This window comes from Xiphophorus maculatus, chromosome 4 (genome assembly GCF_002775205.1).
Source record: "Xiphophorus maculatus strain JP 163 A chromosome 4, X_maculatus-5.0-male, whole genome shotgun sequence".
Taxonomy (NCBI): Eukaryota; Metazoa; Chordata; class Actinopteri; order Cyprinodontiformes; family Poeciliidae; genus Xiphophorus; species Xiphophorus maculatus.
In genome coordinates, this window is record NC_036446.1 from 24,847,796 (window position 1) to 24,908,743 (window position 60,948).

Below are 60,948 nucleotides of genomic sequence, written 5' to 3' on the forward strand. Positions count from 1 at the left end.
CCCAGTCGGGGTTTAAGTGGACTTTAATTTTTGAGAAGACTTATTCTGATCATGGTTTTCTTCTTGTCTTCTGATTACTTTCACTAAGTGCTACAGCAAATACTAGGGGGAAAAGATTAGATTGCTGTAAATAGAAGGTGGTTCAGCTTGTATACAGGTCTACACCAAATACACATAACACTATACAGTAACTCTATGCAGTTTTGTGTCTTTGTCTATCCTTTCTGCATAATGACATAAGTCAGTGGTTCCCAAAGATTTTCTGGGCCCCCCTTTGGATTACAATAAAATCTCCCCCAAAAAAGAAAAAAAAAAATCAACTGGGCAAACACATCGTTCCACCAGACATAAACCTAAACACATATATTGTTTTCAAACACCACTGAAGTTTATTTGACACTTCAGGTTCCAACAAAACACACTGCAAACCATCTTTACAGTGAAACACTTTTGTGTAACTGTTTTTTTTTTTCATTCATCCATACTGCTTCCCGTGCAATGGCACTGCGCCCCCCCTGTAGGGCGCGCCCCCCACTTTGGGAACCCCTGATATAAGTGAATGAAAAGGGGTGGAAAAAATATCAGAAAGTTGAAGTGAATCAGTTGTTCTTGATGGTTGCCCCATCAGCTGTCTGTCTTCAGGTTGTGCTAAACTCGTCATTTTGACTGATGGAGTCAAAAAGTCCCATTTTTATTTGACAATCTTTTGAATGGTAATAATGGCATATAAAATACAACATTTTATTCATCTGAACTAATATTCAAGTCAAACAAACTGAACAGAGAATCAGGAGCAGAATATATGTAACTTTCTTCTCCGCTGTGGATGCTGTAACTTCATATTATAATAAAATTTAAAAAATGTAACTTAAATTCTGAACGATTCACCTACTGTGACCTGAACATGCACTCTCACAACTTCCTCCTCGTCCGAAGGGACCTGACTTGTACACTCGCTTGTGTGTAATCTGAGGTCTCAAGTGGGATTGCTGCAGGTGAAAATGTCATGAGGTTTTTTGACTTTTTTCTCAGAAAGATGACTTTCATGGGGGGGGTTGGTGATAATCTGGGCACAAATCTATGCTCTACTGCCAGACTGGAACTACAAACATCACTTCAGCCAAATTTTTTTAATCACAGAACAGTTCTCCTCTTGAAGTGATCAGAAGTTGACAAGACTCCAAACGAGGGGTTTCCTGATCCTGCAAGCACTGGCTTCATCGGGAAGGGATTTATGATTGAGTAACCTATACTCTGCATAAAATGAAAGTTTTTCATGCTCTTTTGCTAATACTATTAATACATGTTTCAAGGTCTGATGGTCGACTGCCGGATTCTTCAGCTGACCTTTTATTTTTTTTTTTTTTGCAGAATGCATGACGCAGACAGAACCACAAGGAAAGGGACTGATGCTTAATGTGACTGGGCCTGGTCAGTGTCAGTGAACAGCTCAACTCGACTACTAGTTTTGTGAACCTGTAAATAAAGAAGGACTGCCAGCTCTGATAACACGTTGACCCACCAGGACCATGGCCAGTCTGCCCATGCTATGTCCTGAAAACATGAGACAGATAATCTATGAAAAAACTGAGCTCCTCTGCCTTCTCTCTGTGGTCCTACTGCCATCTGCAGAAATATACTGCGCAGCCTGAGACAACCAATTAGCACCTGGTTCTGTTTGACCAGAAGCGATATATTTCTGCAGATGGCAGTGGGACCACCGGAAGGAACCAGAGGAACTTGACCTCATATTAGGACCTGACCTGTTAGGACATGGTGCCAGCTTGAGCAAATATGTAAACAACACATCTTTTTGTTACTTACTGCTGCTTTGAGATGAATACAAATAAAGATGGATTAAAGATTTAACACAAATGAGTAATATTTGAACAACCGGGAAGGCTTCAGTGATACAAAACGCATTGATGAATGTCATTAACCAACTGTTTGGAGGACTAGACAAATTATTTTACAGCAAGACAATTAAAAATATTGCCCCACTTTGCCCTGAACATATTTAAAATATTAAGCTCTACTGCCCACAAAGCTTATCTCAGCTTTTAAAAGAATCCTGCCTCCCTCACATGTTTGTAGATTACTGAGAAGTGAGAACTACATATACAAGTCCCTCAGACAAATCCCACTAGGCAAACTGCAAAAACAACATATAGTTCACTTCTGTCCCAACAAAACCTCCAACCTTTGAACGCTGTCTTGTGCAGCTTCGTGCCAGCTTCATTAAGTCCTCTATTTAACAGCATGAAGCTCCATATTTGCATGCTTTCATGAGGTTAACACACTTGCCGTGTTTGAACCTTCTCCCTGTTATTATCACTGCACCCTGCTGTTTGAAACCCCATCATACTGTTTTCATGTTGAGACCAGAACATAAATCGCTGTACCTACATGAGCCATGATATTTTATTAGCTCGCTATTCATTGGCCTGTTTTTAAAATGGATGGTGTGTGTTTGAGTTTTTAAACTGAAATGCAAAAAAAAGAAAGAGAGAAAACAACCTGTTCCCCCAGGGAGTGTGAGTGGCCACACAGACAAACACACCCCGAATGTGAAAAGGGCGATCTGTAATGAAACGAGGAAAACAAAAGCTGTGACTGGGACACCCATCTGGAAGTATTTTGAGTTAAAGAGGAAGGTAACTTTAGCTCTGAAATTGGTCGTGACAAGAATCTCATAAAGTACAAGCTGTTATCTGGAATATTAATTTCAGATAATTATTTAAATGCAGCTCTTTTTGGATCACTCTCTGCTGGCTGTGGTCATTATCTCAATTTGTTTACAAGCCCAGAACTGAAACTTAGCTTATCATCTTATCGTTTCACCTTTAAAAAAAGAAACTAAAAAAAAAAGTCAACAAAGTGCACAGATAGGAATTTGTAGTTTGCAGATTTGAAAATGTAAGTTGTGTGAATAAGGGACGATAAAAATACACCCATCCATCCATCCATCCATCCATCCATCCATCTTCTTCCGCTTATCTGGGGTCAGGTCACGGGGGTAGCAGCTTCAGAAGGGAGGCCCAGACCTCCCTCTACCCGGCCACTTGTTCCAGCTCCTCTGAGGGAATCCCAAGGCGTTCCCAGGCCAGCCGAGAAACATAGTCCCTCCAGTGTGTCCTGGGTTTTCCCCGGGGCCTCCTCCCAGTGGGACGTACCAGGAACACCTCACCAGGGAGGCATCTAGGAGGCATCCTGACCAGATGCCCGAGCCACCTCAACTGGCTCCTCTCGATGTGAAGGAGCAGCGGCTCTACTCTGAGTCCCTCCCGGATGACTGAGCATCTCACCCTGTCTCTAAGGGAGAGCCCAGCCACCCTACGGAGAAAACCCAATTCGGCCGCTTGTATCTGCGATCTCGTTCTTTCGGTCATGACCCAAAGTTCATGACCATAGATGAGGGTGGAAACGTAGATCGACCGGTAAATCGAGAGATGTCCATGCGATATTGCAGAGTCACATCAGCCAACACAACCCTACAACATCCAGAGCCTTAAGGAACTCCGGGCGGATCTCATCCACCCCCGGAGCCTTGCCACCGAGGGGCTTCTTAACCACCTCGGTGACCTCGTCCCCAGAGATTGGAGAGCCCCACCCAGAGTCCCCAGGCTCAGCTTCTTCAATGGAAGGCATGTTGGTGGGATTGAGGAGGTCTTCGAAGTACTCTGCCCAACGGCCCACAACGTCCCGAGTAGAGGTCAGCAGCACACCATCCCCACTATAAACAGTGTTGGTGCCGTACTGCTTCCCCCGCCGAGACCCCGGATGGTGGACCAGAATCGCCTCGAAGCCATATGGAAGTTTTTCTCCATGGCCTCTCCAAACTCCTCCCACACCCGAGTTTTTGCCTCAGCAACCACCCGAGCCGCATGCCACTTCGCTCGCCGGTACCCTGTGAGGCGGAATCCACCTCACAGGGGATTCCGCCAGACGTTCCCAGCAGACCCTCACAACACGTTTGGGCCTGCCAGGTCTGACCGGCTTCCTCCCCCACCACCGGAGCCAACTCACCACCAGGTAGTGGTCAGTGGACAGCTCCGCACCTCTCTTCACCCGAGTGTCCAAGACATACGGCCGCAGATCCAATGAAACGATGACAAAGTCGATCATCGAACTGCGGCCTAGGGTGTCCTGGTGCCAAGTGCACATATGGAAACCCCTATGCTTGAACATGGTGTTCGTTATGGACAATCCATGACGAGCACAGAAGTCCAACAACAGAACACCGCTCGAGTTCAGGTCGGGCGGGCCGTTCCTCCCAACCACGCCCCTCCAGGTCTCACTGTCATTGCCCACGTGAGCGTTGAAGTCCCCCAGCAGAACAAGGGAGTCCCCAGGAGGAGCACTCTCCAGTACCCCCTCTAAGGACTCCAAAAAGGGTGGGTAATCTGAACTGTCGTTCGGCCCGTAAGCACAAACGACAGTCAGGACCCGTCCCCCGACCCGTAGGCGGAGGGATGCTACCCTCTCGTTCACCGGGGTAAACCCCAACGTACAGGTGCAGAGATGGGGAGCAACAAGTATGCCCACTCCTGCCCGATGCCTCTCACCTTGGACAACTCCAGAGTGGAAGTATGTCCAGCCCCTCTCAAAAATACACTTTATTCATAAATGCAGCAAATATTCTAAGCCTAAAAAAAATTGTAAGTGAAGCAAGAATAAGACAATTCAGTATTTGTCTTGTTAGGGAATTAATCTTGTTGTCCACATTTTTCTTATCAGATTCCCCTCAAGGCATGTTGCATCAGTGAAGCCTTACTGATGCAAGGCTGTTGTTAATGTCTTCCTTTGCTTTTCCAGTCTTTCCAATCTTTAGTATTGCAGTTGGCAGGAATTGGAAGAAATCATTTGTCAACTTAAACTTTAAAACTTTATTTATTTTTGTATTTGAAGTTGATTTTCCCAACACAAATGATTTGACAACCCTCATAAATAATTGGGTAACAGTAAAATCCTACAGTTCATATTAAGATCACATTCACAGTTCTGGATGTCCAAATGCAGCAAAAAGAGTAAGCAGATTACGTACACATATGTGTACACAAAACCACAACTTTTACAGATTCAGTATAAATTGTGCTCAGTCTCCAAGTAAATTGTAATCAGACAGGAAGTGGCAGGAACGAAGCCCAAAGTTGAAAAAGTATTTTTCTTTAAAAAATGAGTGAGGGCTACAGAAAAAAATTATAGAGAATAAAAAGAAATTAAAAAGTGCTTATTTCAGAGTCTCCTTTGCTAAAGTAGAACATGTGTTTAAAGACAAGCCAGTGTTTTTTTTTTCTGTTATTCAAATTGTGATTATGAGTGGTTAAGTCTTGCATCCCTAACAATTGTCCCTAGAATAAATGGGATCAGTGTATTCCCCAGACAGAACCACAACACCACTTCACAGGACTCACTGCACTTGTTCCAGGGCACAAAAACTGATGAACCTCTTCTGTCCCTCAAACGAAGAAAAAACAACACAAAAACTTCAACCACGATGGACTATTATACAACTTCAGATACATTTTACTATTTTTTATTTAATATTTATTTCTACTCTAATTTACATTCATTAGAGGCAATAAACTAGCATAAAATCATGGAAAAACGACAACGAGGAGCTTAAGTCACCATTGTTTTGGACGTGAATTTAGCCATACCTGAGTCCTTAGAAACAAGCAAACACACAGGTCCTGTCACGAATTACCTGATAGAATATTTTTTTGTCTGAAGTCTCTGAAGTTTAGTTCAGACAATAATATTTACTAGCAGACACCAAGCAACAAGTTTAAATCTCTCACTTCAAACAAGGCAGAGGAACAGGGTACATCCTGTTGCCATGTGTTGAATTTCACAGCACTAACTCAGAGAGTAAGCAGGACCCAGTTAGAGACGGGTACAACTCAGAGTGGGAGGGAAGCCTGTTACCGCAGACAAAACTTTGCAATTCTCTGCTGCACAGTGCATAACAAGGGAAGAATGCTTTTGGGCTTTGCACAGGAATTTGTGGACAATTGTTTCCTCCAAACTCAGAACGAAAAAATGAAAATCTTCAAAACTCATGCAGGGAGCCATTCAAGTTCTTTTTTTTTTTTTTTTTTACCTTGTCTGCGCACATGAGTAGAGTCTGTGTTTCTTAGGCTCTGCGGTTATTTATAGTTGGAGTTAATGTTGTGAGGCTCTATCCCGAGAGATCCCCAATTATTGTGGAATTTAGAAAGCAAAAGCTAAACCCAAGCAGTCTAAAGCTGCGCTAAGAATAGAGCGAGGTGATTGTTCGTTCTCCAAACATACATGCAGACATATCGCTGGAAGTCAGGGTAAAGAGCACAGACACAAAGGCTCTTCTCTCTCCAGGAATGCTTTTAAAGCGTGGACAGCGGACTGCGTCTCTGAATAATAGTGGAAACTATAACCAAACTCTGGCTGTGGCTCTAGGTGTCAACATCAAAAGAAAAGCTTTAGACATAAAAGGGGGGTTAAATAGTCTGCAATATTTCTGCCGTACTTGTAGGAAGACCAGTAAATAACTAGACAAACAACTGCTGCTTTTTTTTTTTTTTTTTTGGTTGCAGGTTAGAATTCCAACCAAGTTTATTTTACTAATGTTTTGCATCCAATGACCTAGCAATTCTTGTAATCCTTTAAAGTGGTCTTGAGCAGCAGGCAGTCTAAACATCGTTCAGAATTTTCGTCTGAACTCTGTTCACTTTTTCCATTCATTTTCTGCGCAGTCTTTGACCATATCCATACACACAACATAAGTCAAAGGGTTGGAAGCAACTTTGAGTTTCTGTTCACAACCTAAAAATCAAATGGGTTTCATGATTTTGGGAGGTATTCACTGCACTATAAGACTAAATAAATAAAAAGAGAGCTGCCAGGCTTCAACACTGTCAAAAGAACTGTTTGCAAAAGTCTTGTATTTATGAAGTCCAGCAGACAGGACCTGATAAATGTATCATCTTTCAGTGTTAATAACTCTTTGGGAAATCAATAATCGATGCAAAAATATACTTCTTATTTGTACAAATTATTTCTTTTTCTTTTTCTTCACACAGATCTAAAGAGAAAAACAAGACAAATTGTTTGTGTGGCATTCTACTTGCAGAAAAATGCCTGGAGGGAATTTTGATGTCTCAATGTTTTGTTGTTCAAAGTTGTTAAATTGGTTTAACAAACAAACACAGAACCAAAATTCCCCAAAAGAATCCTTTAAAAAATGTCAGGACAGAAAACAGGGGAAGAAAGGCATTTCCAAAAAAACCCCAAAATATGTTTCTCCATGGAAGCAGAGTAAAAAAAAAAAATAGAAAAAACACTTTGCCACTGTTAAAATAAAGACATAGTCATTATGCACGTACAACATGACATCATGTAAGTTACTGTTAATTTATGCAAAAAAGCAATTGGCTGACAAATGACAAAGCTAAAAAACTAGAGCTGGTGGTTAGTCTGGAGCTGAAGTCAGAATGTTATCCGAGTTCATGGTGAGCTGGCACGTTTGCGTGTTACACTGCAATCATCCAAACACTCGCAGACTCTCTGCTGGCTTTAACAGCATTCAACATACCATCCAACGATTGGAATCAATTAAAAAGAATGGCAAGAATTTAAAAGTTAACCTCTTTTTGTAACAAGAGCAAAAGACTGACAGATAAAGAGAGAGGGAGAGAAAGAAAGAGAGAAAAAGAGAGAGAGAGATGGAGGGTGCAGGGAGAGTAAATAAAGAAGGACAGATGGGAATGAAGACATGCAGTCATTGAAATTTAAAGAGTTTTACTCACGCAGGCCTTGTGTGTCTGCCTCATGGCCACTGCACTTCCTATGCTACTGTAAACTCAGACACAGCAGCGGCCTTTGATCCTCCAGCAGCAGGCAGCCATTTAGCCTATAAAGCCAAACTACCTGCAATCAAACATTCAAGTAAGTGCAGAAACATCAACACAAGATTCAAGTGCACGTTTTTTCCTGAGCAGGGCACAGACATAAAGCTTGCTTAGCAGTATGTAACTTTTATTAAAAACAATGTATATATTTTTTACATGTTTGTTGAAACTGTTATTACGTTGTGACAGCAAAGTATGAGGCAGATAATCTGTGAAAACATCAAGCTCTCAGTGCGATCTAGAAACAACCAATCAGAGCCAGGAGGCGGGTCTTAGTGCTGCCAATCAACCCTCCGCTGCAGCTAACACTCAGCCTGACATGAACATGCTACCTAGTCAGGCTACGTAGCATGTTCTCGGTTTTCCTGTAAAGGTAAGTTGTTTCTCCGTCATAAGCACATTTAGCAGTGAGTACGTAAGACGGATTGACAGTGCTAACACACTGGCTCCGATTGTTTTTTTTTTCAAATAAAAGTTGCATACTGCACCCTTAAAGAAATGCTTGACAATCTGGCTAGTGATATAATAAAACAACAGTAATAAAAATGTCAGCATTTCTTCCAAAATACAAATCACCCTATGACCAAACATCACGAGAAATGCAAACACTGACAAATATTTAGAAGCAGCTGTGGCAGAGATCCAGAGGTAACAACTCAGTAGTTGGGATATGATGCAATAGAAGAAAATGTTTTACAAAACAGCCTTTGACAGAGTCATCAAAACTAGATATGTTTCACTAAACCATCTTTCTAAACAGTCTATTTAAGAAAAAAAAGCTAAATAGACTTTTAGACTTTTGAATTAAATTTTATTAAACTTTTTAGAACTTGTTGGAGTTCTAACTCTAATAAGGCCTTCTGTCTCAAATTAAAGAGTTCATCGATCAGACGAATACCTTAAGAGGCACGAGTGAAGTAGTTCCAAATATTCTAAAGCGTGAGCTCTACAGCAACGCACTGCGTGTTACTTTATTTAATTACCCATAGCAACAAGCACGTTAGACGCGTGTGGAGCAGCTGATGACTGCCAGCCAGCCAGCCAGCCAGCCTTTAGGTGTTTTATGGAGATGGATCAGTAACAACTAAAATCTTGGAACATAAAAGCTCTGTAAATTCACACATTATTTGACTCCCCTTTATTCTTCTCATCTCATTTTGTGACTATTAAGTTGCATGATTAGGGCTTAGAGCACCAGGTGTGTGTGCATTTTCACTGTCACTGGGCCAAAATCTATACGTTCTTGGCACAAACAGTACAAGAGTTTAGGGGAGGAGACTGTTCAACTTCATGCAAGCGCACATCTTTCCACAGGCACGGATATGACTTAAAAATTGTTACTTTTTTAAGAAATACATTTTATTTCACAGAAATCACAGAAAGTAAATAGGCGGAAACTGTCCAATTGCATTTTTTGTTGTACATCTTACAATCATACCATTCATATTGTGTAGTTGTATCATTCTGTTCACTGCACCTGCCGTTTAGGAAGCAACTTAAAATGAGAGAAGTTCATTTCCAGCCTCTGTTTCTAACAGAAACACCCTGAAGCTGACATCACAGATTGTGCCTTATCTTCTCCATCTCTGGGAACAAATAAAAGATTGCAGCCATGGATACTTCCCAACACTAGTGCACAAAAACACACGAAAGGCAGATCATTCAACACGAAAACATAAAGTTCGTAAATGAGTTGCTGTTATTCTTTTGAAAAAAGAAATAGCCAATGGCAGCAGTGATCTGGGTGGTTTTGTGGAAGCCCCTCGCTGACACTTTTTAGGCTTTTTACGAAAGGACAGAGTGCTACTCCCCATGGTGAAGTCATAAGGCCAAGGCCACTCTCCCACCTGCTCTACCTTGTTTCCCAGCAACTCGGGGTCATTTCAGACTCAAGGGTTAGACCTTTCATCTCAAGTAGCCACCCAAATGGTATGCCAACATAACCAAACACAGATTCCCCAATAAAATACAGCCAACAGGGACAAATGCATTGTTTCATGCAATGCCCTAAGGTCTCACCTGCAACTCTTCCTGCAAGCCTGTCTGCAAGAAGGGGGTCCAGGTTTCAAATTCCAGGCAAGGTCACTCATTTCATGTGGTTCTGGGAATCCTGACTGAGTCTGGCCCCTCTCGTTGAAATAATCTGCCTCTGGGGACTTTACCAGGTGCTTCATGCCCCTGGTCTGTTTCAGAGACCCCTCCAACGTGGGAAACAACCTTTTAGAAAACACTCCCGCTTGATTTGAAGTAAACCTGATAATACCAAAAAAATCTCTAACAAAACCAGTCTGAAATATGGAGCATGTGCAACAAGTCATGTTGTGTTATTTCGGCTCAACTGGTGTTTACTTTGCTAATGCACAAGGCCAGAACATGAACTGTCCCTGTGGTGATATAAAGGACAGCTGAACAAGCCGGAGCGACGTGACAGATCAGGGGAGCTGCTGCGGCCGGAGTCCTGACCTTCCCGGTGGCAAGCGCATCTTTATAGGGCGCATTTGGACTTTTGAAGTAGGAAGTCTAAGGGAAGTATTCAGAGCAATAAAATGAGACTTTAAATACAAAACACAAAAAGGGTGCACGGGTGCATGACCTCTAACAAAGAGATGACTACTTCCTCTTAGCAGTCATGTCTTCTGTTTTCCTTTCTCTGGATGAAAACCTGTGAGGCATAACTTCCCACTATTATGCTGGATCCGAGCGAGAGCTAAAAGACCTCTTTGATGTTTTCACTCAAGCCGGTAAATCCTCTCACATGATTCAGTGAGCCAAGTCAAAACCACAAATGAATTATGACATCTGAAATGAAAGGAGATAGATTCTGTGAAGCTTTGTAGCTTGAGTAAATATCTAAGCCATCCTTTGAGTGAAAGTGAGTCAGATTTATGATATGCAACACAATTTAGAACATTGCTAAGAGAAGTTGTGGAAAATACCCCACGAATGGGTGTGTGTGTCCATGTTTTTACAGTACTTTGGAGCCCGTGCACAGAATGGAGTGGTGTTTTCAAGCGTTTATAGCTCCCTCTCATGTCTGGTGGGCGAGTGGCAGCGCGCGCCAGAGAGAGGGTGTTTCTCCACTGCATCTGAGCCATGGACAGCTGACTGGTTGGGATCTAATTGCTCTCAAGTGAGGTCAGCAGAAGGCATTTATCTAAGCAGGGTGCACGACGGAGGATGCACAGAGTCAGCTTTGCCAGAAGCAGGGGAGCCTAGATGAGGACCGACAGCGTTTCTCACCTCTTGCTTGGCTTTGTTGCATCACTGAGCTGGGTTTACCTGGGTTTAACTGCAGCTTCAGACCTGAGGAGTCTCATCACTGGTGCTGAAAAGCGGCACGCGTCTGACAACGTCCGTCATCGCTCAGAGCGCATGTAAGTTGACGATCAACAGATATTGTTTGTTCAATCTCTCCTCTTGCCGACAGAAGAGAGACTTTATAGTTACGAAGCAATCTGGAGTATTATTTTACTCTGTTGGAGGCATGACTAGCAAAAAGAAAGAAAATCAATGGCAAAATTCTGATTGACTATTTAAAAGACGTTTTTGTAAGAGGCTATTTGTACTACAATATAGAGTTATACAACTTTAAAACACAAGTGTTTGAATATTTATACATCTATTTGCATTATTCAACACCTATGTGATAAGACATCTTGCAAACTGACCTTTTTTACAGTGACAACCAGTACAGCCATCCCTAATCTGGATTATTACATTGCTCGTTGGACTATCGTTTCAAGGGGATCAAGCAATTGACGAACTCTGTATATATGGTCTAGCAAACCTATAAAGTCCCCATTCTGCCAGCTTTCTTTTTTTTTTTTTTTTTTCATGAGACTTCTCACCTTTGAACTCAACCCAGCCTCACAAAGTCTTCCTCCCATCCCTCTAGGAGTCCCTGAAACAAAGACCTGAAGGTTACAAGGCAGGGGTCAGGAGGTCGCCGGGTTGAGGAACAGCGCTCAGCTCTTGAGCTCGCTTCTCAGCATGTTTCTCATTGATCCCCTCAGCATTGCATTATAATGCGCAAATGGATGCTGACATGGAACCTTCAAAGTCTGCTCTCAGGACTCTACCTGCACGCGATCTTTCTGTTTGGCAGCATGTGTGTGGTCTACAGTGACTGCACCCCCGAGCAACGCGTTGCCATCATGAACTGCTCTAAACACGAGCGCCACACCAGGAACTATGATTACATGGAGGGAGGAGATGTGCGCATTCGACAGCTGTTCAGCGGCACGCAGTGGTTCCTCACGATTGATGACTCGGGCAACATTACGGGAACTCAAGATCCTACCAACTGCTACAGTAAGGATGTGGTCTCATTTTAATTGCTTGGGTTAATTACAGGTTGTTCTGCTTTTTTATTACATGCAGAAAATTTTTGTTTTAAATGTGAATGAAGATGATTTCAGTCATGTTTTTCTCTTAACATTTAGTATTTTGAAGATTTACTACTTTGCTTGGCCAGTTTGAAAGAAACCATAAGGAGATGTAATGTGTAGAGTTGACATTACAAAGGACAGAAATAAACTAAAGCAGGTTAAAGCCAAATTCTGGCTATAATGAAGAAAAGTAAAAACAAGCTACAACTAAAATCTCAAATTCAACCACCTTGAAACAAACACGTTTGCTGCTTCATTCAGCTCTTGCCAGCACAACTAAAGAGCGGCACATTTTACTTGGCACCTTTGACAGCAGCAGTTTAATACGGTTATCTGCTCAAATTACTGCGGTGGAAAATTCATTTTTTTGACGTTTATGTTTAGGGATGCGACTAAAACTCTCGATCACAGTGAGGATGCTTTGCGTGGTTATCGTTTCCTGCTATCTGACAGTGTGGCAGAGGGAAAAATGTTGGCTTTAAAAGAAGATGCCTCATGGAAAAGATGTATTGCTCAACAACTGGAAATGAAAGACTGAAGATCTGAGGCACCCACATGTGGCTGGGACTTGCACGCAAAGAGCCAAATAAATGTTTTTTTTTAATCAACAATCTTTTGATGATACTAGCTGGGAATTTTTTTAAAAAGTTTAGCGAATACTAGACTTCTTTTCTTGAAACAAGACAAAAACGGTATTATGGGATTGTGCAGTATATGGACCAAAACAGCCACTTCCTCTGAACTTATCTTTTATTTTGTATAATATATTTGATCTCATTTCCTCTTTGAAGTTTTTTTTTTTACTTATACTGTCATTTATATTGTTTAAAATAATATATTTTTACTTATCTTCAAAGCTTTCCATGGCAGTACTAAAACTGATACCGCCATCAAATTATAAAACTATTTCTTCATAGGGTAAATGTCTACTGCTATAAAAAATTTTTACTTAAAATGTGCAAATAAATTGTAATGAAATGTACATACAAATGTATTTTGACTTGAAATGAATGCATTTAGTGTTTTCAGATGTGCAAAAAGTCACTGCCCTAACAGGCCCATCATTTTTTGTTTTTCTTTATCCAATAGTATTAAAAACATGCAAAATTTGCCAGCTGAAAGTCATACAAAGACCTGAAAGACATAGGACTAACCAAGAAAATATTGCAGCCCATGTTAAAATGTTATAAATTTTGCTCCTGTTTGCTTTAGAACATGCAAGGGCTTTCAGTGTCAGCGTGACAGAACAACATAATTTTATAAAACCCCACTACAATATCCTGTCCTTGAAAGGCTGTCTGCTGGAATTTTAGCGGCAAAAGCAAATCCGAGCCTCAGCAGCCTTCAGAGAAATCAAGATTGGGGTTTTTACCCACAAGATTGTTTGCCTCGCCAGAGGCAGCAAGTGATGGCAATTCTGTTTAAGCTGGTGATTGCCTGAGAGGCTCTCTGCTTCAGAGCCAAAATGTTTTAAATGTGTGTATGCATGTCTGTGGAAATGTGCTTCATCTTTTCATGATGCACCAAATGACTGGAACTGATAAAGAACATTAGCTGGCCAGCGGATTGCATTACCGAACATTAAAAGCAGCAACATGTCCCGTTCCTCCCAAATGAAATGATTGTAAAGGAACAAATGAATGACTGACTTTTAAACATAACACGAATTCAACATCCGCTGTACCTTTAATCATCATGAGTTCAATCAGCAGATCAGAAAGGCCGGGTGAGAATAATTTGAGCAAAGTAGTCAATGCTCACAATTAGAAGGACAAATTAAAAGAGCAAGCAGAGCGCAAACAGCATCTCCAGATTGGGACGCTACCATCTGTTTGTGATCTGGCAAAGATGCATGCATGCTTAATGTCAATCTGAAGAACCTCAGAAGAGTTTTCCATTTTTTTACCCTCTATCTGCTTGTCAAATGAATTTAATTTTTTTACATAGAATAATGTAAGTGACACTGAGGCTTTAACTGAACCAAAACTCTGTCATCAGGGCCTTGTTGTTGTTCATGAAATTAATTTGTGTTTATGTAAAAGATAAGAATTGAATTTTATGGCTTATTCATTCGCTGGAGTCAGTGAGAAGAACAACATAGTAAACCCTACATATTGCTGCATTCAGACAAGTTTTAAGTCTAATTCAACAGATAAATAACCACCTGCTTATATGTATTATCTGCTTATATGTTGTTTTACATGATACTCAGACATGGTCAGAATAGTCATAAACTGTTAGAGTAGAACTACTTAAACATATTTTTACTCAAGCAAAAGAAAAAAGTAGCTGTCCAAGAAGGCTACTCAAATACCGAGTGACTGATCAAAACGTAAATTATTAAATTTTTAAGAATTATGTCAGATGGACAATAATATAGTTATGTGGAAATTTTGGCTGGATCTTTAGTTGGATTTTAACAAGGTTGGGTAAAAGAAACACTTTTCTAGCTACATTTATTTCAATATAAAACCTAGAGCACTGAAACTTACAGCAGGTAACAAATACAGAACAGGGTAAAAAAAACAAAAAAAACCTTCCAAGGACGATTCATGCAGTGTATTATATAATCTGTCAACCTCCAAACTGCACAGCAAACAAAGCTTGTGTATAAACACAATGTTCCACTTTAACCAAAACTGTAGGTGTGTTTCTAGTGGATATTTTGTTAAAATAAGCTTGTTCTCAAGTCACAGTGGACAGAGTATTTGGACATTTTACTCAATTAAGACTAGAGACATTTCATGATAATATTACTTAAGTAAAAGTAAAAATTACAGTCTTGTAAAACTACTTCTAAAAGCACTTTTTTCCCAAAAAGAAATTACTGAAGTATGTGTAACTAGTTACCTCTGATGATACTGTAGATAAGTAGTAGGACTTTCGTTCATTTAAAACAACTTACTTGTATCTGATTTTAGCATTTTTATGCACCTCACTTAAAACGGAGCACAAATGTTCTGCTTTGCTACAAATTTGAAAAGCAGAGCTAAGTTGTAGCGTGCAAAGCACATGCAAGGAGGCAGTTTTCTCAATCTCACGGGAGAGAAGCTTAATCTGTCTCCCATATGTGCAATGGCATAGGTTGTGGTTTGTCTAATGGCCACCCAGGCAAGTTAACAAGACTTGAACTAAGCCAGAAAGACCACAGACTGATTAATCGCAGGAACCTCCATCTTGTTTTGTTAATGAAGATGAATGTTGAGGTCAGCGTGGAGTTGGAGTGAAAGATGGATGTTGACAGTTCCTTATCTTTTCTGCAGTGTGTCTCATTTCTTTACTGCCTGGCTGTCTGGCAGGTATCCTGGAGATCAGAACGGTGTCCGAGGGGCCCACGCTGGCCATCAAAGCTGTAAAGAGCCAGTATTACATCTGCATGAACAAGGCTGGAAATCTGCAAGCCAAGGTAATGCATTTCATTCAGCGTTGAACTAACGTGTCACGGAGGAAGAGTTCTGAAACGTCGCAATAAACGTTTGATATATTTGTCATTGCAGAAGACCTACAGCAAAAACTGCGACTTTAAGGAGGGTTTCCTAGAGAACCACTACAATGCTTACTCCTCTGCAAAGTGGACTGATAAGGCAATGTTCATAGCGCTAAATCAGAGGGGGCGGCCAATGAGGGGGAAGAGGACCAGGAAGGCAAGCGTAGCCTCTCACTTCATCCCGATGAAATGCTGGGAGGAGGAGAGGAGAGTGGAGTGAAGAAACTAAAGACTTTGTCCCAGACTGTGTGACTCAGGTCACATTTATGTGCATATATCATACCAGACACATGTAGTCTCATTACCAGCATCACTCTCCGCTCTCCTAACGTTCAGTTGCATCAATAACTGAAAAACGAATGTATCATAAGCTACGACAGTCTCCATCATACAAGATACTGAAACTACAAACATGGACTGAAGTTATTTTGAAGTAAATACTATAAATTGTATTAAAACAGAAGTATTTTCTTACCAAACCATAAAAAAAAAATCTCCATGCAGTCTGGACTGTATTCTTTACAAATGATTTGCCACCAAGCTGCCGGATGAGGGGACGTATTTAATCCAATAATAAAATAAAATAAAATAAATAATTACTCAGAGAGGATAGCTGATCTGACCAAAAAGTGCTGAAGCAAGCTGGGCTTGTTTTTACCTTCCACTGCACCAGATACATTCATACAGAGCTGACATAGTGCATGTAGTTAATGAAAATATGAATAAACAGCAAGTCAAGCTTATTGTGATAGGTGTGTGTGGGTGGGCGTGTGTGTGTGTGTGATTTTCTGCATGGACTCTGGTCAAGTACACTGTAGCTGCTCACTGACTCCCTTTTCATGGTCAATATTTCATCTTAAAACGCTGAAAGGTTTTGCTGCTGCTGAACAAACATCCAGATATATATACAGAGCAAATATCTTAATAAATGAGAATAATCCCTACACTAAAAGACAAGATATTTGTTTTAAAGGGCTTTTCTTTATATTCCTTTTCAGACATTCCTGTTGTGCTGAGTGCCAGCTGGAAAAATACCCACAGATTCAATATTTGGTACTCTAATGTAGGAAATATTACCGGAGTTTTGGCTATAGCATTGCAGCACTTCATCGACTATGGCCCCCCAGTTCCCTTCTTTGTACAAAGCCAACATGCTGAAGCAAAGCTTCACTACGCATCTTTTTTTCCCCTCCACTAGAGGGTATAATAAACCTCAAAATAAATTCACATCCCCTCGCTTATGAAACTTCTTAAGTCGACTTGTCAACAAGACGTCAAACTAAAATGGAAACACACAGCTCTCTGTTAGATGTTGCTTTGAACATCTTCACAGCCACTTGTGCTTGGGTTAGACTGCATGTGAACTTTATGAACCGAGCCGTTATCCTGCCATAAACTAAACTGACGTTAAGACTAAAAAGCTCTGGGGGAACTTGAAGACAGAGGTGTGTGTTGTATACTGTGATGACATTCAGCATTATTTATTCTGTTTATTAACGACAACAAAGACAAACATGGTATTTATTCTCAGCTTTTGCATGTCTGTAATATTCACTATGATATAGTCATACTTAAACAAAGAGGTCTGATCTGTTATTTGCTGTGATTTCAGTGTTATGGTAAAATGACTCCGTTTCACAGCCTAATGTACTCTTTAACTCTGGATTTTGCTTTATCCTGTTGAGAAAACCTATTACCAGTAAAACAAACTCAATGTATCAAATTTAAATGCTTCCTTCGTTCTTCGGATGATTATTTGCATGTTGTAAATAAATTTTGGGGGGAAAATGCTTGTGTCCCTGGACAATCCTGAGAAAATAACACAGATTCATCCAATCTGGAAAGAGAGACCTACATGAAATACACCACAAGGGGTACGATTATGAATTTATGATGGAAGATGCATCAACGTTTACTTTATGTACAGTAAAAGTAGAGTCTTGTCGGTGTAAAAAAAATAATATTGCAGACTCACCGGCAGGCTGCCAACACATGCATTTAGTTATTTAAACACAAGAGTGGATTCCCCCCCAAAAAATGCTCACCGACACAGAGAGCACGTTTTGCCAGGGTTCACATCTGGCTTGGAAAACCCCTGACAGATGGAGACAGTGAAATTGAGAGAGCAAGCCTATGAAATACGATTGACCCAAACAACATCTGAGCAAGGTGAGGGCTTCTGCCAAGTCACGCAAAGTTAGTCTTAGCAGATAATTTGTAACATGCTCAAAACGTAAACACATTTCAGGCTCAAGGCCGTGTATTCCCAGTGGGAAGGACATGAGGCTGGAGCCGACCAACAACAGCGAGAACCCTCCGACAGAAAGGATGCAGCACAATCACACCAGATGCAAATAGTAACAACCTACAATGTGTGAAAGAAAGGCGCTGATTGCATTTCGACATTTTCTTCCTGAAATAGCAATTCTCTTTAATATTTGGATCTACAGTGGATAAATGGGCAGCATGGTGAAACATATTGCTTTGTAAATCCACCTCTGAATAAACGTGAATTGTTTAACGGTTTGTCTGCACGGTTTTCATTCTGCGTCATTAATGATTAGACGCTGCTTATTTTGCCACCAAAACCAAACAATTAGCTCTGTGAAAATGGCGTAATCTCTCTATAATCTATGTGGTTGATGTCACCTTGTTTCAAAACCCAGCATACAGAAATCTGCGTGATTCTTTATTTTTCTGCGTGGAAAAAAAAAAAAAAGAAGAAGCACATAGCTACTGTGCAATCTGATGAACCCGCTTAGGATGGAAAAACTATTCTAAAACAATGATTTAATTTTAATTATGATGCTTCATAACAGCAGGATTGCATTTTTTTGTGTAAGCATAAACACAGAAAACCACATGTGTCCCATATTAAAGGCTACATGCGCAGACAGGGGCAAAACAGTGAGGTCTGCGTCTGGCTGTTAACAACGGAGCCGGGAAGACCCGACAGGAGGGGAGCATAAAAAAACAAAACAAACAAACAAAAAAAAAACAATGAGTAAGGACGACCAGAGAGTAAGGTTGAGAACACACAGCTGAACTTGATACATCTCAGGACCATAAACCTTTCCTTCCCAAAGGAAATCTGTTGCTGGGGTATTCTGTGTTTGCACCCCTTTGCACGGAGACTCCAAAAAACACTTTAGACCAGAGGGAAATACTCTCAGGTCATATTCTCATAACAGAAGATGGGATGAGGACAGAGAACTGGAATAGATATTTGTACTTTCTATTAAGTTAAGTCTGTATTTATGCAGCAGATCTAACTTTTGAAGAGCCATCTGCGCATCAATCCATGTATTTTCTCCCTTTAATCTAAGATCAAGTTATGTTGACCTGAGACTTAATGGAGCTGAATTGCCCCACAGGAGTTTGCACTCAGCCGTAAACAGCTCCAGTGTGAGTTGAATTTTATGGCCTGAAGAATGCAACAGAACCCTGCCCTTCCCAGAGACACCTTCATATGCCATCCAATCCTGCTAATTAGTATCAAAAACAGTGAACATTGGAATTAAGACCAACTTTGTGTCAAGAATTCAGCTACAGCTTTTGTTTTGGCATTCAGGGACCAGATTGCCCCTGAAAACTACCCAAGTAACTAATACTCCTGCAAAGCCTCCCCAAAAAACCAAAACTCACCCTCCAGAAAACACATGTGGCACGAACAAACATACTTCCATTACATAGATAACAATTCTGCAAAGGTAAAGAACTAAAATTGCTACACTAAGCTTCTCTTTCCTTCTGTTTCTCATCGAGTTATAATCTCTCCTTACCTGGTAAGACCCTGCATCGTTATCCTGCAGCTGACCTATAGTCTAATGTCGCCTCCTTCACCCTTTGCTCTTTCTATTGTGACAATAAATACTTGCTTTAATATGTGGAAAGCAACAGTGAGAACAGCTTCTGTAGCGAAATTAAAGATGATTGAGTTAATTCCTGATATTATTGGCAAGGCATGTAAAATAGGTAACAACATTAATATTCTTGTCAACAAACTTAATAGGATTTGCTAGCATGGATTAACTAGTCACCATTTAGCTGCTATATGGTTGCTACATGGTTACCATAATATCCAGTGTTAAATTCCTTCTCACCTATTGATCTGTTTAGATACGGACACACGGAAATCACAAACTTTGTTTAGTGAAGTCCAGAAAATGGTGTTCAGTATGACTGTCATCTACACAACTATCCACAAATTAAATGGCATAAACTCTGATCTTTACATTTGAACTGTGTTGTAGATATCTTGACCAGGTTTCCCTTGCAAAACAGACCTAGGATCTCAACGGGAGAAAACTGGGTAAGCAGAGGCAGCGAGTTAAGCAATAAACAAAATATAGAAGAACCTTTGTGATTAATAAGGTGCTTAGAGACCCTTAGGTTACCCTGGTGGGTTGCATTTGTCATTATGTGTCACTGGTTGCACGAAGCTAATGTTCATTTTCAAGTACAGTACGTTTTTCTTTCATGACCTCATAAAATCCTAGAGAAATGGTTGACTACATTCAGTCGAGTGTCTCTCGTGGGTCACTTCTTTAAAAGCTGAGAAGGTTCGTGGCAAATGAGTAACACATGTCTTTGTACTTAGCAAAGTTACCATAGCCGTAACTAGTCAGCGATCCGTCTGGCTTTAAATGACTCGTCAACGTTTATGGCTTTTACAAGAATTACTAAGTGTTTTTGTTCCAGTGCAAAAGAACAGAGAAGATGGAGTGGGATATTGAGTCACGCCATCTTTACTCCGTCTTCCAGCAGCGCACACATCTTACCATTGCTGGTGAGGTGAAAAAAGTTAGTAAATCGGTTTTAGATCTCACATGTTGGAATTATTTTCAATATATCTGCAGGTAAACTGCTGTAATTATTGCAAAGAACTGGACGGCATTGTTAAAAATGTAACAACACACTGCAGGACATGAAGAATATAAAAAGGATGCTTTTATAAAGCAGCAGTAAAATGGGAATAAGGTCAAATTTTATGTCAAAAATAATGAGTCAGATCATGTTTTACAATTTTCAAAACAGAAGTTAAAAGCCTTCTTTTTTTTTTCCTATCCCAGTATGGAAAATCCTAGGCTCACTAAAATAATGCTCGGAAACAGCTGTGATAAATTACTTTATAATCATGCCTGAGAGCATGACATGTATGGTAAATTACAGAAACCCTTTTAGGAAACAGTTAACTCAAGCAACATCCTTCAAAGGATATTGCTTAAGAGGTGGAAATATATAAAATATTATTGCTGGAACTGTCCAAGAGTTTAACATTCAAACTGAGTGGACTTCAACATAATCAATTCTTGAATTATCTGAAAGCCCTCGAAGATGCCAAACTTATTTCCGATGCAATTTGTAGATGTCGGAATGACCTCACGGTGAAAGTGGAGCATCTGAAGCAGTCTTACTCTTGGCAAGTAAGAAACATGTTTCTGTCATTATTTGTGTCCCATTTAGATTCGGCTTGTGTTCGTTCCACTTACTTTTGGTCTGATGCTTTTGGTTTGAAAACCAGTGAATGTCTGGTGCTTGGCAAGTAGCTCTTCAAAAAGTTATAGACTGTTTTATAAAGCTGTTATGGCAAAAACACCCGACCACAGACTTTGAGCACAGGAAATCCATAAATGTCTGGCAAAGTGAAACAAGCATTTATATACTATAAAGACAAATGGTAAACACAATGGATAATTAATGTTGAGGTACAAGTAAAGAGGGGTTTTTTTTCTGTCTAACATCACAATGGGAATTCACAATTCACATCACAAAATCGCGAAAATGATGGACAGCCCTAACCATTCGTGTGAGAAATCCTTTAATCTCCCGTGGCAGCCATTCAACTGTGCAAAACGCTTGTGGGGACCGAGCGTCAAAGCTGGAGCTGCAGTTTCCAAGTTTAAAGAGGAGCAGCCGTCCTCCATGACGTCCTCACTCAGCTCCTTCAGGTGTTTGCTAATTGCCAGGAACACCTGGTGGAACTGCGCATCTGCAGAGCTCGTTATACAAGTTGCTTCTCAGTGAAACCCTGGTAAAAAAAAAAAAAAACATTGTTAAAGGGTTAATAGAGGAGTGACGTTGTCATGACATCCTCAAGGCGGATTTTCGGAAAGACCAGGACTTTTTTAAAGAGACAGAAGCTCAATTTCAAGGCGCTAAATTACTAAGTCATTTTTTAAAGTGGTATTTGATATACAGGACATTTTTTTAACAACTGAATGTAACATAGTTGCTTGATTGTGCTGTAAGAATATGCCTGAAAAATACACAATACTGTCCCTTTAAAAGAACAACATGTTTTTAAATGGGTCTAATGTAATATTCTAAATGTCATGTTTTCATTAGCAGTAACTGTAAGTAGAACATCAGCACAATTAAAGGCTTGAAAACATCAGTCTGAGTGTAATAAATAATTAATTCAATGATTAATCATGAGTTACTGAAATAATGAACTTTTAAAATTATTCTAATTAATTGAATGTGACTGTATCCCAGCTTAAATTGAAAAATAGCTTCTTCTGTTGGGAAAAATAGCTTACACACATTTTGCCTTCGCAGCCAAAATGTGTCTAAAATTGCATGTCTCTGGAATAACTCATAGTTTCTTCACTGTATTGCTGCAGATTCAGAAAGTTGTCCCATCCATATGATATTTAACGCAGCTATCACTTTGGTGTTTCAGTGTAAGATGAACATAAAGATATTAATCCATTATCTACCAGCAAAACAAATCCAACAAGAAAAAAATGGTAAAACTCAAAAATATTTAGCTAAACATTGTTTCATGTACATATTCCCTTATCCACATCAATTCTAAATTAAAGCTGTTAATAATGAGTATTGGTACATTATTGTTATTGAACAATTTCAAATGTTAGATTTCTCAATTAATTTCTTGAAACTGTAAAGTGAGTACTGCAATGTGAGTTTTGTGTTAAAATGAAATGTTAACGTATTAAAAACTAAGTGAGCTGGATAGAAAGAAAATAAATATATTAGTTAGGATAGCAATGACATAGATGGGATTGTTGAGCTACAGATCCCTACCAAAATCTGTGTGGTTAAATAGCTTAGGAAAAGTAAAATATTCCAATATCCCAAACTAATTATACTCTCTAAATCTGTCAGTTTATCAAACCAACTGACATCAGAGTTGTTATTACCTTAGTTAAAGCAATAAACTACTTGTGGTAGTTCATTTCCACAAGTAATGGTAGTAATACCATTTGTCAATGTTGTTACTGACTGACAAATGGAGCCTCCCTGCTTTGGTATAACTATTGTGAGGTTTACTAGTTAAAGTTAATTAACTTTGTAGTAACAAAAAGTAGATGCGGTTAAATGCCAAAGAGTTATGAATTTCTATTGAAAAAGGAAAAAGTATTTACTCCTTTTCGCATGCCAGATCTCCTTTTAGTCCATTGAGGGCGCTGGGTTAATCGGACTGCTTAGTTGTTGCTTGGCAACAGAGTTCTTGTATCTATTTCCGTGTTGCGACGTAGAATTTCCGGCATGCGGGGAAGACGCGGGCTGCTTACTGGTAGGCAAGCTTGTACTGTGTTGCTTTGCGGTTTTTCCTTACCGGGGGATGCCAGCAAATATTATGCGACAGCTTTTGTTTCGCCCAGAGCTTTCCTTGAATAACTAAGCCTTTGTGTCTGCTAATGGTTACTGCCTGATGTCTGTGGGGAAGCTAACTGCTGTTAGCTGTTAGCACACATCATGTAGCTTCAGTTTGCAATACAAACAGATGTGCAGAAACGGTTGACTACATTCAGTCGAGTGTCTCTCGTGGGTCACTTCTTTAAAAGCTGAAAAGGTTCGTGGCAAATGAGTAACACATGTCTTTGTACTTTGCAAAGTTACCATAGCCGTAACTAGTCAGCGATTCGTCTGGCTTTAAATGACTCGTCAACGTTTATGGCTTTTACAAGAATTACTAAGTGTTTCTGTTCCAGTGTTGGTTTGCTTAAAACACTTGTAATCTCAACCACTGCAGGCTGGGAACCCCTCACGAAAGCTAATCTTTTGGAAACGTTCTGATCCAAAAGTCTAGGCATCACCATGTGTCCCTCGTTAGACTTGCTTAGGTCCGTTTCTCTTGCTCAGAACACAGCCAGGTAGAGGACAGAAAGTTCACCTGGTTCCAAACTCAACAGACGCCAGGACCAAGAGATAATCCGCCTTATTCACTTCTTCCTGAATGTTGCACATGCTACTAAAATATTAACATTGTGGTAAGTTCTAGTTTGGAAATCTTTTAGTAGTAAGAGAAGATTTTTACATCCATACAGACAATTTACGACCTTTCTTTTGCGCTTCGAAAGTGCCACACTTGAATATATCATCAGAATCCAAGTATACAATTAAGTAATAAATATTTAAAAAGCGTGTGCAAATAATTTATTAAATAAGCAATTAACTAAATGTGTTTCTTTGTTTAATTTTGTATTTCATTTTATTTATTTCTATTCCATAAAAAGCGCTAGTAATTTTTTAAAATATATCTCTTGTATTTTAATTGTTACTGCAATGAATATAACTGCCAGCCCTACTCATGAGTTAACTAGACAAATACTATGATCCATTTTCAGTCTAAATAATCTTATTGTGAACTGTAACACAGAAACCACGACATAATTAAGAAAATTTTAAAATAATTATTTATGCTTTAGCATCTAATGACATCATATTTTAATTAAATTTTACATTTAATTATTTAATCACTCACTGATTTAAATCATTTTGAATAGATTGTATTGTAAGTTTTATTCTAGTTATGACACGCCGTTATTAGATGAGTATTTATTATATTGTGTAACATTTACTGCGAGCAGTAAATGCCAGTTTCAAGTGTTTAAATGCGACGTTCTGGCTTTGTTTTCAGAAGTTAATAGAAGAAAGTACAGTTTGGCTGGAGGCAGCTCATATGTGTCTCAAGGGAACGTTTTTGGAGTGAAAGAAGATTTTGCCGACAGCACTGCTAATTGTATCATATTTCTTTAACCAGTAACGGCCTGCTCAATTCAACTCATTTGTCTTAAAAAAATAAGAATAATTCTGTTTGGACTTTGTCAAATAACTCCCAGCTGGATAAATGTAATTTTCACGTTATTCTGTCACTTTTTTTTTTTTTAACATCATGCAACTACTAAATCAGTTGATTTTTTTTGTTTTTTCCCCCCCCCCCAACATTTAGTGATTGCAAAGTCAGTCTACTCCAATACAAATACATCCAGATCTGAAACAGCAACCATGAGCAGCCTGGATGGATACCAGCGATTTTATTCTAGTTGCCGTGACAAACCGACCGTCACCGGTGATCTATCAGACGTCCACGAGCTCGCCAAGGAGCCTCTCCAGGGGCTGAAATTGGCATCACATGCAGTGCTGGACACAGCCCAGCAAAGAGGCAGGTTGAAGTGCTCTAAATGCGGAGGGTCGAGGATGTTCTTCTGCTACACATGCTGCTCATTAGTGGGTGTCAACATGCAAGAAATTCCCGTAATCAAGGTCAGTAAGGTCCTAAAAAATCCGCTTCGTGTTCCTTCGACAGAGTCCCTCTGGAAAATTTGTTTCAAATGTTTCGCGGTGTGATTTGTGATGTGATATTTTTTGATGCGAACTTTCCTGTCGACCTAACTATTTCATATTGCTGTGTTTTGCTCAGCTCCCTGTGAAGATAGACATCATCAAGCATCCGAATGAAACAGACGGGAAGAGCACGGCAGTCCACGCCAAGATTCTCGCACCCAACGACGTCACAATGTATACCTACCCCTGCATTCCTGAGTTTGAAAAAGACAAGGTTAGATGGGTTTCATTAAATCCCGGAAATAGTTTTGGTCTTAAGATGCTATTAGGAATCATTGAGTGTTTAGGCTGAGAGGTAGAGAACTTGCTCTGTAATCTGCAGGAAACTTCAGAACTGCTACCCTGTGGGGTTCCTGAGAGTACCAGCAGTAGCCATGTACTGTCAGTGGTCATAAATGGATGTGGCTTAATAGGGTTTTTCCATATTTTCTGTACAATTTGCAGTGCATAATAGTTTAAATGCATACAGCTGTTTTTCAGTCATTTTGTTTTTTCTCTATTGATTCCATTCACTTTTTTCTGTTCTCTTGTATCTAATTTCAAACGGCTAGTTTTAGATTTGCCTTTTTAAAGGCTTTTAACTTTATTGTATGCATTTTATTCTCTCCTCCCCCTCTCAGCTGTACTCGTGTTCTAACTTTTTCTCTTTTGCTGCTTCTCAAGTTTAGCTCTGCATAAATCGAGGCACTTCACAGAGATTTTATAAACTCCTTTTTTTGTTGAGTTTTTGTCAACGTGAAAGTGATGCTATTCCACTTGGTGTCTCTGCTTTTGTTTTTTTCCTAGGTAGTGTTGGTGTTCCCAGGCCCGGGGGCTGTTTCAGTTCAAGAAATGATCCAGTGTTTACGTGACGGGAGTAAAAACAGGTCGGGAGACCCCTTTGAGAAACCCTGTCTTAAGAGGATGAAAGGTGAAGCTCACGCTGCCACAAACTCTGCTAAGGACGCACAGTCGGGGACCCCAGATGAAGCTCAGAGCTCAGAGTCAAGGGTGTACCCTTTACAGAGGGTGGTCTTCATTGACAGCACCTGGAACCAGACCAACAAGATCAGCACAGACGAAAGGCTTGAAGGTAGTCGTCAAAGTCGTACTCTGACATTATGGGAGTATCTTAGGTTACGTTCATGTTTTCATTATTTTTTTTTTCTCTCTAGGTTTGCTCAAGGTGGAACTGAAGTCGAGAAAAACTTGTTTCTGGCGGAGCCAGAGAGGCAAACCGGATACTTACCTGGCTACTATTGAGGCTATCTATTATTTCCTCAAAGACTTCCACCAGCACTGCCTGGGTCAGGAGTACACTGGAGAATATGATAATCTGCTGTTTTTCTACTCCTACCTGCATTCACTGATCAACAGAGCCAAAGCTTCTGCTGGAAAGTCCTGATGAAAGAACGTCGGCTGCATCTGACTGAGTGGGAGTCTAATTATCAGTTACCGGTAATTTAAAAGCCTGTGTGTATTATTTGATCTGATTTTCCATTGCTTGAACATTTTATTTTATATGGAAGGCTGACATCACTTTGCATAAGAATATGCAATAAAACCCAGATTTCACAATTTAGGCATGTGAGTGTTTGTTTCGGTACATTTAAAAAGCGTTGTGGCGATCTGAAAAAAATTTACCAAGTTTTTTTGGTATGTAAAAACACTCATGGATTTGTTATTAATGTGAACAGAAACCAATGGCGCTTTGTTTTAGTTTACAGTAGCAAAAAATATTGCGTCAGGATTTGAGCGTCAATCATTCCAGGCTCTGATCATCAAGATCAAAATCACTGCAACTTAAGTGATTAACAAGTTCCTCGCTTTACTTTCAGTTACTGATACACAGGTCAAACACTTCAATCACCAAACTTTTATGGGGTTTTTTGAAGATTCAGCACATTTGGAAGAATGAAACTTGACTTCATTAAATCCTTACTAGTTCAGAAGTTTTTCTTTTTGTGATCGTAAGATTCAGATTGTGAAAAAAAAACTAGATCCACGACTACAAGTGGCTCAAATATGCTATCCAGTTAGGGGGTCAGGGTTCAGCCTTAGAGCGAGGATGAAGAGCTCAGTCATCCATTGGGAGTCCGGGCACTAGAGCCATTGTGTCCTTCCAGGGCAGACTCAGAAATTAACAGAAAGACTGTGCATCCCTTTTGACCTCTGGAATGCCCTGGAAAAAGTTTGGACCCATGTGCCCGGTGACCTGATTTTGGACAAGTGACAGACAAAAGAAAAACCTTGCTTTCCATCTTTGGTTATTTTTAGATTCACCTGGATCACCCTTTACTGGTTCAGTGTTTTATTGACAGATGTGAAGTGACATATTCAAGCAAATCTCTACATTGAATTCTCAACTAACGTTTTCAGCTGTGGTGGAAAAAGCATCGTCTTCTAAGTGTTTTAGGCTAAGCTAATTGATAGCATAAACTTAGAAAGTTTTTCAAGAGAGTGCCAGGTAGGAAGCTCCAGTACCCGAGTCTTTGTACAGGCTGTGACCTCGGCGAAGAAACGTTTGGACTAAAAGATTACCACACTGCTGGCATTGCTTCTCTGGTTCATGTAAACGCTTCTTAATCCTGAGCTGAATCACTGTCACATGCCCAAACAAACCTCATCCTCCTGCCCGACACATAAACAGAAGGCATTAACATGGAAATAATTGTTATTGTCAACCCAGTTATACGTTTTGGTTAAACAATCATTGACATCAGCCAATATCAATGCTAATGTTGAAATATTGTGTTTCCAACCTTTTGTAGAGGTGAGCAAATCAATCAGCCAAACATCAAAGTCGGCCAATTTTCCCTTTGATCTGTGATTGGCCGGCACTGAGCACTGAATACCGAGAAACAGGTTTTTCTTTTTATGTACAATTACTACATCAAAACTAGGAACTCCCACTTTGTTTGGCTTGTAAATGCGTTGACCAACTACATGTAAGTTTATGGCCTTTGCTGAGTTTAATTACAATCAGATGAAAGTTAGAAGGATATTTTTGATGGATAAATGAGGATATGATTGTAATTCCTTCATTTTCAAATCTATGAAACATTTTTTTTCTCTCTTATGGTGCTGTAATCCTCAGGAAAGATAAATCTGAATCGGTCAGATGTGATAACAGGAAAATTCTTACTGGTTTTTTGCTTATCTTTAGCATTTTTGGTACCATCATCGGTCATGTGAAGTATGCCAATCTAGTGCAGTTAGACTCAACAACAGCAGCTGGTGACATATATATAGTCAACACCAAAATTATTCATACTTCTCGTAAATTACGCATTCTTAAAAACTTCACTAAAAATTTGTATCTTCAAGATTTACGCCAGGATCTCTTGGATCGCACTCAACAAATGGAATGTTGTTTTGTTGTAACGGTACTAAATTTTGCAGATAGCATTTGCACTTAAAAGAAAAACATTTTAGAACATATTTGAATATTTTATTTACAATTCAGAACACATTTGTCCATGAGTTAATGCACTTTATTTTTTAAATCAAACATATGAATTTTAGCCATCCACACATGAAAACCAATATTTTACAAGCACATACCCTGATGTGTGCATTTGTTGACGTTTGCAGCCTCCTGGGATTGCATGATTTTAAATATGACCATGAAATGGCAATGGAAATGTATTATGCTTTATTCTTTGCAGATCCAATAAATCTCTACAAGAGAGATCCTTAAATCATTTCCTGTGAATGTGGATCTAATTTTTACAGAAAAAAAAAAAAGATGAGTTGTAGCTAGTAGTAGACCTCTCTGATCTTTGCCTGCAGTGCGTCACACGTTTTCTTGGCATCTCCCAGCAACATTGATGTATTGGGTTTGTAGAAAATGGGGTTGTCCACCGCCGCGTAGCCAACTCCCAATGTACGCTTCATCACTATAACCTGTAGGGAAAACATACATCAAGTCAGTTCTATAAGCAAGACGTTATATATATCCACTGAGAGTTCATAGAATATTCCCGAACAGACCTGTTTGGACTTCCACACTTCCAGCACAGGCATGCCGGCAATTATAGAATTGGGATCTTCTTGTGCAGCAGAATTCACCGTGTCGTTTGCTCCGATGACCAGCGTCAAGTCCGTCTCTACGGGTCACCAACATTCACACTTTTAGCCACGAGATAGATAAAGAATAACGCTCCACTCCCCATCTCACGCTGTCATAAACAAGAACCATGTGTACTAGACAGTGTGCTGGTTGCTAAGAAAACACCACCGGTTGTCCGAATAACATGGCATGTCTGAATATTAACACACACATGCGTGGCAGCTGGAAGTGTAAATGGAAATGTGGACGTGTTTAATACACAAAGGCTGATATTGTTATTTTATCTTATACTGTCCTGCCAAAGTGATAACCGTGCCTCAATAAATACTACGTTTCTGTCTTCGTAATTTATTTTTAAAAGAGTTTGCCTGGAAAGTCGTCATTGATCTCATCCATCTCCAGGACCACGTCATAGGGGACGCCAGCTTCAGCCAGGAGAACGTTGAGTTGGCCAGGCATGCGACCAGCCACTGGGTGGATACCAAACCTGTCAGAGACACACAGATCAAAAGTCATCAATCATCCTCCTACTTTTTCTGAGAATTAAAAAAAAAGCCCTCATCTCTTTCAAATGAGTACATGTAGACCTAAAGAAATATATGGTCACATGTATTTTGCAAACATGCAAAGCCATGCATCATGTTTATATTTCCTTTTCTCCCATTATTTTGTCATCCATCTTTGGTATTTTTAGTGCATATATCTGCTATGCAACTTGCTATCGTTGTCAAAAACTTAGCATCCAATCGGACATGTTTTTATTTATTTTTGCCTAGATGTGTACAGATGGAAAGGTACCTACTACAAACTGTTAACTTTAGAAGACTGAATAGATTTGCATCCTGCACTTTTTTGTAAAAAAAAAAAAAAATACAAACATAACTTTCCTTCGCTCTTACAGTTAATGCACTGCTTTTACTAATCTATTACATCAAATCCCAATAAAATGTTGGTATGTGAAATCTAAACAGTCTTGAAAACCTCTGTGTGAGACCAAGATCACTTTGAAAGATTGGAGGAAAGTTTGACTCCTCGGACAAGCAGTAACAAGCTGTCGCTAAACTTGATTAACACCAAGATAATGTTATTTGGAAACTCCAGAGCAAGTACAGAAATAAAATACAGATAAATGAAGTAAACATTGAAAGGATCCAGGAACACAAATTTCTGAGAGTTATTGTTGATGAAACGGTCACTAGGAGAGCGAATGTTAGATATATACAGAATAAAGTATCAAAGAAAATTTTTATACTAACCAAAGCCAAGAAGTTGGTTAAACAGAAAACACTGCACATTCTTTACCGTTCCCTAGTTTTACTCTAGCTCAGTTATTGCGTAGAGACATAAAATTACCTTGCAGTCATTAAACTGTGAAAAAAAGCAACAAGAATTGCCATACAGTTGGCTATCTGGTTAACACAAACTTATTTCTAAATTCTAAATTATTAAAACTTACTGACTTTATAAATTAGAGAGTGTGCATCTTATTTAAGGCCCAAAATAAACGCTTACCAGAAAATATTCAAAAACATGGGGTGGGGAGGTAACAGTGCAAAAAAGGTACAAAATTGCTCACCTGACAGTCTTTCCTTGTTCTCTTAACATCTTCACCATGTCTGCTATTGGGTACTGGGCTTTGGCTGCACACAAACCCCAACCTAAACAAACAAAAAACAAATGGTTAAAACATGAGTTAGGAAATCACACTCCTACGCTCTATATTACAAGAGCAAAATTTCTTAGATCTGGGTTCTTGATACACATCAGCCCTATTGTTCATAGTTGAATAGAAACACAATAGTCCAAAACCGTCAATCATGTGTTCTTTATTAATTTTGCTCTCCTCTCTGTGTCCTCATCCTTATTCAAATCCCAGCAGTTCAATAAGTCTGAGATCAATCTCTCTGAGAAATTGCAGCGTATGTGTGATGGATACAGGACCCCTGCGTGCAAAGAACCGTTTTGCCTCACCACTGTTTAACCCTGGTGGTCATGTTCCTAACAGAGTTCAGCATAGCCTCTTGTTAAGATTTTCCTCCCTGTTGTTGTTGTTGTTGTTCTGAAGGCAGTCACTCATGACCTGTACGGTAATTCCCCAGACAGCCAGAGCCTTCTGTTTCCTCGCTGCCCTCCTTTGTTGTTGACAGCGCATGGACAAGTCTAGAGCCTGGACCTAATAGTTGCTTCGACTTTTCCCTGTTACTGTAATCAAACCAGCGTGTTGGACCACACAGCTGTCCTCGCGTTGGTCCAGGGCCATTAGGCAACAACAGCGAGATTTGTTTCCAAGATTTTCAGAATGGTTGCTCTAGCTCAGGCTGCTAAACAACAACTTATTTGTCAGATAGATCTGGCTTTTCTTTTGTTAAGAAGAAGAAGAAAAAACATGATCTGGCAATTATCTCAACAATCTTTTTTTTATGTTGGTTGACAGATGATTCCAGGATCAACTACTAAGTGCACTGCTCCCTCTTGTGGTGCCTGATGTTTTCTTTTGTTGTCTCAAATGAATTAATCACCGCCATCAGTCACAGTCGCTGACATTTCCAAAGGATTCCAGGTTTTTTCATTACTGCCGTTTAGATGCATCTTTTGGCAAAGCGGTCAGTCTAAACCTTTTTTGTGTCAGGTAAGTGAAACAAAAGACAGATGTTATTACAGAGCCAGACTGTCTGAGCAGAGCGGAGAATTCACTCTGTTCGGTCATGATATCATCCCACGCTGCAGCTGTGCCCCACCTGAAGAAAGATCAAAGTTAGACGTTGGTGTTTCCCAAAAGTCCTTGTCTTTTTTTGGAGTCTCTCTCTTTTTTTTCTTCTTTTTTTTATTTTGGAACGTTGCAATGTGGTTACATCTGTTTTGAGCCAATTTTTCAACAAAAACGTCCAAAAGAAGCAGAAACATTCCCACACGGGGACATGCGATACTTCTGAACTCGTTCAAAAAGAGTTTTATGAATATTCTTGTTTTTGTGCCACATGCTATGACGGTGTTTGATGCTGAGTTTTGGCATTATTTTTAATGTTTGTTCATAAAGTTTGTGTAACAGTGTGTCCACGATCTGTTTAGAAAACAGACAAAATGTTACAACAGAATAAATGGCGAGTTATTCCCAGGGTACTCATCAAGGATTTCATAATTAGAACATGTGTAGCTTTTTTTATTTGCAGATTTATTGGTATCCGAATCGTTCCATGAGTGGAACTGTGAATTTCTGTATGATCAACTGGAACAAAATGTCTTGCCCTGATTGCGATTGTAGGCCTTAATCTGTACGTAACAGAAAAACAAACCAGCATACAGAGAAAAGATGAAATCCCCTCCACAGTTACTCTCACTCCTGTTGAAGATGTGCAGAGATTTAAAAGAAATCATAATTTTAATTGCAGTGATGTAATCTTCCACTGATTTTATTCTAGTACAGTGGGGAAAAAACACAAAAACAACAATATCACACTCAATAATTAGTGTAAAATAAGTTTCACTGAAGCATTTTAAATTATAACCTCAAATATTTAATTTAATTTGAATGTATTAAATCTTTTGCTTAATATTTCATGAGTTATTGTTTTCCCTGGGGTGTAAAGTTTCTTTTAGCCTTCCTGCCACCATGAAGAGTGAGATGTAAACATTTTGCTGTAAGGGAACTGCAGCAAAGAGTGGCATCTGGGGTCTCCAAGTCTCCATGACAACCATTAGACAGCATCTACAAACCAACTAGTTTAGGAAAAGTAGGAAAAAATATTTTCTGTCCTACCATCACAAAGGAAAAAATGGAGGCTATACTAAATGGAGCTGTTTGTCTTGTTAGGATGTGATCAAGATTGAGATTTTGATGAGTATATGAAAGACAGCCTAACACCCACGAGTACGTACAGAGGAGGATCTGTCATGCTGTGGGACCTTGTCATCCTCCAACGTGTTGGAGTGCAATACCAGGAGGCTGTGAAGTTGACTGAGTATGGGTAATCACAGTTTTTATTTTCCTTTTTTAATGTGTAATGATTCAAAACAAAAGGTCAAATCAACGTATAAGAGATATATCAGACACGAAATCAACTTTCTTCGCCTGCCGCCTCAGTTCTAAATACCATGGAAAACCTGCTGTGTGAGCTGAAGAGAGGAGATCATGAGATCATTCAGGAATCTGGATGTTCTGGACAGAATGTGCGAAATGAGAATGGTGAAAAATCCTTCTCTTTGTTTGATCCAACTTTGTGAAATGGAGAAAACTAATTGCTGCTCTAAGAGAGCAGAGAGTACAAAAACAGAAGGCAATAATTGTGAAATTTCTTACTTTGTTAAAAGCAATTATTTCTTAACACAGGAATTTTTCAATGCACTAAAAACTTTTTTTTGTTTTTTAAGATTTTCAGTGCGAGATCAAATAAATAAAAAAAAGCATGAGTATTTGAATGTTTTTACACATGTAGTGCCAATACTTGAGGATATGAATGTGTTATCTTTGCAACCATGTAGAAGCAGGAAATGTAAAAAAGTTTAAAAAGCAAAAAAACTGAGGCTGTTTGTTACTTAATTCTGTTGGAGTATGCTGTAATCATAACGTACTGGATAATCAACACTCAGAAATACTGCATTTTGGTATTAAAGTCTACCTGGTGTGATGATGACGGTGTTGGCTTCTTTGATTATGTCAATAGTTTGCTCCACATTGACCTCGGTGTGGGTGCCGACGATCTCCATGGGCTTCCCACCTAATGTGGAGGTGGTGCCGTACCCTCCCAGGATCACGTTGGGCAACGAGCGGTTCATGGCCTTGGAGGAACGAAGGAACTCCGTCTCAGATTCTTATCACAAGCGTAGCCTAAACAAAACACATCTACTCACCACGCACATGATGTACGAAAGGATGGCGCCAGAGGAGCCGATCAGGGCTCCCACGATCGTCATGAGGTTGTTGTCTAGCAAAAAGCCCTCAGCGCAGAGCGCCCATCCTGAGTAGCTGTTCAGCACAGTGATGACCACCGGCATGTCAGCCCCACCGATAGCTGCTGTGAGTGTTACACCCTGGAAGAACATGGAAACGGTGTGCAAACTTCTGTGCTACTCAGTTTCGGTAAAAGCTCTTTGCATTTTAAACGTACTTGGCATCTAACAAAGTGCAGCGTCAAATTTCATCAGCTAAAGTGTAACCGAATCCAGACCGGATTTTGGAACTTTTTTTCTGAAAATGTGTTTCCTCAAAGCTGAAACTTTGCTGCCTCATGTTTGCTGCTCAGATGTTGCTGCAACTCTCACCATGACAGCTGAAAGCCCGGACACCCCCATCAGGCAGCCCATCCCGGTGCCGTAGCTGGAGCTGAGCATAAAGGGCACCATGCCTCCCATGGATGCCGCCATCAGACCGGCATTCAACATGTGTCGACCAGGCAATAGCAGGGGGGCGGAGTCCAGCATGCCTACAGGCAAAGAACAATTATTTTCAAAAGCCAGAAATGATTGTCAATCGTTTGTAGGGATAATTGACAACATAAAACACAGAGCGTAATTAGTTTCAAGCGCCCCTTTGGAAATCCAGATGTCTCTGCGGGGAATCTATTACAATCTGTTACTAGACAACAACTAATCCTGCAACCACAGCCACTGCCCTGTGGTCAACAAATCACATCTTACCATAATGTTTCTCATGTGTTCCCCTTGATCAGTTCACACAACAGTTTAAATAAAAGACTGCTGATAACTGCACGCAAAGCCCCAACCCTGACCTGGACCCCACAGAGGATTTGGCTTTAACCACTAGGAGACAATCAATGCAAGTGGAAATATAAAGCTTTTCGGTTTCGGTGTCTTCTAAAGGTACTCGCTTGAACTTTTTCATCTTTTGTTAGTTTACAAACTGGTGTTTATATGGAACAATGTGACAGACCAATACATAATGAAACACAACTGCATTATTTTTTGCAAGGCATTGTATCTAGCTAGCAGACCAGAACCTCGGTTTTAGTGTTTCATAAACTTCTAAGCTTGAGACCCAAAATAACAAAGGCCATCATGGCAAAACCATCCTTAAAAACATTATTTACAACGTTTTTAATGTAATTTCTGGTTAAATAATGTGCAGTTTAAATTTAACCTAAGCTCTGAAGGCAAGCTCAGGACCCCCCACAAAGTGTTTCTCAACCCAAAAGGTCTCCAATGCATTTGAATCTTGGAGAAGCTGAACGTAGTTTTGGTTAGCAGCTCCAACCTTGCAGCTTTCCGTAGGCCACCAGAGATCCGCTGAAGGTGACGCCTCCGATGTAGGTGCCCAGGTAGGCCACTGTCTTCAGGACACCAGCTGCAGGGTGAGTTTCCAGGTGAGGAAACTCAATCATGTACTCGGCGACGCAGGTGAGGACAGCCGCGAGTCCCACCAGGCTGTGGAAGGCTGCCACCAGCTGTGGCAAGTCCGTGATTTCAATACGCTTGGCGATGGTGAGGCCTGTGGTCCAGATGTGACATCAGTCAATTATTACTGTATTTGAAAGCGACAAAGAGCCAAATGTTATTAAGCAAACACCTGTTTTCTGCTACAAAGCCAAAGTAAGCAAAGTAATCAGTTGGGTTTGCTGAAAAGAGATGCAGCTGTAGCACTGATGCATATGCATGTATGGTAAATTAAAGGGGTGGTATTGCTTTCCAGCACGTGGTGCTATTTTATAGCATAATCAATTAACTATGTTACCTTCAGTGGCTATAAAAATGCTACATATACCAAATATGACTTAAAAGAAATTTGACTTGGCAATTTAGCGCCTTGAAATTGGGCCTCTGTCGCTTTAAAAACTCCTGCTCTTTCCAACACTCCGCCTTGAGGAACATCATCACAACGTCACTCCTCTATTAACCTGTTAATGATTTTTTTTCACAAGCTTTACAGCTCATATAATAGCTTGATACTTCAGGTATTATTGCCTTGAATATCATTACCTAGAAAAATCAAGGAAATACCGTGATACAACTCCTTTTGATGTTATTTATTATAACATAATGTAAAGCTCAAAAGAGCCAATTTTACATAATAACGCCCCCTTGACGATCAATAACTGTCTTACTGAACACTAAAACTAAAAGATGAAATCTTTCATAAAGACTCAAGTAGAGGTTTGCAAAATTAACAAGATATATACTGATAGATATCTAAACTGCGCTTCAAAAACCAATACCCATTGCTTTCTTTCTTCGTAGGTTAATAGTCTGATCACACAGCATGTTTCTATGTGGTCAGATAATGGACGACAATACTATATTAGACAGTGCTGAAAAGAGAATAATCAGTGCCAGAGAAAGGACTTTCCAGCATCGCAGTGCTGTGTTAGAGCTACAACACAGAGATAGCATTAAAAACGCATACCAAGGGTCCCTCCAGTGGCCATAGCTAACGACATCTGAGACAGCAGCTCTGGCGACGGCTTGAGGGCGCCGATGGTGGCAGCAAGGCCCCCTGCTACTCCCATCATGCCCAGGGCGTTCCCCAATCGAGATGTGCGCTGGGCGGAGAGGCCTGCCAACGCCCCGACGCAACACAAGCCTGAGCCCAGGTATATCATCTGAGGGAATTAAAGAAATTAGAAAAAACTCAGTCACGTCACAAAAAAAGCAATGACCAAAATAAGTATACCTATTTCCGTAAAGTTGTTTAAGACTTTACGGAAGACTAAGTAGATCAGAGAATCTCCCATCACCTGCTCTATGCTGTACCCAGCAGCCAGTGAAGCTCCGTATCCTCCAACGAAAGCAGCCCCAGGCAACAAGTAAAGGTAGTTGTATTCAGGAGGGTCAGTGGGACGTTTGAACATGTCCAGCATTCTCTGGGTGATGAGGAAACCACCTGCACAGGCACAGCAAAAACAAAGCAAAAAAAAACGTAGTAGGCATTTAGCTGCACAGCTAATAAATCACTTTCTCCTCTGTTGTGTGCGTGACGACTATCAGACCGGCGATGTTGATGGATGAAACAAAGGCGGCGGCCAGGGCGAGAGTCTCAGGAAGGCTGGAGGGTGTGAGACCTCCACCCATCAGCACCAGACCTCCTACCGCCGTCAGGCCTGAGAGGCGGAACGGGCAGCATGAATAACAGCAGCAAAGAACCACACAAAGCCCCAGACTGTACACTGACCCCCTGACCTGAGATGGCATTGGTGACAGACATGAGAGGCGAGTGCAGAGCGGGGGTCACCCCCCACACGGTGTGGTATCCCACAATCCCAGCCAAACCGAACGTTGTGACCATCTGAGTGAAAGCTGCGTTTGGGGAGATGATGCCCAGAGCCAGACAGGTGGACACACCTGATATTAAGACAAACAGCAGAGAAGCATCATTGACATATGAGCATCTTCACAGCTTTTCTTAAGCTAGGATCCCTCAAACCGCGCTCTTTAGATAGATTTATTACCCAAAACAGAAGAAAGTGTGACTGCTGAGTTACCATGTCATTCATTTTCAATCTTTCTTTGATATATCCTCACCCTATTCTGTAGAGCTACTGAGGTTTTAAACATTAACAGCTCTAAAGCACTTGTAATGTGCCTGTAAAAAACCCCAAAGAAAACGCAAGTACAGGATTAAGAATCAGGCCTCATCCAGACAAAAAACATGCATGTTCTGTTCAGTTTTTATAGATATCCCAAGGGCAAATTTGTTTACAGCAGGCATCATATATAAAAGCCACAAAAAAACATCCACTGCTAGTACAGGACAACTACGAAGAGAAATAATGGATCATCTCAAATCATAGCACGTAATAGACAAAAATAACAAGAATATAAAATGTGTATTATTTCAACAAACCTAAAAGGTTGTCTAGTCTAGGTATTGCAGTATAAACCAGGGAGATTAAAGTCAGCAATGGCAGGAATAAAAGAAACCCTACCACACCAGGTTCTGATCTTGGAGATCCTAAAGCGGCAGCCAGATGGAAGAAGATGAAACTCGCTCTAAAGTGGATGTTGTGCATTGTTAACGATCAGTTCTCACACGCTTGGAGTGTATTCTGGAGCTGGGCTTGCTTCACTCCAATTACCTTGCTTGCCACATTAGTGAGCCTCATCAACCAGTTTTTACTAGACAGGGTAAGGAAACCAAACAGAGCCACGCAACAATAAAAATGGAACAGAATCAATAAAACACTGATAAAACAGAGTCACTAATAAATTAGAAACTTTAAAAGAACCCAGTTTACTTTAAAAAAAATCAAATAAAAAATGGTGCTGCTGGATCTAATTACACCTTGCATCCATTTTTGATTAAAAGCTCAGCTTATAAGAGTTTATACTCAATTATGATTTCAGCTTCCAGGTTGTGAATGACAATGATGCTAGACAGGGATTTATGAAAGTCAGTGAACATATCTTTAGTTTTGGATGCATTAATTGCAGCATGTTGTAAAGACCTGTACAACGGCACTATTCTCAGTTTCACTGTCGTTTAAAAGAGTTATAACAGGGTCATCAGCAAATTTCAAAGTTCGTCTGTTCTCATGTGTGCTCCTGCAGGAACTGCACAAAGAATAAATAGCACTGAAGAAAGGACACCACCCTGCAAACAGGAAGGTTAAGGGTGACAGCCCGCCATTAGTTTTCACACATTGTGACAGATCTGACAGAGAGCCTAACAACCACCCTACAAGATTTGGATTCAGATGAAACACTTGACAAAAGTTCATTCGTAAGAAGATAGAGCTGGATAGTATTAAATGCACATGGAAAATCAATAAACAACAGCCTTGGGTGTGTGTTAGGGACCTCCAGATGCTCCACTAAAAGGTTTATCAAAAACAGAGTTGCGTCCTGCACACTCCCGCCTGGTGAGCGAACTGAAGAGGACCTAAAGTGGCCAGCAGCCTGTTTCAGAACGCCCTGTTTCTTTATCCTCTCAAAGCCTTCATCACCGAGGAGGTGAGGGCTACTGGTCTGAAGTCACTGAGGACCTCAGGGTTCTTATATTTTTGCAACAGTAACAATTGTGGCATGTTTCCACACTTTACAATCTGCTGCTGAAGAGAGTGATTAGAAATCATTTTCAAAATTTTGCTAAGTTGGAGAGCACAGTGCTCTGTCATTTCTGAAAGTGCAAGAATACGCAAAATACTACGGTAGCTACACTAAGTGTGTTACTGTCTTAGGAGCATGCACGTGGTGCTGGCATGGTGGAGGTACAATACAATCATATTTAAAAATTATATTTGCATACCCCTTCCCTTCGTCTCTGTTTGTGATGTATTCTGATACACTTTTACAGCGCCACATATAGTATTTTTGTGTGGATGAGGATAATCCTACAAATAACCCCATGTTTCCAATGAACATTTTAAATAAATAGATCAGGAAAAACACCGTTTTCTGAGCAACTTTGTTTTTCTTTGTGTCTTAATGTGAGAAACAAACATAAAGCTACTTTTTTAAATGTTGTATTGGGACTAAGGCTACACTACTCTGCTAGAGCTATGGTACATTTCAAACCAAAACTAGAGATGTAAAAGGAACATTTGATGACACGCTGATAAATATCTTCAGCATATGTATGCATGTAAAATGTTAACCTTTTTATTTATGTTTAGAACATAACGTCCTGAACGTATCTCTTCTGTCTGACAGGAAAGCGATTCACTCCAATGACTCCCATGGCAGAACAGAAATTCTTTTAAAAACTGAGAGTTTTTTATTGTCAAAGATTCTTCTTTTTCTACTTCTGTAAAAAGGCAAAAAAAAAAATTAACCATTATTCCTATTAAAATCTGCAAAGAGGACCAACACCATCAAACTCATGCCAAGTGGCACGAGTTTGCACGCCTCCAACAAAAAGACTGACAGTCGACAAAAACATCCATTTTAGTAGGAATTTAGATTTGTAACGTCAACGATTGTCACTTTGTGTCTGACCTGCAGTGTAGACTCCGGCAGAGGTCAATGTGCGGTTAAAAGGGGAAACTGTTGCAGCTTTTTCAGCCTCCAACTCTGCCACGGTTTTCTGTTTCACAGGGGCCGGCGGAGTCGTTTTAGGCAGTGGAGACGGGAACATGTTGTGACCTTCCTGTTCAGGCGGGGAGAAAAAAACACACAAATATACCCTAGTGAGCACAAGTAAAAGATCCATGAGGTGTACATGTTAGACAGAGAATTCAATATTTGTGTGATTTGCATTTTGGAACATCTGGACTGGATGCTGGGAGTCCTGCAGCAGGAGATTACACTAAGCAAACAGCACTCATTGACCAGTTAGCAAGGGTTTTGAAGATTAATTTACTTTAGAAAGACTTGAATCATGCGTCGGTCCACCAGCAGTAAGTCAATATGCCCTACTGAGCTTGCATGATTTCACTGCTATAGACATAGTGTCCAAACCAAAATTCCTGAAAATGTTTCCAGTTTGAGCCTTACCCAGCTGGAACTGGGGTTTTTTTTTGGTCCTGGAGCTTGACTTGACAAGATGTGATAGCTCATGCTGAGAGGGAGCGGAGGACGCCAGCAGAGACTTTAACTGCAAATCAAAACCAACCTTCATCACAAGAGTCCCACGGATGACATGGTCGATTGTTCCATAGTCAAATTCCTCGCGGGGCTCGTAGTGGAAGTACTCCTTGTCTGGACTGATGGCTTTCAGCAGCTTCAGGACATTGTTGGAGTACAGAGTGCTGGCCTGTGTGGGCATGCGGCTTGGCAGGTCGGTGTAACCTATGTGAGTGACTCCCTGGTTGAAACAGAAAACGTTATTAATCTGTGAATTTTCCTCTGGGGGGAACAGGTTGGGGAACATTTTTATTGCTGTATTTTAAACCACAGACAGAAACCTGACCTTGTAGACGTACAGATCTCCTGGCTTGGTGGTCTCTATGTTTCCTCCAGTTTCTGCAGCCAGGTCCACCACCACAGAGCCGTCCCTCATTGACTCGACAAACTCCGTCTTAATTAACACGGGAGCCTTTTTTCCTGCACGATCGGAGACAAACAAAAAATTGTAAACTAAGCTGAATTTGAACCAAACTATTTTAAGCAGATTTGGACTAAACTGAAAGTTTGGGACTTAAAACAAAATGGGCTGACACAGTTAGTTCCCGTTTTTGAAGTAGAACCCAAAAAAAAAGAACACCAAAACAAGGACTTTTGGCAAATAAAGGCATCCGTTAGAATGGCCAAGTCAACGTCCGGACACTAAATCCACCCGAGAAATTTTTTGTAAACCCTGGAATATGACTGTTTATGAATGCTTTTCATCCAATAAGACTGAAGTTAGAGATATTCCCCAAAGAAAAAAACCTAAATCTTCAGCCCAATATGTGCAAAGCCAGTGGAGACAAACTGTACCCTGCAGCTGTAAATATGGTGAAAGGTAATCCTCCAAAGTACTGACTTGGAGAATCAAGAGAACCTGCAAACACAAATGCAGGCCACATATTTTAGATTTTGATTTGCAGAAAAGATTCATAAATATGTATCCTTTTTCTTTCGAGAGATGCACATGCTTTTGCAGTGTACTGTAAGTAGCTCTTTCGACATACTCTTCACCAGTAAGCATCGGAGCTCAGTATGTTATCTCTGAACGGAGCTTTGCGAGTTGTTTATTAGCAAATTAGTTCATCCATCTTCCTGACATGCAGATCCCTGTAATCCATCTTGCAAAGTTTTGCTCATGCAGGAACTTTTGCACGGATGTTGGGGACCCTCCAAAGATTGAATAAACTTCAAGTCAGTTACCATGTTTGGATAAAACCGTGTGAAAATAAAGCCTTAGATCAGCATGTTAGCCTTGAAATCCATCAGCAAAATCAGCAACAACTCATTTCCTTTTTTTTTCTTCTTCTTCTTTGACCATCAACTTTAAAAAAAACCCACACTGGATGTATGCACGCTTCCGAACAAGAAACAGCAGGCCATTTATCTTAACTTTAAACACCTGAAGATAAAGAAAAGTGGTTGAAGGTTTCATTGTTACCGACCTGGGATCAGGGCAGTGCTGATGACGATGTCGACATCTTTACACTGCTTGGCGAACAGGGCCATCTCAGCCTCAATGAACTCCTTTGACATCTCCTTGGCGTAACCTCCGACCCCTTCGCCAGCCTCTTTGATGTCTACTTCCAAAGGCTCTGCCCCAAATGACTTGAACTGCTCAAGTGCTGCTGGCCTGACAGGAAACAAACAGTCAGCTTTTCGTCAAGATCACTAACCTTCATCACCGAGTCTGCCAGTCTGAAACACAAGGCGTCTTTTTCGTTTCATCTCATACCTGGTGTCAAAGCCTCTCACTATGGCTCCCATTGACTTGGCTGCCCCTGCTGCTGCTAAACCAGCCACCCCACCGCCAATAACCAGGACCTGAGCACAGCAGAAACATCAAGAGAAGAATCAGTCCACAGTTTTTAACGTGTCCGTAAAAAGAAAACGCCAAAGTTGGACTTAAGCCTCTCATTTCAGAAAAAAAAAAACATTCAGTTGAGGGTTACCTTAGCTGGAGGGACTTTTCCTGCAGCTGTGATTTGACCAGTGAAGAACCGGCCAAAGTGGTTGGCAGCCAGAACTACAGCTTTGTATCTGCCAAAATAACACGTTTAACAAAACCACATTCTTTGTTGCCGAAAGCAGGTTTTCTTATGTTTACAGTATATGACAGAAAGAATGAGTCTATTCCTATTGATATCAAATAAGATATGACACAGTGTCTAATTTAATGCTTTTGCAATTATTATTTGCAGGTCATGTAAATTTACTGTCGACATACATAAAAACTAAAGCTGCAGAATTAAAATAAGTAATTACAATCTTGACTTCTGTGTATTCAGAATTAGGCAGTTTATTTTAGGCCTGATTTTTAAAAAAGTGCACCGTTTTCATTTATTAGGGGTACCTATAAGTGTACCTCTGTAAACTGATTATAATTGGAATACTTTCTGTTTTTATGAAAACAAAAGCAACTTTCAGGGCGTCCCTATCTGTTGATATTTATATTTGCACTGCCACTGCTGAGCACAGGTCTTACAACTAAGATATACGTAGGTCGTATATATTGGTGTTCATAGAACTTTTTGACTGCTTCTATGCCAAACTTTAACAACTCATTATAATGAAAATAAAATATTTGTGATAAACTGATCGTCATTTCATAACAACACACGTCCATCTGGCTGAAGCTATTAGTAATTTGTATCTCAGGGTGTTAAGATGAAATGTATAAAATAAGTTGCTCCTAATTTTACATTTATTTACTCTCAATTAGTGAATATTTATCAAGTTCAGATGGATGGATGGATGGATGCTCTCATCTGAGCACATGACACACATCATCAGGCAGTGATACCAGTTGCCTAACAACAGTGTTATTACCTCTTATCTCCTTGTTTGTCTGTACATATGTGAATCTCCATGTTTATCTAGATATTTCTTTACCCAGCGATGTTGGCCATGGAGCTGAGAGCGTCGTATCCCTGGGCGATGGTAACTCTGGGCACCTGGTCCATGGCCAGCACGGTGCTCTGCCTCTCTGACAGCTTCTTCATCAGGTCTGGATTCTGTGCCGGATAGATGAAGCTCACCAAAGTGGACTTGGGTTTCAGGAGATCTGCTTCACCTAAACTGGGAGCTCGAACCTGGAAAAGAAAGGGAATAAAGGAGAGGTAGTGTAGATTACAGTATTTCATATAGCTAAGGGACGATGTTAAGAGGAATAGAAGGGACATGTGAAACCTTGAGGACCAAATCTGAGCCGAGAGCTCCCTTGACGTCGGTGATGGTAGCCCCTGCATCCTTGTACTGCTGGTCAGAGAACTTGGCTTCATCTCCGGCTCCGCTCTCCACTTGCACCTTGAAGCCCTGCTTGACCAGAGCCTGAACCCCGGCGGGTGACAGCGCCACCCGACGTTCATTCAAAACTGTTTCTTTAGGAACACCAACCACTAAATCTTTGTAGGGCACACCTAAATGAACACACAGGGAGTGAGAGTTAGGCCCGCCTTTCTTCAGAGGATCTCAAAAAGCATTTTCAGATGAATATTTAAAGTTGTGATCCTAATATTACAAGTTTGCATGCTCTGGCTTTAGAGAGCCAGCGTGAGTCTGCAGCTGACATTGTGTGGCCGGGGAACAATATCATGTTGCACATTTCTTTGTCCATACATGGCTTGGTGACCTCGCCACCATGGTGACATAAGTAGCAGGTGATTGGCTCTGATCCATATGCTCACAGAGAGGCCTTCGCTCCTACAGAGACACTCAGAATTTCAACTTTAAAGCTTTCAGTAACCCCTAAAACCGCCACAAACACTCTTTGGTGTCTCCACAGTGACGTTACAGCAAACACATGCATCTCTCCAGGAAACCTGTCAGGCAGCAGCGAGGATTCAACATGTCACCTTTAACTGACCTACATGTTAGCAGCGCCCACAAGTCAGTGAGTGAAACAACTGCCTGCTTTCCCTATTTTGGGAACATCTCAGTGTTCTGAAAGCATTTTATGATCTAAATAGTTTTCCACTGCTCTGGGCCACAAAAAGGCAACTTTGAGCTTTGGAACCTTAAACTGGAGATGGAAAAAATCTAAATCAAGAGAGACCGTGTCTGAGCAGTATAGTTCCTACCTCTGGAAGCCTTTTGGTCCCATAACACAGGAAAAGTCCTAAAATGCCTCCTCCCAAGTATTTTCTGATGAACCCTCCTCTGGGACAAAACCAGGCAGGAGCTGGAGATGCAGCGCAGGAGAGTTGACATGGCTCCCTCAAACACAAACAAGCAGATAGATTATTCTGTGTTAAGACTGCTTCTTCATCTGGTGTCAGACACCAGAGGACATCTTGATTCCCTCCAGAAGGTCCCGATTCCCCCAGTTACACACTCAGGCCGTCTGTGCTGCAAGGCCTACAGACAGCAGAGTGACATTTCAACTCTGCAGGACCCAACACACACACACACACATTCACTCACTCGCTCTCTCTCTCTCAAGGCCTAGGGTTGATTACATGCAACGTTCCAGTTCGCGAGATCTGGAATTGTGACGACAGAGAGACGCAAAGGCTCAGTGGGGTCACGGAGACAGTTGAGTAAAAACGCATGACTCCATTCACAATTTAAAATGGGAAAATGATATTCTGATATTTTATAACAATGTGTAATTTATTGTGGGGATTCAACTTGTTTTATAAACGGTTTTCCTCAGCAATGCAAAGTTTTCACTTTGTCCGTAATTGAATTAAACTATTATTTGGTTTCTGAAAATGAGAAATGAGAAGGTCAGTATTCTCATGAAGCAACAACATTACATCTGACCAGTCAGGTAGTATATAAAATTCATTGCTTTATGTAGTTAAAAGATGCCTCAACAGACTAGAAATCCAGTAAAATCATCAACAGTTGACACCACAACTCATTAATAATTATAATGTAAACATGTACCACGCATACTTCCTCTCAATTTGATATTTGCATATGACAGTAGCTTTACATTTAAAAGTTCAACATACAATTATCTAGATTCAATGTATTTTCTTTTCTGTGCACTAGATGGCAACAAAGTGCAAGAGAACAAAAACTTAAACTCAGAATGTGTTGGACTACAATAACTTTTTCCTTTCACATCAAGCTGTATATAAACACAAAAATATATTATATTATATTATATTATATTATATTATATTATATTATATTATATTATATTATATTATATTATATTATATTATATTATATTATATTTATTTTTCCGTCTTTTGTAAGACCTGTAGTGGAGTTATTATTTTTGCTTGGTTTGCTATTATGTTGAGTGCACTAATGAACTCTTATCTTAAGAGAGTGGTGTATTATTATTTGGAAATCTGAATAGCTATTTGTTTTCCTTCATCAAACATAACTGCAATTTAGATTCCACGTTCCATCTATTTGAAAACTTACATGAAATACAGAATAGAAAACCAGATTTGCTTGTGTAGTTTATATATATGCAGTTATATAATTTGGGATATTTTCAATAAGGATCTCTGAAAGAGAGCCACATTGTTTCACTAAACAAGTAATTAATTTAATACATATTTAATACATACATATTAAGTCACTAATTACTTAGTTTCGCTAAAAAATGCATATAGTTAGTTTCAAGTCATCTTTTTTCACCATCAATTTTTGTTTATCGTTCAAAACAAAATGTTTCAATACATTTATTTCAGAGTCAATGCTCATGTTTTCAGTTACAGTTATATTTTTCAAGCCAATATTTATTTTCAGTCTTCTTTTTAGCCTCATAATATATGCCCGATATAACTAGCTCGGACAAAATAGCGGTGGGTCGACTTCGCTGAAACTGTGTTTGAGCCTGTGCGGTAGCCGTAGAATCCCTGCACGCGCGTTTTTAACAGGTGAAACGCCGACCGACGTAACACGCATTAAAAGGTTTTTGTTGGCCATCTCTTTTTAACAGCCACCACGCCAACTTTGTAAACACATTACAGCTCAGCTAATGTAATAATCGCTTTAGCTTATTAAATGCAGCAGCCATTTTCTTATTTAAGACGCAGCTGGTTGGTGTACAGCGTTACCTAGTATGTCAGTTTAATTCAGCTTCTACTTAACACTAATGGATGCTGTTAAATGAAGTTTTTGTGGTATATAAGCTAAGTGCGCGCTGCATGTGAGGCTCTGTTTAAATCTCGCTGTCAATGTGTCACGATCGGGTTTTAATGGACAATGGAGTCTCTTAGGCTGCTGTCGGTGGATTCCTCTGACCGGGGTTCTCAGAGATGCAGGCTGGGCCCGGGTCTGATGTCGTCGTTGGGTCTAAGACTGGGCTCCCCTCTGCTGGTGTCTCTTCCCGGGGGAAGCTGCCTGTGCACCGCCTGGCCCCGTCCCGACCTGGCGGAGGGCTTCCTGCAGATGGACCTGAAATGTTTCACTCCCAGCTTGGTTTCTGGGCTCCCCGCACACCTGAGCTTGGACACGGCTCAGCTCAGTCCCGCACCCTGCACCAAACTGAAGAGTGTTAAAGCAACTGTGGTGGTCCGGAGTCTTGATTTTAAGAAAAACACAAACTCTAGCCTTGTTCATGAGCTTGTGAAGGACATGCTGGCGGGTGTTTATGTCCATAAAGAGTTTGTAATAAACCTGGAGGATTTTAATACAGATATCAGATATGTTGCTGTTCAAGGCATCAGTCCAAAGTCTGCAGCTGCTGGAGTCATCACCTCTAAAACTGGTTTGGAGATAGCCGAGATCCAGACAGTCCAGCATTACATGAGTCGACTGCAGGACCAGCACACACCCCCGCTGGGAGGACTGGAGGAGGTCAGTTTCTACTTGCTGTTATCACACCTGTGGTACTAATCTACAGGGTTGACTCCAACATGTGTGCTTTTCTTCTACTGCAGGTGAGTGCATCCCTGAGAGAGATGCTGCAGCTGCCCCTCCTTTATCCCAACACCCTGACCTCGCTGGGGGTGTCCTGCCCCAGAGGTGTGCTCCTGGTGGGGCCTCCTGGAGTTGGGAAGACCGTGTTGGTCCGCAGGGTGGTCATGGAGGTGGGAGCCAGCCTGGTGGTGGTCAGAGGACCAGAGGTAGGAGCTGCTATACACATTTTCACTTTTAGTGAGTAATTTTGTGAAGTCAGTGACTGGGAAACGTTTTAATTGGAAATGACTTGGTTGTCGTTTTGGTTCTCAAAAACGTTTCAAGAGATACAAATCAAATATCCTGCATTTTCTGTTTGTCTGTTTCAAGACAAAGTAAATGGCTAAACTATTATGTTGTCAAAGAATAACTATTCCTGAGTGAGTCTTCAAAAATAAACTCAACTCAACTGTACAGGTGTATTTCAGTTTCTTTCATGTTTTATGAAAATAATAAAAACAAAACTAACTAAAAGCTGCTTCTTTCATTTTCTCATTACATCCCTTCATTCTGATTTGTCAAATATAGTTTGAGTCAAACGCCACTTTCTTTATTCACCTCATCCGATATCAAATAGATTGTAGTTTTACTTGTGGTGTTTTTTGAAATGATAACAGTAAAAAGGTGAATATTCCTTGTAAAGAGCACTAGAAGACTACAAATAAATCTATCTGGTATGACTTTCCTGTTTTCTCTGATGTTTTTGTCCCAAATCATTTTTAAATAAATGTTTATAGAGAACATGAATCAATGGCATTCAAGGTTATTGGCTGTGAGAAAAACATGAGCTCAACATGTGGTGCATAAGTGCAGCTGAGTAACAGCAGCGGTCTCCTTTGTCAGGTCGTCGGGTCACGGCCGGGTGAGAGCGAGGAGACCCTGCGGGCTGTGTTTGAGCGTGCCCGGTCTGCAGCAGAAGAGGGCCCCTGCGTGTTGTTTTTGGACGAGCTGGACTCTCTGTTTCCAAAGAGAAGCGGCTCCTCGGCGCCGGAGAACCGGCTGGTGGCTCAGCTTCTCACGCTGATGGATGGGATGAGTCGGTCCGACCGCTTCCTCATCGTAGGAGCCACCAACAGGCCGGACAGTTTAGACCCGGCGCTGCGTAGGCCTGGGAGGTTTGACAGAGAGGTGCAGTGTTTTATTTGATATAGCCCTGTATGTAGTGTGAACGACAGCTGCTACATGCAAAGCAAAACCAGTAAACCTTGTGTTTGTCCTCTTTAAAAGGTGATCATCGGTGCTCCAACACTGCTGCAGAGAAAGGCCATCCTGTCTGTTCTGTGTGAGAGAATGCCCGTGGGCCCCACCGTGAACATTGCAGAGCTTGCTCAGATAACGACAGGATACGTCGGAGCAGACCTGAGTGCACTGTGCAGGGAGGCTGCCATGCACGCTTTGAGGGAGAACGTAAAGGTAGATGCAGAGAAAATAAGTGATCATTTTTAAATGTATTATTTGCCCAGATATAATAATTGCAGCTTACCGGCAACGGCTTTAGTGACACTGAGCACAGCAGCAAACCTAAAACAGAGTGGCTGAAAATGAAAAGAATCAATTTACTGGAACGGTCCAGTCAATGTCCAGACCTCAGCAGTGGCTGAAATCTTACGGTGGTACCGTAAGAGAGCAATGCAAACACAAATGCATGTAATACATGCATACTGTTTTGAAGAAACCTAAACAACTTTGCAACACTGTGAGAGAGTGATGAAGTCAGACCAACACTGACTACTAAGAATTATTGCTGTGAAAGCTCTTGAATCGTGGGACATAGTTTGTAGGACCTTGTTATGTGCAGACAAAACGTCAAATCTTTGTTTTTATCCAACTTGTTTTGGATCAGGACCAGTTTATGAGTTTAGTGTTCTGTGATTCATTGACATTGTTGCCTGCAGGGTTCAGGGGAGCAGGTGGTGGATATGAAGCACTTCCAAGAGGCCCTGAAGTTGGTGGGCCCATCCTGCCTGAGAGGCAGCCTGGGCAGGACGGAGATCTCCCCGGTGCTTTGGGAGCAAATCGGAGGCCTGGAGGAAGTCAAAACCAAACTAAGACAGGTAGGGTGATAATAATTTATTTTTTTTAAATCATAATCTATTTATTACTTCTTTTTTACTAACCGTATGGCTGTGACTGGAGGGCTTAGCAATCATAGTGCCACAAGCATAAATATTGTTCTTGAAAGAGGCTTATTCAGGATGCCACTTACTTATATAAATGTGATTTACCGTATATCACTACACTGCACAAAGTATGTGTATGTAATCATATTTAAATTTACTGATATTTATTGATGCACGTCACTTGTAGAACAGTGGAGAAAATAGAAAAACTAACATTCCTGATCACACTGTTGGTTTTTTGTTTATTTACCATCAATAACTGAAATTTATGATTAGAATAAATCAAAAATCTTATTATGATAAGAAATTTCATCCATCCATCCATTTTCTAACACCCTTGTCCCTAGTGGGGTCAGGAGGGTTGCTGGTGCCTATCTCTAGCTAACGTTCCGGGTGAGAGGCGGGGGTCAATCTGGACAGGTCGCCAGTCTGTCGCAGGGCAACACAGAGACATACAGGACAAACAACCATGCACACACACACACACACTCACCCCTAGGGAGAATTTAGAGACACCAATTAACCTGACAGTCATGTTTTTGGACTGTGGGAGGAAGCCGGAGTACCCGGAGAGAACCCACGCATGCACAGGGAGAACATGCAAACTCCACGCAGAAAGACCCTGGCCGGGAATCGAACCCAGGATCGCCACTGTGCAGCCCTGATAAGAAATGTATTATGGTAAATTGATATGATAAACAATATGATAAATTTCCACCACTAAGGCTGACTGAGCAGTGGGGCTGGAATTATAGAGCTAAAAAGGAAAAGTATGATGGCATGTTTCCATGCAAAGCATAGTTAAGTGATTTTTCTCTTTAACTCTCTACCACAGAGCATTGAGTGGCCTATGAGACACCCTGAGGCATTTGTCCGTCTGGGGTTGTGTCGGCCGCGCGGCGTCCTCCTGTACGGACCTCCAGGATGTGCAAAGACGACGCTTGTCAAAGCTGCTGCCACTTCATCCCACTGTGCCTTCCTGTCCGTCAGCGGCGCCGACCTGTACTCTCCGTACGTCGGAGACTCTGAGAAAGCTTTAGCTCAGGTACCTTCTATTAGTTTTCTGAAATACGCAGAGACCAGATCATTTTTATTTCTTCTTTGTTGCGTCTTTCAAACCATTGCATCTGTCTTTTCACGTGCAGCTGTTCCGGCAGGCCCGCGCCTGCGCGCCCTGCGTTCTGTTCCTCGACGAGATCGACTCGTTGATCGGGTCGCGGTCCGACGTCGGGACCCCTAACAGCGTGCAGACCCGGCTGCTCTCTGTGCTGCTGAATGAGATGGACGGGATCGGCCTGAAGACGGTGGAGAGGAGGGGAGCAGATAAGGTTCTGCAGGCAGAGGGAGTGGAGCAGAGTCGCACAGATGACGAGGTCACATGTTGCTGACATCACACAATTTCTCATCTTCACACCCTGACTTTAATAATAAGCTGGGTTTATTATTTTATTTTATTTATTTATTTATTTTAACAGCTGGACTGTCAGGAGGTTTGTAACAAAGATGTGATGGTTGTAGCTGCCACAAACAGACCCAGCTGTATCGACAGCGCCCTCCTCCGACCCGGCAGGCTGGACCACATCATTTACGTTCCACCCCCTGATCTGCAGGTTTGATTTTACTTTGTAGAGTGCTTAATCTACATTACGTTGTTAAATTTAATCATAGTTATGCATAGTGTTTTTTTTCTTTCTAAAGGCCATTTAAAACTCTCTGTCTTTGGACTTAGACTGTTTTAACATAAAGCAGCAAAGAGAGACAGAATCATTTTTACGCAGTAATGCATAACAGCAACTGAGTCTTTTAATGTTAAGTCTCGTGGTGCATTGTCTTTTGTTACCCATGTTAAGGCTCGACTCGCCATCCTAAAAGTTTGCACAAAGGCTATGCCTGTGGATTCACACGTCTGTCTGGAGGAGCTGGCTTCGAAGACAAAGCTTTACTCTGGAGCTGACCTGGAAAACCTGTGTAAGGAAGTAAGTGTGTCCAAAGTGGTTTGTTGACAATTAAAAAACATACCAACAAAGATATATTTATATATGTAATTTTTTATTTTTCTTTTTTTTGCTTTTTAGGCTGCTCTGCTGGCATTGCTGGAGGAGAACATGGAAGCTTCATCTATCCAGCAGACACATTTCCTTCGTTCCATCAGCAGAATGAGTCCTTCTCTCACTGCTCAGCAGATTAGTTCATATTTAATACCTCACCAGTGATGTATTTTTATACAAAATATCAGTTTTAAAATAAATGTTATGTAACTTCTATTGTCTGTTTTTTTTATCTCATAAGCTTGTCAATGACATGATTTAGGTTATTTTTAACAATCATATGTTCACCTGTATTTCAGCTTTAAAGTCTGACCACTGGAGCACCTATTATTATCAAATAGATGTTTTGTCCTTCAGCTATACATCACAATACAGAAAGAACCATATACTTTCCATTTACCTCATAAATCCTCTCTCTCAGCCCTACATTTCTTTTAGAAAACCAATCCAGATTATGACAACTGTGATGCCTTAGTAAATTTATTTATAATGAAAATAAGTTCATGGGTAGCAAATAGTATCATTAAATTCATGCTATGAATGGTTAAAATGTTTTGGGTACGTCTGGGCGTTTTGATCTAAATAATACCATAATTTTCAAAGTGGGTATTTGTATTAGATCAATGCTGTTGTGATGAGCGTCATACTTTTGTTTGGTTTCTCTTCTATGTGTCTAGCAAATTACTTGAATTTCCTCAAGAAATGCAAGAATTGTAATGGCAAATATCAATACATTTTCAATTTGAGAATACGTTTTCATACATTTGTACTGTTTGCACTCAAAAAGTCCGTTTTCTTCTGAATACAATCGGTTTAAGCGGTATCAGCGATAACCTATATTATATTTACTTTGTATCGGATTTGGTCAAATTGTATTTCTAGAAATATGACCGAGTGAGCGCTGTTGTCAGCAAACTATCTTTGAAATGTTCTCCGGTAACCTTGACAACGAAAATTTAGGCAGTTAGGAGAAAGTAAACGCTCACGAGCTCTTATCTGAAAGCTTTGTATTTTGGAAAACTTTCTTCTAGTAAGTATTTACCTGTTTGGGTGGCCCTCACGCAGGTGTGGTTTTTTGTGATTGATGATGTGTGCAACAGTGTACATAATTTTTTTTTTGAGTACGTAGCTTTAGGATGTGCTTATTAGCTAGTCGTATTTTTCCTTTTTTGCTGTATTTCAGTTACAAAAAAACGTTTATAAAGTATTTTCAGTTAAGAAAAGCAAATCTATGGAGACCTTATTATCCGGTAGCTATGGGGCGCTGTAAAGTTACACAGTAGAAAAAAAAAAAAAAGCAATAATTTTGCTGTACTTAACTAGTCGTAATGAAAACAACGTGCCTGTTCAAGTCCGCCACCACCGGAGTTTTGAGACACGAAAACCCGAGCTTTTATTTTGATATTCCACTTCCGCTTACCGATAAGCCAATTTGCATATTAGCTAAGTATTTAGCTAGCAACCTGAATATGTTAAATATTTGTTAGTTTGGAAACATTGTTGGTTTGGAAAATAAGTATTTACTTTGGAACTAAGTGTACAGCTTGCGAATTAAATATTTAGTTTGCAACTTTTATAATTATAAATGTTGGAATGGCTTGCTGAAATATTAACACCCACATTTTTTTCTCTGACAGGCCAAAAACAGCAAATCATTGCTGTTAATTTTTTATTGTGTGACTTTACAAACGGCATTCTATAGTTGGCTGACACATGTTGTAAGGAAAGTACATAACCCAGCAAGTAAAAACCAGGCTATTTTCTCTATAGGTGTTTTGAGTATTTTGACAAAATGTCCGGATTCTTCCAGTTGTTGATGAAGAAGAAGGAGGTAAGATGTTTGCTTTTTACACTTTTGGCAAGGCTCGAACTGCTTGATCAGGTGTGGTTGGAATGTTTCTTGTTTCAGTTGATTCCTATTGTGGGATTCATGGCTTTTGCTGCAACAGGATCATCATCAGTTGCCATCTATTTTCTGTTCCACAAGAATGATGTGATGTGAGGGGGTTTTTTTTTAACTCTTTTTGATGGAATTTTGTCAATTAGAGCTGAATCATTATAGTCTATTGTTTAAATTTGCTGTGTAGTTTGAACAGGACTTCAAATCCAGAACCTTGGGAACGAGTGGACCCATCAAAACCTCAAAAGGTGTATTTCAATTTTTGTTAACAAGCATTGCCTTCCACCCAACTTCTGATATGTGCTGCCTCGCTGTCACTGTGACATCAGAGTCAGTCTTCCAAATATTTATGGCAAAAGTGGTAAATACCTTAAATGAAGTGTATTTTTTTTTCCTAACATTTTGCTGCAGTTTGTCACCATCAATCAGAAGTGGGAACCAGTGGAGACTCTGGAAATGGTGAAGTCCATGACCAAATAAGAAAGAGGAGCAAGCATGATTTCTGAAGTTGTTTTTTGTTATTTTTGGCTGACCACAGCTTGAGAGCTGATTATTATTATTTTTTTTTTTTTTTTTACTTTAACTGTTAATTTTACTGTCAGATGCCTCAAATATAATAAAATATGTGTTGCTGTCTGAATATAAAAATATATAACCCCAGACTATTGCGCAGTATATTTTCAATAAAGCCGAGCTTTTATGTGGCTTAGAAGAGAGGATGGTTTCTGTCTTCATATAATTCTCTCATGACTAAAGCTAAAGTTACAACTCTGGTCAGACGTTTCTATATACGTTAGTCATCATAATCCAGAGTATAGTTTGTTCTTTGGTTTTTCCGTTTAAACACAAAACCTGGGGGGAAATTGCATTGTTTTTTTGTTTTGTTTTTCCATTTTATGTCTGTTTTTTGATGGATAAAGGAGTCTCTTAAGCTATACCGTTGTTCATGACCTTGTGAAAGACGTGCTGAGGGGTGTTTGTATCCATGAGGAGTTTGCAATAAACCTGAAGGATTTTAATACACAAGCTGGTGGTGCCCTGTCCCAGAGGTGTGGGACCTCCTGGAGTCGGGAACTCCGTGTTGGTTCACAGGGTGGTCATGGAGGTAGGAGCATTTTTTTATTTTTACTGATTCATTTTTTCAAGTCAGCGATTGGGACACGTTTTCCAGTCACTGACTTAAACATATATATATTAAATGAATGTTCTGGTTAGACATTGTTGTTATTTTAGTACTCAAAAGGGTTTCAAGAGATGTGAAACAAATATCCTGTATTTCATGACAAAAGAAGTGACTAACCTCTTATGTTCAAAAATAATTATTCCTGAGTGAGTCTTTAAAAATCACAAGAGATCTGTACAGATATATTTGAGTTTCTTTCATGTTTTTTGAAAGTAATTGAAATAACTAAAGCTCAAGAAGTTGTTCTTTAAGTATTTTATTTTCTCATTACATCGCTTCATTCTGATGTGTCAGAATCTAGTTTGAAAACTCTACTTTCTATATTCGTTGTATCTGATATAAGAGATTATAGTTTAAATTGTTACTTGAAATGAAAACAATAGAAAGGTGAAGTCTACTAATGAACTTAGCCGGTGTGATTTTCATATGTCTGCTAATGTTCACTTACCGGTGTATCCCTGAGTAACAGCAGTGTTCTCCTATGTCAAGCTATAAACAAATCAGTTTTAAAATAAATGTTATTTTTATGTCACTTTTATTGTGTCATTTTGTTGTCTCATAGCATTTGCCATGACATGATTTTTGCTGTTTTTAACAATCGTCTGTAGAGCTATCTTTCAGCTTTCAAGTGTGACCACTAGAGGGCCCTGCACACTGGTATTTTGTATCTATCGTGACCAAATAGATGCTTTGCCCTTCAGTTGTACATTACAATAGAGGAAGCATCATGCGTCTACGTGCCTGTCACCTCGTAAACCCTCCCGCCCCATCCTACATCTGTTTGTCTCCTGCTGTGCAGGACTCAGAGACTTCAGGAAGCTCTGAAGCAGCAGGTAAGACATGTTGCACTGAGCTGCCTTTGGGACATCGCCTCTTCCTTTAGGAAAGTAGAGACTCAGACTGAGGATGTAAACAACAACAAGTGAAAACCAAACTATTTTCTCTGCAGGTGTTTGGAGTATTTTGGAAACATGTCTGGATTCATCCAGTTGTTGAAGAAGAGGAAGGAGGTAAGACGTTTGCTTTTTACTCTTTTTTTATTTGTGCAGTCGGGCTGCTTCTAGTGACGATCAGATGTGGTTGTTATGCTTCTTGTGTGTCTGTTTCAGCTGATCCCTCTGGTGGGATTCATGGCGTTCGCAGCAACAGGAGCCACATCTGCTTCCCTCTACTTTCTGTTCACCAAATCCGATGTGATGTGAGTTTTTCTCTCTTTTTTTTAACTCGCGTTTGATTAAATTACATCAGTTAGAGCTGAAAGAGTATAATCTGTTGTTTTAATTTGCTGCACAGTTTGAACAGGACTACAAACCCAGAACCATGGGAAAGACTGGACCCATCAAAGCCCCAAAAGGTGTGTTTTAATTTTATTTATGCTTTATAAGATTCTGTCGGCTGTATTCATTTTCATAAGGATTTCAGTTCTCTTTATTGCGGCGTGTAAACAAGTGCTGCCTTCTACCCTGCTGCTGATAGATAGTGCTGAGTCACTATCACTTGTACCAACCGTCTTCTGTGACATCAGAGCCAATCCTGGTAATTGCCAAAAGATACCTATAACAAAGGCTCTCCTCTCTTTTTTTCTGTCTGTAACATTTTGCTGCAGCTAATCACCATCAATCAGCAATGGAAACCAGTGGAAACTCTGGAAATGGTGAAGTCCATGACCAAATAAAGAAAGAAGAGCAAGTATCATCTCTGAAGATGTAGAGTCTTGACTACTTGCCAGGCCCCCTCATCAGTCTAGCAGAATCCTTTCTGCACAAACTAGGACGCTTTGACACTCAGTGTGCGGAAATGCTTCTGCTCAACTGGTGGGGTTTCACCCTGCTCTGTAGCGGCAACACAAGGACATCTATCCACATCGACAGAAAAAGAAATGTCTGAGATTAGGACGGGTCATTTGTTTTTGTTTTTTTGGCTAACCAGAGGGGGAGAGAGGAATTTTTACTTTATCAGCTGTGGTTCGTCTTAACTGTCAGATACCTTCAATATGAATGTTCATTGCTGTCTAAATATAAAAAAAAAACACAAACAGAGAGTACTGTACTGCATATTGTCAATAAAGCTGAGCTTTTATGTGGCTTAGAAGACCAGATGGTTTCTGTTTTCATCTAATGCACTCGTGATTAAAGCTAAAGTTACAGCTCTAGTCAGAAGTTAATATGAAGTAGTTCTCGACAGGAATGTTATTTTAATTTGGGGCATTATGATTTATGCTGTTCTGTTCATGTTGAACTCATTAAACAACAAAAGAAATTGAAAAAATGCACAACTTTGAATTCTTTGCTGAATTTGTCTTGGCAATTCGGTGTTAACATTATATTTACGGCTTCAAACAAATGCATACAACCTATTCAATATTTAATTAAATGCCCCTTAGAAAGTTGAAGAGAAATGTGAGCTTCGTAGCCACCAACAGAATTCTGTCAGAATATTTAATAGTCTTATCAGAATTGGTCGATTTCGTTTGAATTGAGTTATAGTCGACGGACTGTCAATATGACTAAGGAGATAACTTCACTCATTATGCTGTTAGGCAGTGGAACAACCCTGCAGCATAATGCTACCACTACCACACTTTACGATGTTCAGGGATAAAACTCTCACCTGACCTTGACGCTGGTGGCTGGTGCCTCTACCTGCTCTACAGCATGAAGGAAACTATCATGTGATGAGTCATAACTTTAGAAGTGGGGAACTACAATGACAAATGACAGAGGGATTGAAGATTAAGTATGCCACAGTAAGCAATAAGTCAGTCGCATGATAAATTAAATGAGCATAATGATTTTCATTTGGACAACAGTCGCTAGGAGATGCTGCCCTTTAATACACTTGAAAAAGAAAGGATTTTGAGAAACATTTGACACCTAGTACGAAATAATGACTTTGCACTACCTGCCACCTTTGGCTGGTTTTCCTGTCTAAGCTAAATGATTATTTCAAATGCAGTTTTGGTTACAAATACTTCATAATCCATTTTAATTACTGTTCTTACTATTGTTTCATTATTTTATTTAGAATATTTCAAATGTTTTTCAGTTCCGGTGTTACAATTATTTAGAAATTAAAAGTTTTTCTTAATCGTTGAATATGCTTGCATTAACGAGCCCTTATCATCGTTGTTGTTATTATTGTTATTATGTACACTGAAAGTGATGTCAAAACGACTTTTTTTTTTAATGCGGTTTGAGTAAGGGCAATTTCTGAGACAGTTTATTGTCTTGCAAAATGTGTTTTCCTGACTAAAGACTTCCCAGGAGTTCTGCACTTCAATTCTTGTAAAGCATGAAATGTCCTGGACAGACAGAACTTTGTTGTTGTGCTTGTCCTGGCCAAAGGCTTTGACTAATTTTCTTTCACATTAGGGTTAAAACATGTTCACAGTAGGGCGTTCTAACAGGAAATTGATCCCAAGCAGCGCTCAAAACTGGTTTTGCAATAAAGCAGGCCAGCATTAAGCGTCAGGAAAGTTGATTGCCCTGCACTCAGCCTTATTGAAAATTTGTAGTTTATGCCTGAAACCCCGAACCAACCTCTTTGAATTAACTCTAGCACTTTCAATAGAAAGAGAGGTCAAATATCCAGCAAAAATTATGCAATGGGTTTTTTGTGGCTACCAAAAGTACTGGGACATTACTTTTTAACCACATTTTAGCAAAGGTGCGTGCATACATTCACGGGTGGCAATTTAGTTCTGATTCTGCAGACAGTCGATACGTTCAAACCTGTTCACCATAGGTTTTTGGTTGTATGACTTCTCAACAAATGCGTCAGATTAATATCCATACTCATGATGACTGCATGTAAACTGTGGGAGTTACAGTACACACAAACCCTTCTGCTGTGTCTTAGTTCAGAAATGTTAAACCTCTGTGAAGGGGTGCAGCCTTTTCCGCTGCAGTCACAGTGACTCATCAAAAACAGGAAAACATATGGGTGTTACCCACAGCTGGATGTTTTTCCTTAATAAAACATGGAATCCGACAGCAACACAGCACGTTTTAATATAAACAGCTAAATATATTTCCTCAAACAGCCTTTGTAATTAAACAGTTGAATGTACAAGTGTCTTTGTGAAGGACACCTGTTGTCCAAAACAGAAAATCAAAATGAACCTGTTTACCCAAAACAGTGGACGTGAACACTTGGTTATTTTTTTTAATCAGTCATGCATCTCCTGCAGAGGTATCGTAAATACTTGCATGCGTCTGAAAGGATTCCTCGACTGATGTTTGCTACTAGTAAACAATAGCGAAAAAAAAGCATGCCTACTTTTTTCTTTGTGACTCAAGGTAGATTTGTTGCTTAAAGTGGCAGCATCAACAAACAGCTTTCACACATCTGGCTCTGGTGAGTGATAGATCCAAATATATTAGTGGCCATTTAAGAGGCGTGATCAACACAGTCCTGCAGAAAAAAATTCCCACTGTGTTCAGGAATAAATAACTGGAAACTCATTTTCCTTTTTTTTTTTTTTGGACTAATTCCAGCAGTTTTTTCCTCAGAGCAACATTCTTTGCCCTTTTACAGATGCTTTGTGAGGTTAAACTAGCCGTATGCCAGTTAAAGCCTCAGAGTGATGGTGCACACGTGATAACATTCAACTGTTCCTTCAAGAGTTTGTGACCATAAATAGGTTTTGAAACTGGATGCCACACAAGCCTGGAAGTCGGTTTGCTCTGAAAGGGACTAAAACACAAACAATTTTCACCCTTTTTTTTTTTTTATGCTGTTTGTGTAAGGGCAAATACATTCAAGGAGTTTAATCGCGTTTAGCCTGACATGGCAAGAACATGTCAGGTTGACGGAGTATATGAAAAACTAAATCATAAATGACAATTACAGAAACTCTTAAAGGGAGAAAACATGGCCTAAAAAGGGTAGGGTAGGGTTAGGTTAAAGGTTAGGGTTAGCAGGGAATTTGACACAAGAGACTGGAAAGAAGAAAATAAAGATGAGCACTGTCAGAGTGGTTTTTCAGCATTACCATATCCAATACACATCTGAACATTTTACATTACCACAGACAAGCAGGCAAACACAACAGGTTGAGGTGTGGGGGACTGGGCTGGGAGCAGGGGGCTGGGCAGGGGGCGTGGTACGCATTCTTATGTTCTCGTCCCTGCACCCTTGCTGGTTTGGCAAGTGCTGGAGGTGTGTGGATGGCTCCAGGGTTGTCTGGTGGTCATGATCTTGGTGTGGTGCTGTTTGTTTGGTTTGGTCGGACCATGACCCAAAGAGGTGCGCACTTAGGTGCCGGGTGTTGCTTTCTGCTGTTCTCACTATTCTAGCAACGTTGTCATCTTGAGATATCCTTTATGTAAAAAAAATACTCTGCCCTAGTATGTGTAATGTGCATGGCAGACTAATTCCTATAAATATCTAATCCAAAACCACAATCAAATTAAGTTTGCAAAATGTTTTCTTTCTGAAGAAGTCCTGCTTTTGCAACAAGTCATTGACTTTACAGCAATCCCTCAAATAACCTGAGCTTGCATGTGGCCACAGAGATTGCGTCGAGTTGTGTATTTTGCAGCATCTCTCAGCAAGCACATCAACAAGCAGCAAGAAAACACTCCCACTTGTTTTTAGGAAAAGTCGAGCTGCTCCCAGATTAACTGATGGAAACTTATTTTTATCTTGTTCACATCTGAGACACAGAACCTCCCTCTGCAGGAATGACCTACATACATAACTGGGATTTAGGCAGTGAGTTTCCTTGCAAATAAAGGTTAAAAATATATTTTTTAAAAACTTAATCACCATTTCAGCAAAAAGGCAATTCACAGTGCAATAAGCAATACATTTTGTCAAATGTCATCAACAAAATCATTAATACACATCAAATATATTGATCAGTGTTTCATTTACTACTAATCAGAGGCAACTCTAAATAGGTGGGCCCTGTTTGGTTCTGCTTAG

The 60,948-nt window shown here is 40.2% G+C and overlaps 6 protein-coding genes across 9 annotated transcripts; 5 read left to right on the forward strand and 1 right to left on the reverse strand.

Annotated features, from left to right (window-relative positions):
- The first annotated feature begins 10,943 nt into the window (after positions 1–10,943).
- Positions 10,944–17,487, forward strand: fgf7 (fibroblast growth factor 7). Its single transcript, XM_005799748.3, has 4 exons — positions 10,944–11,263; positions 11,785–12,200; positions 15,577–15,683; positions 15,775–17,487. Exons 2-4 carry the CDS (start codon positions 11,915–11,917, stop codon positions 15,982–15,984), a joined length of 603 nt encoding a protein of 200 aa, XP_005799805.2. The 5' UTR covers positions 10,944–11,263; positions 11,785–11,914; the 3' UTR covers positions 15,985–17,487.
- A 5,775-nt stretch (positions 17,488–23,262) lies between these two features.
- dtwd1 (DTW domain containing 1) lies at positions 23,263–26,922 on the forward strand. Of its 4 annotated transcripts, none has more exons than XM_023331932.1 (6): positions 23,267–23,307; positions 23,877–24,004; positions 24,967–25,280; positions 25,438–25,575; positions 26,148–26,433; positions 26,516–26,922. In XM_023331932.1, exons 3-6 carry the CDS (start codon positions 25,023–25,025, stop codon positions 26,743–26,745), a joined length of 912 nt encoding a protein of 303 aa, XP_023187700.1. In that variant the 5' UTR covers positions 23,267–23,307; positions 23,877–24,004; positions 24,967–25,022; the 3' UTR covers positions 26,746–26,922. The 4 variants fall into 4 exon arrangements, with proteins under 4 accessions (XP_014324508.1, XP_023187700.1, XP_023187699.1 ...); XM_023331931.1 differs by lacking the exon at positions 23,267–23,307 and adding an exon at positions 23,314–23,586 and having other exon boundaries at positions 23,767–24,004; XM_014469022.2 differs by lacking the exon at positions 23,877–24,004 and having other exon boundaries at positions 23,263–23,307.
- A 1,855-nt stretch (positions 26,923–28,777) lies between these two features.
- LOC102222601 (NAD(P) transhydrogenase, mitochondrial-like) lies at positions 28,778–45,347 on the reverse strand. Its single transcript, XM_005799793.3, has 21 exons — positions 44,982–45,347; positions 44,092–44,321; positions 43,795–43,994; positions 42,855–42,942; positions 42,638–42,726; positions 42,348–42,535; positions 41,207–41,340; positions 40,910–41,101; positions 40,294–40,444; positions 37,540–37,701; positions 37,350–37,460; positions 37,098–37,243; positions 36,767–36,962; positions 35,621–35,854; positions 34,672–34,832; positions 34,261–34,440; positions 34,029–34,188; positions 30,989–31,070; positions 29,781–29,899; positions 29,334–29,449; positions 28,778–29,246 (listed from the first exon to the last, which is right to left on the reverse strand). Exons 1-21 carry the CDS (start codon positions 45,109–45,111, stop codon positions 29,100–29,102), a joined length of 3,216 nt encoding a protein of 1,071 aa, XP_005799850.1. The 5' UTR covers positions 45,112–45,347; the 3' UTR covers positions 28,778–29,099.
- Positions 45,348–46,516: 1,169 nt separating this feature from the next.
- On the forward strand, positions 46,517–52,151 carry spata5l1 (spermatogenesis associated 5 like 1). Its single transcript, XM_005799750.3, has 10 exons — positions 46,517–47,667; positions 47,751–47,936; positions 48,613–48,897; positions 48,997–49,182; positions 49,665–49,823; positions 50,725–50,934; positions 51,035–51,262; positions 51,365–51,499; positions 51,740–51,865; positions 51,965–52,151. The coding sequence occupies exons 1-10, from the start codon at positions 47,074–47,076 to the stop codon at positions 52,100–52,102; spliced, it is 2,247 nt and encodes a 748-aa protein (XP_005799807.1). The 5' UTR covers positions 46,517–47,073; the 3' UTR covers positions 52,103–52,151.
- Positions 52,152–52,895: 744 nt separating this feature from the next.
- c4h15orf48 (chromosome 4 C15orf48 homolog) lies at positions 52,896–54,549 on the forward strand. Its single transcript, XM_005799751.2, has 5 exons — positions 52,896–52,967; positions 53,708–53,768; positions 53,847–53,935; positions 54,025–54,085; positions 54,249–54,549. The coding sequence occupies exons 2-5, from the start codon at positions 53,730–53,732 to the stop codon at positions 54,315–54,317; spliced, it is 258 nt and encodes an 85-aa protein (XP_005799808.1). The 5' UTR covers positions 52,896–52,967; positions 53,708–53,729; the 3' UTR covers positions 54,318–54,549.
- Positions 54,550–55,710: 1,161 nt separating this feature from the next.
- On the forward strand, positions 55,711–57,116 carry LOC102233578 (normal mucosa of esophagus-specific gene 1 protein-like). The gene is made up of 5 exons (XM_005799752.3): positions 55,711–55,853; positions 55,970–56,030; positions 56,130–56,218; positions 56,314–56,374; positions 56,627–57,116. The coding sequence occupies exons 2-5, from the start codon at positions 55,992–55,994 to the stop codon at positions 56,693–56,695; spliced, it is 258 nt and encodes an 85-aa protein (XP_005799809.1). The 5' UTR covers positions 55,711–55,853; positions 55,970–55,991; the 3' UTR covers positions 56,696–57,116.
- The last annotated feature ends 3,832 nt before the right edge of the window (positions 57,117–60,948 follow it).

Coding starts and splice junctions, on each gene's coding strand:
- fgf7 (XM_005799748.3), top strand. CDS start 11,915: ATGCGCAAATGGATGCTGACATGGAACCTTCAAAGTCTGCTCTCAGGA. Junction 12,201..15,576: donor AGATCCTACCAACTGCTACA/GTAAGGATGTGG, acceptor GCTGTCTGGCAG/GTATCCTGGAGATCAGAACG. Junction 15,684..15,774: donor CTGGAAATCTGCAAGCCAAG/GTAATGCATTTC, acceptor TTGTCATTGCAG/AAGACCTACAGCAAAAACTG.
- c4h15orf48 (XM_005799751.2), top strand. CDS start 53,730: ATGTCCGGATTCTTCCAGTTGTTGATGAAGAAGAAGGAG. Junction 53,769..53,846: donor TGTTGATGAAGAAGAAGGAG/GTAAGATGTTTG, acceptor TTCTTGTTTCAG/TTGATTCCTATTGTGGGATT. Junction 53,936..54,024: donor TTCCACAAGAATGATGTGAT/GTGAGGGGGTTT, acceptor TTTGCTGTGTAG/TTTGAACAGGACTTCAAATC.
- spata5l1 (XM_005799750.3), top strand. CDS start 47,074: ATGGAGTCTCTTAGGCTGCTGTCGGTGGATTCCTCTGACCGGGGTTCT. Junction 49,183..49,664: donor CTTTGAGGGAGAACGTAAAG/GTAGATGCAGAG, acceptor TGTTGCCTGCAG/GGTTCAGGGGAGCAGGTGGT. Junction 51,263..51,364: donor AGAGTCGCACAGATGACGAG/GTCACATGTTGC, acceptor TTATTTTAACAG/CTGGACTGTCAGGAGGTTTG.
- LOC102233578 (XM_005799752.3), top strand. CDS start 55,992: ATGTCTGGATTCATCCAGTTGTTGAAGAAGAGGAAGGAG. Junction 56,031..56,129: donor TGTTGAAGAAGAGGAAGGAG/GTAAGACGTTTG, acceptor TGTCTGTTTCAG/CTGATCCCTCTGGTGGGATT. Junction 56,375..56,626: donor ACCCATCAAAGCCCCAAAAG/GTGTGTTTTAAT, acceptor ATTTTGCTGCAG/CTAATCACCATCAATCAGCA.
- LOC102222601 (XM_005799793.3), bottom strand. CDS start 45,111: ATGTCAACTCTCCTGCGCTGCATCTCCAGCTCCTGCCTGGTTTTGTCC. Junction 42,727..42,854: donor GAAAAGTCCCTCCAGCTAAG/GTAACCCTCAAC, acceptor TGCTGTGCTCAG/GTCCTGGTTATTGGCGGTGG. Junction 29,247..29,333: donor AAGTGTGGAAGTCCAAACAG/GTCTGTTCGGGA, acceptor TTTTCCCTACAG/GTTATAGTGATGAAGCGTAC.
- dtwd1 (XM_014469022.2), top strand. CDS start 23,280: ATGCGGGGAAGACGCGGGCTGCTTACTG. Junction 23,308..24,966: donor AAGACGCGGGCTGCTTACTG/GTAGGCAAGCTT, acceptor CCCAACATTTAG/TGATTGCAAAGTCAGTCTAC. Junction 25,281..25,437: donor AAGAAATTCCCGTAATCAAG/GTCAGTAAGGTC, acceptor TGTTTTGCTCAG/CTCCCTGTGAAGATAGACAT.